The sequence below is a fragment of the Hordeum vulgare genome, chromosome 2H (assembly GCF_904849725.1).
Source record: "Hordeum vulgare subsp. vulgare chromosome 2H, MorexV3_pseudomolecules_assembly, whole genome shotgun sequence".
Lineage (NCBI taxonomy): Eukaryota > Viridiplantae > Streptophyta > Magnoliopsida > Poales > Poaceae > Hordeum > Hordeum vulgare.
The window spans coordinates 44814258-44886346 of record NC_058519.1 but is presented as its reverse complement, the minus strand read 5'-3'; the positions used below and the strand labels follow the sequence as shown (position 1 = coordinate 44886346).

The following is a 72089-nucleotide window of genomic DNA, read 5'->3' as shown; positions in this document are numbered from 1 at the left end:
TTCTCACCTTCACTGACGATTTGAGTAGATATGGTTATGTCTACTTGATGAAGCACAAGTCTGAAACATTTGAAAAGTTCAGGCAATTTCAGAGTGAAGTTGAAAATCATCGTAACAAGAAGATCAAGTTCCTACAGTCTGATCGTGGGGGTGAATATCTGAGTTTCGAGTTTAGTGCTCACTTAGAACAATGTGGACTTGTTTCACAGTTGACACCGCCTGGAACACCACAGCGTAATGGTGTGTCTGAACGTCGTAATCGTACTTTATTAGAAATTATGCGATCTATGATGTCTCTTACCGATTTGCCACTATCGTTTTGGGGTTATGCATTAGAAACAGCTGCATTCACTTTAAATAGGGCACCATCAAAATCCGTTGAGACGACACCATACGAACTGTGGTATGGCAAATGATCAAAGTTGTAGTTTCTTAAAGTTTGGGGATGTGATGCTTATGTCAAAAAGCTTGAGCTTGAAAAGTTGGAACCCAATGCAGAAAAGTGCGTCTTCATAGGTTACCCAAAAGAGACAGTTGGGTATACCTTCTATCTCAAATCCGAGGGCAAAGTGTTTGTTGCTAAGAACAGAGCTTTTCTCGAGAAGGAGTTTCTCTTGAGAGAATTGAGTGGGAGGAAGATAGAACTTGATGAGGTTGTCGAACCTCTCATCCCTCTGGATGGTGGCGCAGGGCAAGGGGAAACCCCTGTCGTTGCAACTCCAGTTGAGGAGGAAGTTAATGATGATGATCATGAAACTCCGGATCAAGTTCCTGTCGAACCTCGCAGGTCAACGAGACCGCGTACTACTCCAGAGTGGTACGGTAATCATGTCTTATCAATTATGTTGTTGGACAACAATGAGCCTGCGAATTATGAAGAAGCAATGGTGGGCCCGGATTCAAACAAATGGCTGAAGGCCATGAAATCCGAGATAGGATCCATGTATGAAAACAAAGTGTGGACTTTCGAAGTATTACCTGAAGGCCGCAAGGCTATTCAGAACAAATGGATCTTTAAGAAGAAGACGGACGCTGACGGTAATGTGACCGTTTATAAAGCTCGACTTGTGGCAAAGGGTTTTTCACAAGTTCAAGGGATTGACTACGATGAGACATTCTCACCCGTAGCGATGCTTAAGTCCGTCCGAATCATGTTAGCAATAGCTGCATTTTTCGATTATGAAATCTAGCAGATGGATGTCAAAACGGCGTTCCTTAACGGTTTCCTTAAGGAAGAGTTGTATATGATGCAACCCGAAGGATTTGTCGATCCTAAAAATGCTAACAAAGTGTGCAAGTTCCAGCGATCCTTTTATGGACTGGTGCAAGCATCTCGGAGTTGGAATAAACGCTTTGATGAGGTGATCAAAGCATTTGGGTTTATACAAGTGGTTGGAGAATCTTGTATTTACAAGAAAGTGAGTGGGAGCTCTGTGGCGTTTCTAATATTATATGTGGATGACATATTGCTGATTGGAAACAACGTAGATTTTTTGGAGAGCATAAAGGATTACTTGAATAAAAGTTTCTCTATGAAGGACCTAGGAGAAGCTGCTTACATTCTAGGCATTAAGATCTATAGGGATAGATCGAAACGCCTGATAGGACTTTCACAAAGTACATACCTTGATAAAGTTTTGAAGAGGTTCAAAATGAAACAGTCCAAGAAGGGGTTCTTGCCAGTTTTACAAGGTACGAGATTGAGTAAGACTCAGTGCCCAGCAACTGATAAAGATAGAGAGCATATGAGCACCGTCCCCTATGCTTCAGCCATAGGTTCTATCATGTATGCAATGTTGTGCACTAGACCAGACGTTAGCCTGGCCATAAGTATGGAAGGCAGGTTCCAGAGTAATCCAGGAGTGGATCACTGGACGGCGGTCAAGAATATCCCGAAGTACCTGAAAAGGACTAAGGAGATGTTTCTCGTGTATGGAGGTGACGAAGAGCTCGCCGTAAAAGGTTACGTCGATGCAAGCTTTGACACAGATCCGGAGGACTCTAAGTCGCAGACCGGATATGTATTTATTCTTAATGGGGGTGCGGTAAGCTGGTGCAGTTCCAAGCAAAGCGTCGTAGCTGATTCTACATGTGAAGCGGAGTACATGGCTGCCTCACAGGCGGCTAAGGAGGGTGTCTGGATGAAGCAGTTCATGACGGATCTTGGAGTGGTGCCGAGCGCACTGAATCCGATAACCCTGTTTTGTGACAACACGGGTGCCATTGCCTTAGCAAAGGAACCACGGTTTCACAAGAAGACCAGACACATCAAACAACGCATCAACCTCATCCGCGACTATGTCGAGGAGGACGACGTGAATATATGCAAAGTGCACACGGATCTGAATGTGGCAGACCCGCTGACTAAACCACTTCCACGGGCGAAGCATGATCAACATGAGAACTCTATGGGTGTTAGATTTATTACAATGTAATTTGCATGGCGATGTGAGGACTAGATTATTGACTCTAGTGCAAGTGGGAGACTGTTGGAATTATGCCATAGAGGCAATGATAAATAAGTTATTATTATAATTCCTGTATCAAGATAATCGTTTATTATCCATGCTATAATTGTATTAAATGAAGACTTAGATACATGTGTGGATACATAGACAAAACACTGTCCCTAGCAAGCCTCTAGTTGGCTAGCCAGTTGATCAAGGATAGTCAGGGTCTTCTGACCATGTACAAGGTGTTGTTGCTTGATAACTGGATCACATCATTAGGTGAATCATGTGATGGACTAGACCCAAACTAATAGACGTAGCATGTTGATCGTGTCATTTTGTTGCTACTGTTTTCTGCGTGTCAAGTATTTATTCCTATGACCATGAGATCATATAACTCACTAACATCGGAGGAATGATTTGTGTGTATCAAACGTCGCAACGTAACTGGGTGACTATAAAGATGCCCTACAGATATCTCCGAAGGTGTCCGTTGAGTTAGTACGGATCAAGACTGGGATTTGTCACTCCGTGTGACGTAGAGGTATCTCGGGGCCCACTCGGTAATACAACATCACACACAAGCCTTGCAAGCAATGTGACTTAGTGTAAGTCACGAGATCTTGTATTACGGAACGAGTAAAGAGACTTGCCGATAAACGAGATTGAAATAGGTATGCGGATACTGACGATCGAATCTCGGGCAAGTAACATACCGAAGGACAAAGGGAATGACATACGGGATTATATGAATCCTTGGCACTAAGGTTCAAACGATAAGATCTTCGTAGAATATGTAGGATCCAATATAGGCATCCAGGTCCCGCTATTGGATATTGACCGAGGAATCCCTCGGGTCATGTCTACATAGTTCTCGAACTCGCAGGGTCTGCTCACTTAAGGTTCAGCGTTATTTTATGCGTATTTGAGTTATATGGTTGGTTACCGAATGTTGTTCGGAGTCCCGGATGAGATCACGGACGTAACGAGGGTTTCCGGAATGGTCCGGAAACGAAGATTGATATATAGGATGACCTCATTTGATTACAGAAAGTTTTCGGCATTACCAGGAATGTACCGGGAGTGACGAATGGGTTCCGGATGTTCACCCGGGGGGGGGGGGCAGCCCACCCCGGGGAAGCCCATAGGCCTTAGGGGTGCCGCACCTGCCCTTAGTGGGCTGGTGGGCAAGCCCAAGAAGGCCCGTGCGCACGATAAGAGAAAAACAAAGAGAGAAAAAAAGGGGGAAGTGGGAAGGAAGGGAAGGACTCCACCTTCCAATCCTAGTTGGACTACGATTGGAGGAGGATTCCTCCTCCCCCCCTTCGGCCGACCCCCTTGGGGCTCCTTGAGCCTCAAGGCAAGGCCCCTCCCCTCCCACCTATATATACGGAGGTATTAGGGCTGATTTGAGACAACTTTGCCACGGCAGCCCGACCACATACCTCCACGGTTTTTCCTCTAGATCGCGTTTCTGCGGAGCTCGGGCGGAGCCCTGCTGAGATTAGGTCACCACCAACCTCCGGAGCGCCGTCACGCTGCCGGAGAACTCATCTACCTCTCCGTCTCTCTTGCTGGATCAAAAAGGCCGAGATCATCGTCGAGCTGTATGTGTGCTGAACGCGGAGGTGCCGTCCGTTCGGCACTAGATCGGAGCGGATCGTGGGATGGATTGCGGGACGGTTCGTGGGACGGTTCGCGGGGCGGATCGAGAGACGTGAGGACGTTCCACTACATCAACCGCATTTATTAACACTTCTGCTGTGCAATCTACAAGGGTACGTAGATCTGAAATCCCCCTCGTATATGGACATCACCATGATAGGTCTTCATGCACGTAGGAAATTTTTTGTTTCCCATGCGACGTTCCCCAACAAATACAAGTAGAGCAGTAGGCAAATCATATACGGTCTATCTCTTAAGCCTTTGGAAAAGTTACCATATGAGAGGACCAAGGAGGAAAATGAGGAAATATCTCGTGCTAAATTGAGGGCCCATTTTGCAAAGAAAACCCCACCTCCGAAGGAGAAGCTAGATCCGGTGAAAGTGGAGCACACTATCAATCAACTGCATCATCCACCAGTGCCTCCGCCGGATTCCAACTATGACCGCATTCTTAAAAAGACATATGCACAAGCGATGCGGTCGAGAACTACTTCTAGTGATGCAAGGTTAGCAGAACAAACAAGTGGGAAAACAATTCCCGAGCTCGATATCGTCGTCGCTAATCATCCGGAGATGGTGCCCGGTACGAATCCTCATGATTACTTGGGGAATGATGTAACAAAAGAACAATATAAATACGTGCACAGGAAGCCTCTTGTCAAACCTGGTCATCCTGCTCTAACAACGATGATGCACAGATTGCATGAGTGGTACATGAAAACCTGCACGGAGTCTAGGAAAAACGCTATGTATGTGGCAGTGAAACCAGAGCATGAATTCATTGGACTTCCCGTGATTACTATTCAATTGGAGGAGTTATTTGAGTTATACAATCAACTGGCCCTTGACAAACAACTCATGACTTCCTACTGTCTGTAAGTATTACCTCTATAGTTAAGTCTAAAGCTCAACTCGTTCATTGCATGTATATATAATTATCCTCACTATATATTATGCAGATTGAAGATCGTGGAATTAGAAAAAGCAGGAATCGTCGATGTTGGGTTCATTAGCCCACATGCCGTAAATGAATCGACGATACGAAACTTAATCAAAGAGACCGAGGAGAACTTGCTAAACTCGTTCCTTATACATAAAAAAGGGAAATAATCTTTCCTTACAATTTCAAGTGAGTGTTGCTGTCTTCTCTGTAAACTCAGTTTCACTTACTCGAGGTTAATTAAGTAATGTAATTGATGAGTTATATATGCGTGCGCAGAGACCACTTTATTCTGCTATCCATTGATGTTGGCAGGGCATTAGTAAATGTATTAGACTCGAGATGTAAAGCCGAAGGGGATTATGAGGACATAACTGCAATGCTCAAGAAGTAAGTTCAGTCAAAATACCGAGACCATATTGGCATGCAACTTCCGTTAATTTCCTGATATCAAGTAATCATTTTCTTTGTCTGGCAGGGTTTGGACGAAGTTCGCCAATAAGGTTCCCGGTCTAAACAAAGAATTACGATTTACACACCCAAAAGTAAGTAGTACTAGATAGTTCTACGCATCTCTAATTGATTCAAATTTTTCATCAACATATAATTACCATGTTTGCATATCAGTTTGATTGAACTCTATTCTCGCAAAGTGTATTACCATGTCTACCACGTATGCAAGTTCATTCGCCACTCGACCTCTGAGCGGGTCTTCTGTGAGAAACAATTTCAAGTACATAAATAATATTAACAATTGTGTTGAGTTTTATTCATATATATGCATGTGTTGACCCCCTTCTTTAAATTAGATCTCGCAGATGTGGGATGAACTCCTACCACATGATCGCATACGATCAATTCAAGAGGAATTGGCGGGATTCTTTGTTGACCACGTCATACCTAAAGACGGAGAATGCCATGTGCATTTGTCATTGGATCTTAATTAGATGATGTTTTGGATTAATTGTAAAAGATGTTATATTGTATATATGTAATAGCGTCAGATAGATATACAAAAACTTGTTGTTCGACCAAGCATGGAGAAAGAGAGGACACTTCTCTCTATTAGCTAGTTAACACAATATGAAACCACTAAATTAATGCTCCACCCCCACCCCCACCCCCAAACCCACCCCCCCAATTTAAAAAACAAAAACCCCAGCTCCGGCCAGATACTGACGCATGGATGCCATGTTGTCCCGGTTGGTGTGACCAACCGGGACTAAAGAACCTCCTGCCCGGGCTACCCGTAGAGGCCACATGGAGACCCTTCGGTCCCGGTTAGTAAGGGAACCGGGACTAAAGGTTATGGGCTTTAGTCCCGACCCTTTAGTCCCGGTTCCAGAATCGGGGCTAATGGGCCTCTGGAACCGGGGCAAATGGGCCATTTTCTACTAGTGTAACCCATCGTTTGTCCTCAAGCAATTAAGTTGACAAACTAAAAGTGATAAAGAAAAAAAATGAACTCTTTTGTTCTTGTTTACATGAACATGCTTAGAGGGCACCTAGGTTTTGAGCATGAATCATGACTAATCATATCAACAATAACCCTTAGAAACTATATTAGCTCATATTTATGTCATAATCAACTAGCGAACAATAATAAGGTAGCTCAAACATCAACACTTTTTCAAAACAATCATGATATAATATTATAACAATGGTATCTCGCTAGCCCTTTTTTAGACCGCAAAACATAAATGCAGAGCAACTCCAAAATTCAAGCAGCGGCTAGACATTGTATTCATGGTAAAAGAGATCCAGTCATGTTGCATACAACGACTGACTAGACAAAAAGCATGAGGATGACAGCAGTGATCTCAGGTCCGGTGCTTATTTGAGAAGGTGATGACTCAAAGTAAAAATCAAACAACATGAAGTAAATAGAAAGTCCCTTCATAGAGGGAACCAAGGATTTGAAGTGGTGCCAAAGCTCATAGCGAAAATAAGAGATAAATTACTTTGAGAGGTGCACCCTTCATGTCAATGTTACGACCAAGAGTTATCGATATCTTCCATGCTAAACCAATTAGCGACGGTTCCCAAACGGTAAAAGTAAAGGTTTACTCCCCTCCACCAACAAACACACTCCACGACCAGCCGAATCCACGGCTGCCGTCCATACCAACAATAGCGGAGGGGAGTTTTGTTTAATTATTTGCGATATATGGTTCGAGATTGGGAGTCCCTTTTTACCAGCCCCTCTCGTGCAAAGACTAGTGAGTAAACACTCATCATGACAATAACTCGCTTAGCATGGAAGATACTAACTGCCCCTGTGTCGCTCCATGAGCCGTCGAGGCACACAAAACATAAGTTCATTTGAAATATTAGAGGTAGCACATGCAAATTTACTTGGAACGACAGGGTAATACCGCATATAGGTAGGTATGGTCAACTCATATGGAATAACTTTGTTTCAAGGATTTTGATGCATGATGACCCACAAGTATAGGGGATCAATCGTAGTCCTTTCGATAAGTAAGAGTGTCGAACCCAACGAGGAGCAGAAGGCTCTGATAAACGGATTTCAGCAAGGTAATAACTGCAAGCACTGAAAGTAGCGGTAACAAGTGATTGTGTAGCGAGGTGAAACGTAGCAAGCAAAGAGTAACAAGTAACAAGTAGTAGCAACGGTGAAGCAAGTGGCCCAATCCCTTTTGTAGCAAGGGACAAGCCTGAACAAAGTCTTATAGGAGGAAAAACGCTCCCGAGGACACGCGGGAATTTCTATCATGCTAGTTTCATCATGTTCATATGATTCGCGTTAGTTACTTTGATAGTTTGATATGTGGGTGGACCGGCGCTTGGGTACTGCCCTTACTTGGACAAGCATCCCACGTATGATTAACCTCTCTCACAAGAATCCGCAACTACAAAAGAAGAATTAAGACAAAGTCTAACCATAGCATTAAACTAGTGGATCCAAATCAGCCCCTCACGAAGCAACGCATAGACTAGGGTTTAAGCTTCTGTCACTCCAGCAACCCATCATCTACTTACTACTTCCCAATGCCTTTCACTAGGGCCAAATATGGTGAAGTGTTATGTAGTCGACGTTCACATAACACCACTAGAGGAAAAACAACATACAACATATCAAAATACCGAACGAATATCAAATTCACATGACTATTATTAACATGACTTATCCCATGTCCTCAGGAACAAAAGCAACTACTCACAAGACATAATCATAATCATGATCCGAGGTGTAATGAATAGCATCAAGGATCTGAACATAAACTCTTCCACCAAGTAATCCAACTAGCATCACCTACAAAGAGTAATCAACACTACTAGCAACCTTACAAGTACCAATTGGAGTTGCGAGACAAAGATTGGTTACAAGAGATGAACTAGGGATTGGAGAGGAGATGGTGCTGATGAAGATGTTGATGAAGATGCCTCCCCTCCGACGAGAGGAGTGTTAGTGACGACGGTGGCGACGATTCCCTCCTCTGGGAGGGAAGTTTCCCCGGCAGGATCGTCCTGCCGGAGCTCTAGATTGGATCTGCTCAAGTTCCGCCTCGTGGCGGCGGCGAAACCACGAAAAAGCTCCTGATTGATTTTTTCCAGACCAAAACCCTTCATATAGCAAAAGGGGGGAGCTAGTGGGCCGCCAGGCAGCCCACAAGCTTGCCCTGCGCCACCAGGGGGGTGGTGGCAGAGTGGGGGCTTGTGGAGCCCTAGTGGGCCCCCTCCGGTAGTTCTTTCGCCCAGTATTTTTTATATAATCCAGAAAAAATCCACGTAACTTTTCAGGGCATTTGGAGATGTGCAGAATAGTGGACTAGGATTTGCTCCTTTTCTAGTCCAGAACTCCAGCTGCCTGAATTCTCCCTCTTCAAATAAACCTTGCAAAATAAGAGAGAAAAGGCATAAATATGGTACCACAAGTAATATAACAGCCCAAAAAGCAATAAATATCAACATGAAAGCAGGATGCAAAATGGACGTATCAACTCCCCCAAGCTTAGACCTCGCTTGTCCTCAAGCGAAAACCAAGTTCCATAAACATGTCCACATGTTGAGGGACGAAGGTGTCGACAAAACATAATACGGACATGAGGGCATCATGATCACACATAGTACAACAATATATCATAAAGATTCTTATGGGAAAGTAACAATTCCTTCACAAAGCAAAGCATGAAGCAAAAACCTTACCGAGAAGTAACCAACAATAGTCCATAGTCATTGAAGCAATTGCAATTTATCACAACATCAGAAAGAGTCAAATAAGAGCTTGTAAGGCAAACCCACATACTCAATCATCTCTTTTGTTTTCCACAATTGTTACAACTCACGTGGTACTCATGGTGTCAAAGTTTCAGCTGGACACGGAGGAAGATAGGGGCTTATAGTTTTGCCTCCCAACCATTTACCTCAAGGGTAAAGTCAACAACAATAAAGCATGAGTACTCAACTCCAAGTTGATATATGAATATAGATCTTTCTCAAACATGTGATGGTAGTCAAGACAAAGGCAAAAAGGGAATTGGTGAAGATCACCATGACTCTTACAAGGGCAAAAAGTAAAGGTACAGGATAGGCCCTTCGCAGAGGGAAGCAGAGGTTGTCATGCGCTTTTGAGGTTTGAATGCGTGTCCTCTTAGTGCGGAGGAACGTCACTTTATATTGCCTCCTGTGATAAATAACTTTATTATGCAGTATGTCGCTTTTATGTCTTCCTCATCACAGGTTCGTACAAAGCTTATTTTCCACACACTAATAGATCATACATATTAGAGAGCAATTTTTATTGCTTGCACCGATGACAACTTACTTGAAGGATCTTATTCAATCCATAGGTAGGTATGGTGGACTCTCATGGCAAAACTGGGTTGGAGGTTTATGGATGCACAAGTAGTATCTCTACTTAGTGCGGGAGTTTTGGCTAATATGAGGTGGAAGCAATCGTCACATGCTAAGGGATCTCTAATCATATAACATTGTTTGGAACCAAGCAAACACAATTCATTATGTTGTCTTCCTTGTCCAACATCTACTCCTAGGCATGTAATAGTTTGGTGAGTGCTCACAATTGTCAAAAGTGTCTAAGATGATATATTTATATGTGAACCTCTCTTTCCTTATTACTTCTTATTAATTGCAACAATGACTAATGTCTATGTTGATTTATTCCCAACAAGTTCCAATCATCATACTTGTCATAATGAAGTTATCACTTTCCATAAGATCGTCTCATGATCTTTCATGCTATCGTTCTTTTCATACTATTGATCAGGGCACAAAGCAAAGCCCTTGACTAAGAAACTCTTTATTATATAGCTCGTAAGCTCGAATACATCGGGGGAGAGATAAAAGCAAAAGACTCAAACTAAAAACCAAAGACTTATTCCTCTAAAAGAAGAAATAAAAACTGAAAAGGAAAGAACTAAAACAAAGGTAAAAGCAAAAGATATAAAGGTGATACGATACCAGGGCAACTCCCCCAAGCTTGGCAGAAGCCAAGGGGATTGCCCATACCAATGCTTAGTTGTCTTCCTTTGGTGGTGATGGTGTTGTTGTCGGAGTAGTCCGATCCTCCGTCTACCAAGGCATAGGTGCTCCATCATGGTAGGATGAACGAGTCGCCAGAATCCTCAAATCTGCAGCCAACCTTATTGATTTAAATCTGTACTCATACTCATAGTTTTGATTTTGCAGGTCATAGATCTGGCCCTCAAGTTGGTCAACTCTATCGTAGAGCCTCGAGAGGTGTTTCCCAATATCAATGGCATCCATCTTAAGGTTCCTAGTGAACTCCGTGATCATCGTGTGGTTGGCGTTGAGTCCACGCTCCACCATCCCTTGGCACTTGAAGACTTGTTGCTCCATTGCTTCGAGCCTCGTCTCCATGCTTCCGGTCTTCTTAGGCCCCTCAACATCACGGATGTGCAACATCACCTCGCTCATCTTGATAGATTGAGGGTGTTTCGTCACTTCCATGAGGTAGGGATTGCTGACCTTCTCGAAGATCTTGTCCTTAGGAGCGTTTGGGGAAGTCATGATGATCTAGATCTGTCACAGAAATAGCCTCGAAACGAAAACAGAGGGAAACTACACAATACGGAGATCAAAACCTTCAGGCAACTATATATTGATTTTTTTTCTTGGCCAGAAGGAGTCCTCCGCAAGAAAACAGAGTCCGGGAGGCACACGAGGTGCCCACAAGCTTGCCCTCCGCCACCAGGGGGGTAGTGGCGGTGGCAGGGCTTGTGGCCGCCTCGTTTGCTCTCTGGACTGCTTTTTATTTTTCTAATTTTCCAAAAATTCCAAAACGGAAGAAAATTCCTATTGTAAAAGTATCGGAGTCCAATTTCTTACCGAAATAGATACATCTTCATTTTCAAGGTCTGAAACAGGTTGATAAACATCCCTTATGTACTCCTGTGGAGTTATGACATTGATGATATTGGTCTCAACATTTATGGGAGTACCAGAGATGTAATGCTCGATTATTTGCCCATTTACCACTCTAGGAAAATTTCCTTCCGTGTTATTGATTTTGATGGCACCGGAATGATATACTTCCTCAACAACATAGGGACCTTCCCATTTAGAGAGAAGCTTGCCTGCAAAGAATCTCAAACGAGAATTGTATAGCAAAACATAATCACCTACATTAAACTCTCGTTTCTGTATTCGTTTGTCGTGCCATCTCTTAACCTTTTCCTTGAACAACCTGGCATTCTCATATGCCTGGGCTCTCCATTCATCTAACGAGCTGATATCAAACAACCGCTTCTCACCGGCAAGTTTGAAATCAAAGTTGAGCTCTTTGATTTCCCAATAAGCTTTGTGTTCTAGCTCAAGAGGTAAATGACAGGCCTTACCGTAAACCATTTTATACGGTGACATGCCTATGGGATTCTTATAAGCAGTCCTATAAGCCCATAGTGCATCGTCAAGTTTGCTAGACCAATTCTTTCGAGATCTATTGACGGTCTTTTGTAGGATCAACTTGATCTCCCTATTACTCAACTCCACTTGACCACTAGACTGAGGATGATAAGGAGATGCAACTCTATGGTTGACATCATACTTAGCGAGCATCTTGCGGAAAACACCATGAAGGAAGTGTGAACCGCCATCAGTCATCAAGTATCTAGGGACTCCAAATCTTGGGAATATGACTTCTTTAAGCATCTTAATAGAGGTGTGGTGATCAACATTTTTAGTGGGATAGCTTCTACCCACTTAGTAACGTAATCCACATCAACTAAGATGTGAGTGTACCCATTGGAACTCGGGAAAGGTCCCATATAATCAAAGCCCCAGACATCAAATGGTTCAATGACAAGTGAATAGTGCATAGGCATTTCCTGATGCTTACTGATATTCCCTATTCTTTGGCATTCGTCACAAGACAAGACAAACTTATGGGCATCCTTGAAGAGAGTGGGCCAATAGAAACCTGATTGCAATACCTTATGAGCAGTTCTATCTCCAGCGTGGTGTCCTCCGTAGGCTTCAGAATGACACTTCTGCAAGATCTGTCCCTGTTCATCTTGAGGCACACAACGTCTAATAACACCATCTACTCCTTCCTTATAAAGGTGAGGATCATCCCAAAAGTAGTGTCTCAAATCAAAGAAGAATTTCTTCTTTTGCTGATAGGTGAAACTGGGTGGTATGTATTTGGCTACGATATAGTTTGCAAAATCGGCATACCACGGTGCACTAAGTGAAGTGCGGATGACATTTAATTGCTCATCAGGAAAGCTGTCATCAATTGGTAGTGGGTCATCAAGGACATTCTCTAGCCTAGACAAGTTATCTGCTACAGGGTTATCAGCACCCTTTCGGTCAACGACGTGCAAATCAAATTCCTGTAGCAGGAGAACCCATCTGATCAGCCTAGGCTTAGCGTCCTTCTTCTCCATGAGGTACTTAATAGCAGAATGGTCAGAGTGAATAGTGACTTTGGAGTCAACTATGTAAGATCTGAAATTTTCACATGCAAACACGACTGCTAAAAATTCCTTCTCCGTAGTGGCATAGTTTCTTTGGGCACTGTCTAGAGTTTTACTAGCGTAGTGAATGACATTCAACTTCTTGTCAACTCTTTGTCCTAGAACAGCACCAACAACGTAATCACTAGCGTCACACATGATTTCAAAGGGCAAGTTCCAGTCAGGTGGTTGAACAATAGGTGCGGTTATCAAAGCCTTCTTAAGTATTTCAAAGGCTTCATCACAATCCTCATCAAAAACAAAAGGAACATCCTTCTGCAAGAGGTTGGTAAGAGGCTTAGAAATCTTAGAGAAGTCTTTAATGAACCTTCTATAGAAACCAGCATGACCTAGGAAACTTCGTATACCTCTGATATCTGTGGGGCAAGGCATTTTCTCAGTTGCATCAACCTTAGCCTTATCAACTTCAATGCCTCTCTCAGAAATTTTGTGTCCTAAGACGATACCTTCATTAACCATAAAGTGGCACTTCTCCCAATTCAAGACGAGGTTGGTTTCTTCGCATCTCTGTAAGACTCGATCAAGGTTGTTGAGGCAATCATCAAAGGAAGACATGTAAACGGAGAAGTCATCCATGAAAACCTCGACAGTCTTTTCACAAAAGTCAGAGAATATAGCCATCATACATCTTTGGAAGGTGGCAAGTGCATTACATAAGCCAAAAGGCATACGTCTATAGGCAAAGGTACCGAAAGGGCAGGTGAAAGTGGTTTTCTCTTGATCAGATTGTGCAACAGGTATCTGCGAGAAACCTGAATAACCATTTAGAAAGCAGAAGTGTGTGTGCTTTGATAGCCTTTCTAGCATTTGGTCGATGAACGACAAAGGATAATGATCTTTCCTGGTTGCCTTGTTCAATTTCCGGAAGTCTATCACCATTCTATAGCCGGTAATAATCCTTTGTGGGATTAGTTTATCCTTATCATTAGGAACGACGGTGATACCTCCCTTCTTAGGTACGCAATGTACTGGACTTACCCAATCACTATGAGCAACATGATGAATGATTCCTGATTCCAGAAGCTTTAATATTTCTTTTCTAACGACCTCTTTCATCTTAGGATTTAATCTCCTTTGATTATCAGCAACTGGTTTAAAGTCAGGATCGGTTTTAATCTTGTGCTGACATAGAGTAGGACTAATACCCTTAAGATCATCAAGAGTATATCCAATAGCAGCGCGGTGCTTCCTCAGAGTTTTTAGTAACTTCTTCTCTTCGCGCTCTGAGATGAGAGCACTAATAATGACAGGATATATCTCCTTCTCATCAAGATAGGAATACTTAAGAGTATCAGGCAATTGTTTAAGCTCGAACACAGGGTCACCCTTTGGTGGGGGAGGATCCCCAAGCAGTTCAACAGGCAGATTATTCTTGAGAATAGGATATTGCTCTAAGACAATTTTATCTATCTCATCTCTCTCCTCCATATGCATATCATTTTCATGCTCAAGCAGATATTGCTCTAAAGGATCCGTAGGAGGTACAGAAATAGAGGCAAGAGCAATGATTTCATCCCTACCAGACGACTCTCTTTCATGGGTTTGTCTTCCAAACTTGGAGAAGTTAAATTCATGAGACACACCCTCGAAACTTACTGTGACAGTCTGCTTAATGCAATTAATGTGAGCATTGACAGTGTTGAGAAAGGGTCTACCAAATATGATGGGACAAAAGCTATCTTGTGCAGTACCAAGGACGAGGAAATCAATAGGATACTTCGTCTTACCACACAGGACTTCTACGTCTCTCACAATTCCCAGAGAGCAGATGGTGTCTCTATTAGCTAGCGTAATAGTGACATCAATGGGTTCTAACTCAGCAGGTGCAATCTCATCTTTGGTTTAATCATATAGAGAACGGGGTATTGCACTAACACTAGCTCCCATATCACATAAACCATGGTAACAATGATCTTCTATCTTAACAGAAACAACGGGCAGGCCAACTACAGGTTCGTGTTTGTCTTTCGCGTGAGGTTTAGCAATTCTAGCGGAGTCCTCACAGAATTTGATAACATGCCCGTCTATGTCTTCGGCTAAGAGATCTTTGATAATAGCAACACTAGGTTCAACTCTAATCTCCTCAGGGGGTGCAAGTGGTCTAATGTAACCCCTACGTATCACAGTTGGAGCTTTAGAATAATCCTTTATCCTAGCAGGGTATGGTAGTTTCTCAGTGTAAGCACAAGAAACAACATATCACTAAAAGCAAGGATTTTCTCCTCAACTAGATTTATTTTGGCTATGTTGCTTTCTAGAGGAGGATGATATTTAAACCACTTCTCTTTGGGAAGATCAACATGAGCAGCAAAAGATTCACATAGAGAAGCTACTATCTCAGAGTCAAGTCCATACGTAGCGCTAAAATCTCTAGAAGTGTTTGTCTCAACAAAAGATTTAACGCAATCAAACTGGAAATTCATACCTAACTCCTTACCTTCCTCCAGCTCCCAATCTTCAGAGTTGCGTTTGATTCTCTCCAAAAAATTCCACTTGTGATCAATATCCTTCTTCATAAAAGAACCGTCACAAGAAGTGTCAAGCATGGTACGATCTTCATGAGAAAGCCGAGCATAAAAGTTTTGAGTGATGATTTCTCTCGAGAGCTCACGATTGGGGCATGAATATAGCATTGATTTAAGCCTCCCCCAAGCTTGAGCTATGCTTTCCCTGTCACGAGGCCAAAAGTTATAAATAAAGTTCCGATCACGATGTACTAGATGCATAGGATAGAACTTTTGATGAGATTCCAATTTCAACCGATTGTAGCCCCATGATCCAGTATCATCACATAGCCTATACCATGCCAACGCCTTATCCTTCAAAGATAAAGGAAATACTTTCTTCTTTACCTCATCCTTGGGCAAACCTGCAAGCTTAAATAAACCACAAACTTCATCTACATAGATTAGATGCAAGTCTGGATGTGAAGATCCATCTCCTTTGAAAGGATTAGCCAACAGTTTCTCAAGCATACCCGAAGGAATTTCATAAAAGATATTTTCAGTAGGTACCTCAGGTTGAGGAGCAACTCCTCGTGCTTCCATTCGTGGTGAAGATACCCCGAACAAACTCCTCAAAGTAACAGTTTCCATAGTGACAAGTGATAATAAATATCAGCAAGTATAAAAATGTTTCCTTACCAAAGGCGCTTCACTCCCCGACAACGACGCCAGAAAAGAGTCTTGATGACCCACAAGTATAGGGGATCAATCGTAGTCCTTTCGATAAGTAAGAGTGTCGAACCCAATGAGGAGCAGAAGGCTCAGATAAACGGATTTCAGCAAGGTAATAACTGCAAGCACTGAAAGTAGCGGTAACAAGTGATTGTGTAGGGAGGTGAAACGTAGCAAGCAAAGAGTAACAAGTAACAAGTAGTAGCAATGGTGCAGCAAGTGTCCCAATCCCTTTTGTAGCAAGGGACAAGCCTGAACAAAGTCTTATAGGAGGAAAAATGCTCCCGAGGACACATGGGAATTTCTGTCATGCTAGTTTCATCATGTTCATATGATTCGCGTTCGTTACTTTGATAGTTTGATATTTGGGTGGACCGGCGCTTGGGTACTGCCCTTACTTGGACAAGCATCCCACTTATGATTAACCTCTCTCGCAAGCATCCGCAACTACAGAAGAAGAATTAAGACAAAGTCTAACCATAACATTAAACTAGTGGATCCAAATCACCCCCCACGAAGCAACGCATAGACTGGGGTTTAAGCTTGTGTCACTCCAGCAACCCATCATCTACTTACTACTTCCCAATGCCTTCCTCTAGGCCCAAATATGGTGAAGTGTTATGTAGTCGACGTTCACATAACACCACTAGAGGAAAAACAACATACATCGTATCAAAATAACGAACGAATATCAAATTCACATGACTATTATTAACATGACTTATCCCATGTCCTCAGGAACAAAAGTAACTACTCACAAGACATAATCATAATCATGATCAGAGGTGTAATGAATAGCATCAAGGATCTGAACATAAACTCTTCCACCAAGTAATCCAACTAGCATCAACTACAAAGAGTAATCAACACTACTAGCAACCTTACAAGTATCAATCGGAGTCGCGAGACGAAGATTGGTTACAAGAGATGAACTAGGGATTGGAGAGGAGATGGTGCTGATGAAGATGTTGATGAAGATGCCTCCCCTCCGACGAGAGGAGTGTTGGTGATGACGATGGCGACGATTCCCCCCTCCGGGAGGGAAGTTTCCCTAGCAGGATCGTCCTGCCGGAGCTCTAGATTGGATTTGCTCAAGTTCCACCTCGTGGCGGTGGCGAAACCACGAAAAAGCTCCTGATTGATTTTTTCCAGACCAAAACCCTTCATATAGAAAAAGGGGGGAGCTAGTGGGCCGCCAGGCAGCCCACAAGCTTGCCCTGCGCCACCAGGGGTGGTGGTGGCGGAGTGGGGGCTTGTGGAGCCCTGGTGGCCCCCCTCCAGTAGTTCTTTCGCCTAATATTTTTTATATAATTCAGAAAAAATCCACGTAACTTTTCAGGGCATTGGGAGATGTGCAGAATAGTGGACTAGGATTTTCTCCTTTTCCAGTCAAGAATTCCAGCTGCCTGAATTCTCCCTTTTCAAATAAACCTTGCAAAATAAGAGAGAAAAGGCATAAATATGGTACCACAAGTAATATAACAGCCCAAAAAACAATAAATATCAACATGAAAGCATGATGCAAAATGGAAGTATCAATGCACAAGCAGTATTCCCGCTTAGTACACGCGAAGGCTAGCAAATAGGTTGGGAAGCGACCAGCTAGAGAGCGAAGACGGTCATGAACATGTTTTATGAATAATTATCGCTGCATACTAGCATGAGTAGGATATAAACACCATGAACATAAATATCGTGGAGGCTATGTTGCTTTTGATTCAACTACATGCGTGAACATGTGGCATGTCAAGCTACTCGAACATTCATAGGAGGATACCATATCATCATACTACATCACAACCATTTTAATGCATGTTGACATCCAAGATAAATCATTATCCACTCCTAGCTATTTAAGCATGGCATGAATAACTATAATCTCTAATTGTCATTGCAAACATGTTTGGTCATAATACGCCGAATCATGGATACTAGACTAAACATATTTACAAAAACAAAAACAAGTTGAGTTCATACCCGCGTTTTTCTTTGTCACGGTCACTTCATCAAATATCGTCATTATTGCCTTTCACTTGCACGACCGAACGGTATGAAAATAATAATAGTGCAAGAGTGTCGTGGCCTAAGCTAGAATCGGCAACATTTCATTCAAAAGGAGAAGACAAAGTAATGTGGGCTCTTCATTAGATTAATAACAATGCATATGAGAGCCACTTAATATTTTCATCGTGGTCTTCCCCTTGGGTATAACTCAAAGAAGGGAAAAGAAATTTAGAAAAACGCACTAAAATATTTTTGTACTTTTTAGTTTTTCAAGAAGAAATCAAATTAAAGAAGGAAAAACTAAAACGAGAAAAACTATTTACACGGGAAAAATCCAAGCAAGTAAAAAGAAGAGAAGATAAATCTTTTCGGGTTTTTTGCAAGTTTTTCAAACACACAAGAAGAAAGCAAGAAAATAATTCTAACAAGGATAGCACCATGCAAGCGTGTGAACATTGACAAAAAGAATATGCAAGCATGGATGTAAAGTCGGTGAAAACACGCACTCCCCAAGCTTAGGCTTTTGGCCTAGCTTGGTAATCACCACCCGTAGTAGCCTCGGTAATTGTTAGTGTGGCAACTCATGGAAGCCCTTGGTGCAGCCTCTGCGGCCTGCATTGCCACGTTGCACTCGTGCGCCTCCCTCCCATAGACATGATATCTTCCTTTTCCCTTATAATCAAAGAGGGGAGTTGTAGGCAAAATAATAGACACAATATAGTTCTCATTAAACATTAGTTTGTAGTTATAATCAGTAGCGGTGGACTTTATGATCTTGTGCGCTTCATGGCCTCAAAATCTAGATACTGAGTAGGAAGAATAGGGTCATTAGGCCATGGTGCCACACCACATTTCTTAGCTAAACGGGAGGCATAAATTCCGCCATAAAAATTGCCACTCTCAGAATTGCGTTACAATCTGTGTGTTATGATTGCTCCAAGATTATAACATTTAATTCCAGTTAACACAATATGCATGAGACTCAAGTGTGGGGCATATAAGGTACTACAATATTGCTTCCTCACTATGCATTTGCCATTAAAGAGTGCTAGGTAATGAATTGAAGGAAAATGTATACTATTTATTCTACCTTGAGTTACTCCCCTATCTTCGACGAAGCAAAGACTAGTTAAAATGTCTCATATTCAGATTTTGGTGGTTCGTCTAACGAACCCCAATGTGGAATTTTACATGCATCAGGGAAATCATCTAGAGACATAGTGAAGGAATTTTCGTAGAGATTAAAGAAGACTCTAAATTCTCGAGGATAAAATTTAAATCCCTTAGTGAAAGTTTCAGTAAGATGATAATGTTGCGTGCACTTATCTGCGGTGAAGGGTGCGAGCTCAGTATTATGAATGTATCACTCAAATTCTTCCTTAATGCCTCCACCCAACATAAAGTCATCACTTGGCCAAAGGCATGATTTGGCATGGACTTCTCGCATCGAACTTTCACTTGGCTCATCATAAGACCGTCGTATCGGAGTCTCACTAGATGATGCCTCCAAGGACTTCCTCCTCGAAGAACTCCTCTTGAACCAGCTCATTATTCCTACATACAAATTTCTGATTTTTTGGGTCACAAAATAAAGTTAACAAAACTTCAAAGAATGGTAGCAACTACTCATAGGGATGCTTAGAACCTAAAACAAGCACTCAAACTACTTGGAAATTCAAGAATTCAACATGCAAGCTCATCTACAGCAGCACCTAGAGTGGCTAATTACTCCTAAGATAAACCACTAAAGAAAAAACTAATTGGAGGAGTGGGGGAGTTACATACCAAGGAGCAATCCCCCAAAACAGTTTCAGAGATGGAGTTTCGAGCAAAGAGATCGAAATCCACGGGTTTGAGAGCAAGAACACGAGAGAGAGAGAGAGATAGAGAGAGAGAGAGAGAGTGCTATAGGGATATATTTTTCTAGAGGTGAGTGATGAAGTGGGATGAAGGAATAAGTGAGGGGACCCCCGAGGGGTCCACTAGACATTTGGTCGCGCGCGGGCGGGGGGGGGGGGGGGGGGGCTGGCGTGCCCTGGTGTCTACTGTCCATGTGGGACACCCTCTGCAGTGCTTTTAGTGCGAGATATTCTCAAATATCCAGAAAACAATCGTGTAAAAATTTCAGGTGATTTGGAGAACTTTTATTTTTGGGCACTTTTTTATTGCAAGAAAAAATAAATTAGAAAACAAGATAATCATGACATTTATTGCTTTATAATAAAAATAACAGGAAAAGTAAAATGTGTATAGCGTGTTGTGCCTACTAAATTCATCAACCTCATGCTTCTTGGAAATGATTCAATAACAAGGTTGATCAAATCTTATTAACAACCACTTCCAATTAGCATGATCCTGAAGAATTTTCGTAAAACACTAAGTTACCTCCACAGGGATGTGCATATCCCCAACAATAAGTATCTCGTATTTATTTTTGGCAGTAGGTAGAGGTAGTTGGAAACTTTCATTGGTGGCAGTCGGAGATTTTTGAATAACATTAACATGATTCACTTGAAATTGTTTCCTCACAAAATGCACCATATGTTCTTTATCATTGACATGAAAAGTGACCTTGCTTTTGTTGCAATCAATAACAGCCCCTGCAGTATTTAAGAAAGGTCTACCAAGGATAATTGACATGTTATCATCCTGTGGCATATCAATTATAACAAAGTCCGTCAAGGTAGTAACATTAGCAACAATAACGTGTACATCCTCACAAATACCGATATGTCTGGCTGTTGATTTGCCAGTCATTTGCAATGAAATTTCAGTAGGAGTGAGTTTACTCAAGTCAAGTCTTTCGTATAAAGAGAAAGGCATAACACTAACACCAGCTCCTAGATCACACAAAGCAGTTTTCACATAGTTATTTTTTATGGAACATGGTATAGTTTGTATTCCCGGATCTCCTGGTTTTTTAGGTACTCCATCCTTAAAAGTATAATTAGCAAGCATGGTAGAGGTTTGAGCTTCATGTATTTTTCTTTTATTAGTGACGATGTCTTTCGTGTACTTAGCATAAGGGGCCATCTTCAAAATATCAGTTAAATGAGTACGTAAAAAAGACTGGCCTAAGCATTTCAGCAAAGCGTTCAAATTCTTCATCATCTTTTTTCTTACTTGGTTTAGGTGGATAAGTCATGGGTTTTTGAACCCACGGCTCTTTCTTTGCCATGATTTCTAACAACAATATCTCTTTTATCATAACGTTTATTCTTAGGTTGCGGGTTATCAAGATCAATAGCAGGTTTTATCTCAACATCATTATCTGGTTCTTTATCATTGTCGGGTTGAGCATCTACACGAGCATCATCATTATCATTTTCATTATCACTAGGTGAATGCTCACTACCAGATTGTGTTTCAGCATCAGAGATAGATATACCTTTAGCATTAGCAGAAGGTTTCTCTAATTCAGGTTCGCTAGAAGCAAGCAAGGTCCTATCATTTTTCTTTTGTTTTTTTCTTTCTACAAGGACTAAGTGCATCAATATTAATTCTTTGTGAATCTTGTTCAGTTCTTTTAGGATGACCTTCTGGATAAAGTGGATCTTGAGTCATTGTTCCTCCTCTGGTCACTACTCTAACAACATGATCATTCATATTATTAGTCATTTCATGAAGTAACTCACTTTGGGATTTAGAAATTTGTTCTAGTTGGGTTTGAACCATAGAAGCATGTTTTCCTACACCTCTTACATCATTGATGATTCTAAATAACAAGTCGCTTAAGCGAGCAATCATATGAGAGTTTTGTTTCAATTGTTTCATGACATAGGAATTGAAATGATCTTGATTTATAATATAATTATCAATAATTATCAAACTCATATAAGCATTGACTAGGATGTTTATTGTAAGTGATGTCATCTTCATCAAACTTTTAAAGATAATTTACCTCCACGACCTGTGGTGGTGTTTGGAGACCATGTATTTCTTCGATAGGTGATAATTCTTAACATCTTCAGCTTTAATGATTTTTTCCTTCATACATTTCTTCGCCTCTTGCATAGTTTCATGACTAAGGAAAAATACACCTCTCTTCTTTGGGGTAGGCTTAGGTGGTGGTTCAGGAAGTGTCCATTCATCACAATTCTTCGATATATTAATCAATAATTTCCCAACTTGTTCGACAGTTCGTTCCCTCAAAACACAACCAACACAACTATTTCATTTTTTCTTAAGAGGATGATCAGGCAAAGCATTAAGTAATTGGAGAAGCCTCCTCCAAGCTTGTGGGAGACCCTCTTCTTCAATTTGCACAAAGTTAAATATTTTCTGTAAGACACCTTGTTGCTTATCAGAAGGAAAATATTTTTCAGCGGAATAGTAGATCATATCCCGGGGACTACGCATACAACCAGGAGAAAGAGTATTGTACCAAATCTTAGCATTACCATTTAATGAGAACGAAAATAATTTAAGCATATAGTAGTAGCGATTTTTCTCATCCTTGATAAATAGGATGGCTATATCATTTAGCTTAGTGATATGTGCCACAACAGTTTCATTTTCATAGCCATAAAAAGAATGAGATTCAACCAAAGGAATTATCTCGGGATCGACAGAAAATTCATAATCATTATCGATAACAAAAATAGGTGAAATAACAACCTGATCCAAAATAGTTGGGCCTGCTAATGAACAAATCCAACAGACCTAAAGGCCCACTCGCACTGACTTTCTAGTCTGAAAGCCTACAGGCCAGATCCGGTACATTTTCATAACACGTGGCATGGAGCATTCACATTTTGTTTGAGAGAAAACCCACGTTTCCCGGTGTACTGATTTTTTAAAACTTTTTTTAGGTTCTTTTAAATCATTCCGGTGTACAATAAACAACGATGCGACAAAAAACTGTGGGCCTGCCAACGAACAAATCCAATAGGCTTGAAAGCCCACTCGCACTGATATTAGTAGTACTCAGATCCGAGCGTCCAATGTCAAACTCATCATTGCTCTCAACTCACTCACTGAACAGTGGCCCCCGGAAAACACTGCGCCGGCATTTCCCCATCGCCCACCAGTCGGCAGTAAAGCCTCACGTCACAGCCGTACACGTCGGCTTTAACCGAGACCGCCGCTACACACACAAGCGAGAACTTCTCCATCTCACTAACAAGCGGGCCCAAACCTCGCAGTGCACAGCTGGTCCACTCGTCAGCGACAAGCTCCGCGAACGAGTTCGAACTCGCCGCGTCGCCGTGGCACCGGCGGGGCGTCGTCTCCGCCGGAAATTAAAATCCGCAGAGCAACGAGAGGAGGGAGGAAAGAAAGGAGCACGCGGCGTAAAAAAGCCCAGGCGCTCCCCTCGCCCCCACCCCACGCGTACAAACAGCAGCCAGCTCCACGCGAGCCACCACCCTCCCGCCCCGCCCCGCCCCCAAAACCCTAGCTATCCCCCCGCCGCGGCGCCCGGAACCTCGGGCGGCGCCGGGATCCAGGAATGGCGTCGGCGGACATGTTCCCCAACGTCTCCTTCTCCGACGTCAACGCCGCCGCCTCGCAGGAGGCCGCCGGGAAGGCCGTGTTCGGCCTGGGCCCCGCCTCCGGGGCGGCGCGCCTCAGCCTCGTCAGGCCCGGCGCGGAGCAGGCGTTCCAGATCGACCTCTCCGACGCGCAGGTATGCGCCGCGGTCTCTGTGATTCGGGGAGGAACTGGAGCGGCGGGAGTGGTCCGGGTGCGGCCGGGCTCGAATTCGTGTGGTTTCGAGGGGCGCGTGCCATTGCTGTGGGTCCGGAGGAGTAATGTTTCTGGTTCCGCAGATATTCAAGCTGGGGCAGATGGAGTGGCTCTGCGTGAGCGGCGAGACGGAGGCTAAGGCTGGCGTGGAGGAGGTACTCCTCAGTTGCTTCGTTGGGTTTTAGTTAGCTTTGTGCCTCTGTTGGATGTACGGTGTACCCCGGTTGAAAATGTGTCGAGCTAGGTTCGCCCAGTTTTCTGCTTAAGGATTAGTTATTGCAGGGTGGATCATATCAAGGTAGAGAATCAATTAATTTCCTCTAGAAATGCTCAGTGGTGGTTTGGTGAATTTTGAAAGTACTAGTCCTGTATCATGGCACGGATAATGCAGATTGTATGGCATTTTGTATTTTGTGACACAGTATTTCTGGCACGTTTTATATGAATAGTGACTTAATCAATAGTAGATGAAATTGTAGTATGACCTAAGCATGATTCTTCTAAATGCACTTTAATGTAGCTTCAGTTTTTTATACAAAAAGTAATAAATCTCAACACCTTTTTCTGTTTGCAAAGGACCGTGGTGCTAGCTATTCTGGAATAGAGCCTAATAAAACTCTGAATACTTTGTCTTAGTTTGGTGTAAAGATGGATCCCCTGCCGTGTAACACTTCTCTGTTACCACCCTCTTAACACCTCACTAAATTTCCTTGACGTGGGTTAGTGGTGAAGTTACTATGAATATTTGTTAATCACATTTTCTGGCCCTGTATATTGGAACTTTCTTTTAGTACATATGAAATGCCTTCATGTTAACTCTCAGTTCTTTGAGGCAGAAATTATTTTCAAGAGCAATTAAGGTTGTTCTTAGGACAGAAGCTGAGAGCAAAGCCTTCTCTCTAGCTTTTCAACGATGGAAACAACAAACTATTAGTGGAACAGCTGGTTTGTCCTTTAATTTCTTATTTCAGATAATTTAAGTAGTATATTGTTACATTATCTCAGAGTATTTCTCTTAATGTTGGGTTTTATTAGATCCTCATGCATGCCATCAGCTCCACCTCCAGTATATAAAGAGTCAGTAGTGGCCCTCAAATACAAGACATGTTCCTTTTCTTTTACATGCTAACTACCACTGCGGTTTGACACATTATTCTAACACTAGCTGAACGATGCCATCTCCCTCCCCTTCCTCTGGTAGGCACATTTAGAACTGGCACATTTAGAACTAGCACATTTTAATGCTTTATGAATACATGTAAAATGTGCATGATGAATTCACTAAAAGTATGTACATCTTTGGTGTATCTTGTTTCTGTGTGGCACTGGCACCTGAGAAATAGCAGTGACTTGTTCATCAAATAACTTATGCCAGAAATGATGCCACAAATTCAAAATTTCCTTTCTCTTTGGTGGAAGAATAACCATAGCTTCTTATTATGTCTAACATATTGCTGGTTATCTGACAGGCGAGTCATTGGAGAATGGATCAATAGTGGCTTGTAAAAGTAAATTTGATACAAAAATTGAGGCATCATCAGCACAGATGTATTTCCACTACTATGGCCAGCTATTACATCAGCAAAATATGTTGCAAGATTTTGTGAGGACAGGTCAATATCTCTACCTGACGTTAAAAACTTCACTAAATTTACACTGTGTGTGAAGTTTGAGAAATGTTTACCTTAATTTTGAACTAAAATTCTCAGTTATTTGATTGAATTATCAACATGGCATTAAACTCGTCTTCGGCGTAAATATAATAAGTGCATTTCTTTTGCTCCAGGAACATACTATGCTGCCGTAATGGAAAACCGATCCGACTTCGAGGGTAAAGTCGTGGTTGACGTTGGAGCTGGTAGCGGTATTCTTTCGTTATTTGCTGCACAGGTGTGCTCCAAACTTCTTCATTGGTTTTTTGATTTTTGTGTCTGATAATATAACAGGTGCTGTTTGTCATGTAAATGTCAGGCTGGTGCCAAACATGTCTATGCAGTTGAGGCATCTGAAATGGTTGAACATGCCCAAAGGCTTATTTCTGGGAACCCATCGCTTGGACAACGAATCACGGTTTGTTTTATATCAGTTGGAATCAATATTTTCCTTTTCAGTCTTTCCTTTGACTCGACTGGAACTTTACATCCCCCTCTTCTAAATAGATCATCAAAGGCAAAGTCGAGGAAGTTGAACTTCCAGAAAAAGCTGATATACTGATTTCTGAGCCTATGGGTATGGTTCTCAGCTAAATTTTCTGGACGGTTCTATCCTTATGTGCTTTGTCTATCTGTATGCATACAACGTAGTATATATTCTTAGCAATGATCAATGCACATCTATTGATACATTGAGAAGTGAGAACTCCTGTGTTTGTCTCGGCCCTTGGTAGCTGTGAACGACACATACTAGAGTACATTATAACTGTTCCAAAGTGTACTGGTTATGACCTGTGGACTATTTTTGAAGACAAGGTCCTGCTGTATGTTTATTCAACAGTTTATTATAATATGGCTGAAAATTAAACTACATGTTGGTGGCTGTTGCATATTCTGTTAAAAGTCCAGGTCCAAATTGCTGTAATTCGACACATAGCACCAGCAGCTTGTCATAGCAGGATCACACCTTAACAATTTGCATACAGCTAGCATTCTGAAGTTAGAAAATTGGGATACTAATTGAAAAGTTGACAGGCCCTTAGAATGATTAAATGTCTCGAGAGAATCAGGTATCACGTTTTGATCTAACCCATTGTTTCTAGTGCAGGTTTTTGGTTTGTCTGCATGTTTTTGTTCAAAATGTGTTTGTGTTCCAACATTCACTTGTGTGCTTGTTATTTTGAGGAGTAATAAAATCATTATTTAGTTTATTTTCTGAAATTTGTATTTATGATTTATTATTATAATGTTATGTAGGAACTCTTTTGGTGAATGAAAGAATGCTAGAGTCCTATGTCATAGCTAGGGACAGATTCCTTGCTCCAGATGGTAAAATGTTTCCAACAACTGGAAGGTGCGTTTCTTATGGTTAACTCTGGATAGTAATTACTTTTGGCATCTGTCTCCACTTTTCAGTTATTCTGTGTATGGTTATATATTTTCCAATTGAATCACTATTTTCCTGCACTCTTAATCAATTGTTCTTTAGCATTTCTTCTTTTCATCATTCATGTGCCTGGCTTTTTTCTCCTTGCAAAAGGGACACTTGCATTAGTTAATCATCCTCAGTAGCCTCCCTCATGGACAGCCCAGTCTTTCGGGCTCGGCCCACAGGCCTGAACTAAAACCTGACATGAACAATGAAATAAACTAATAGTGCTCAGAAACATAATACTGAAAATGTCTGGGCCAGGTTCGAGGCCCACAAAATATTGCTCTGACACCTGCCTTGCTAAAAGATTGAAACTATAAAATGTGCTCGTGAATTTTTGAGAAAATTTATCTGTTATACGATCAAAGAACAATACCAAATGATGACAGTGCTTTTACATGTTCTTAGAGCAGGGTATCCGCCACCTATCTGCTATATGGTCATATCATGTAACTCTGGCTAGTGCTTTGGTTTATAGGGCTTGTGCTTTGTGTGACTGCATGGTTGTAACTTGGAAAATTGTTTTGGACCTTGTACACAGAATGATGTGTTGGCAAATGTTGTAAATCCATGGTGACAGTACCAACAATTTATCAGCGAATAAAGAACAGGTCACGCTGTATAGGCAGTCAGTTTGATAACATCTGTATTCTGGAATTGTCATACACCATTATATCAAATTGATGTCATTTGAAAGTTCTGAGTCATTTTTTGTGATGCATTGGAATATGTTTAAATTTTGTGCAGTACTGATATTAAATGGGTTTACAAGCAGTTTGGCTCTGCCTGAAATGTTGTAAACAACTAGCTTGCATGTATGGTTCTTTAAATCACTTAAAAGTTACTCATTGCTGCTTGACTTCTTGAACATTTTCTAGGATTCATATGGCTCCATTTTCTGATGAATACCTTTATGTTGAAATGGCAAACAAGGTACTGTCATTTGCTAAACCCTACATTCTTCTTATCTAGTGTTTTCTGTGGCTTTGTTAATCCCATTGTGTCACTGCCGCGAATTATAATAAAGCGTAGTTACTGGGTTTTGTGGTGTATTCGCTTCTGTGTTCTTCTTATGCATGGTATAAGATAGAGCGGTACATGATATGAGGCTTCTATGCTCAGTCATTTGTATCTATGAGAGTGGTGGTGCGTTTTTTTTTTTAGCCGAGCAAACACCCCTTTCCATTACAATTAACGGAAATACAGCAATTCCACAGAGTATCAGGAAAGAGAAAATACTGGGACGATAATTGCTCCGGCAATTTGCTAGTTTACCCATGGGACATATGTTCACCGTCGAAACGAATGCCATGGCATAAAATCTAGCACTGCACAGATTTTAGTATACCCATGGTGCGTTGATTTAGCTTCAAGCCCAGTCCTTCATCGGTGGACATCTTTAGTATATATAAACTGTAAAGTAGAGAGGAATGTGTGAGTCTGTCTGTGTTTAAAGCAACCAGCTCATCACAGGAATCCCAAGCATGTCCAACATTAACTTGTTTACAATTGAAAATGCGAAGTGTGTCTATAATTTCTGTAAATGGCATATGTATGCTAGTCTTTTTTTTTGCAAAGTTGAGCATTCATCCTTTTCGTCCTCCTGTCCTAAATGCAAAAATGGTGCTCTTCCATAACAACTCCCTTGTCGTCCTACCTGTCACCCAGTCAATTTTTCACTTTCTTCTCTTCATATACGCCTTTCTTAATAATGTCATTCTACTAGCTGATTTACCTCCCCTATGCATATTTCAGCACGACTACTCCCAAACTTAACTAGTCCTTAGTTTGTCCCAAGCATGAGGTGCATGGTGCACTAATGTGAGGCTAAAAATTAGAAAGAGTTATTAGCCTAGTAAATGAACGCAGAAGGGGCAAGTCTTTTTCATTTGGTGCCTTGGTGGAAGTGCGAAAATTCAGGATATCAAGAAATGTGAAATGGAGGGAGTATTTAAGACCTCATAAATGACAAGATTCTAACCAGGATGTTGCGAGTTTAAAATGCAAGCTAATATAATAAATCAACACAGTTGTTGTGTAATGGTACTCCCTCTGTTTGGAAATGTTAGATGTCGTGCTTTTGGGGGTTTAACATTGATAAACAATTAGTTCAACAATATGTAGATCACATGATACAGAAGTTATACTGTTGGATTCATTTTCATCGTTTCCAACAGTAACAGTTTTCTAGACACTGTTGGTTCGTTTTCACTGCTCTTTCCAACGGTATTATGTTACATCACATACATATATTGGTTGAATTAATTGTTAGTGAAAGATAAATCTTGACAAGTGCAGGCATTCCAAACTGGGGGAGTGCTAACTACCATCTCTGCAGGATTTGCTTTGCGTTTATCTTTTTACTGAAAAGAGTAATCCAGGTCTCTCTGATTTCTGCAATCTTATCTTGAGTTTTGGTGTACTTGCAGTCTCTCTTCTGGCAGCAGCATAACTTCTTTGGTGTTGATCTTACACCCTTGCATGGCTCAGCGTTTGACGGATACTTTTCACAGGTGAACACTACTTGATCTTACCAGTTAGGATTTTTTGCATCTCACTGCAGCTAGCCATGGTAAATTGATTGTTAAATGAGTGTTTTTATGTTGTCTGTAATTTCTTTTGAGCTACCTCTGTAAGCATGTTTCTTCCAGCACCATACTTTAGACTGGAATTGCATTGATACTCAGTGTCACTAGTAAATACTTTGGCCGCGATTGGTTCGTTGTTTTTCCACCGTATTAAATACAGGTGTATTAAATCTACCGGTGTAACTTACAGGTCCATAGCTATTTCCAGACGGAAAGCGAAACGACGGGCGGATGTCTGTATTTTTCTTACCAGTGTATTTAGCAGTAAAACGACAATCCAAACAGGGCCTTCTGCCCTTCTATTTGTGCCGTTTGTAGTTGATCATAGGTTTTGCTTTCATCATGGATAATCCGGTGCTTCAGCTTTTTTTGCCTCATGTTTTGTTGAAAAAACCCTACTATTCTCCAATATTTGTATTTAGACACTTAGTATAGTAACAATTGAATACCCGTAACAAGTTGACCTGTGAAATGTTTTGCTTTCTGTTTCCGACTAGCTAATTGATAAAATTAATCGTGATCTGTTTCTCATGGATCTCGTAGGTTATCTGGCTGTGATCCGATCTTACCAGTTAATTACTAAAATTACTCGTGCTCTATTTCGTACGGATTTCAAAGTTACCCTACTGAGATTAACATATCTCTGGCTATTTCTTTCATGATTCCTGCTCAGTTCTGATGCAGTTGAAGCATGCCATTACTATACTTTTTTGCTACTTTAATACTTTGTATATGACCCAAGACTGAGTGCTGTTGATCTGAGCGACTGTTTCTTATTGTCGAATCTAATTGGGTTTGTAACTCTCATGCAGCCCGTTGTGGACGCATTTGATCCAAGATTGTTGATTTCTCCATCTACGCATCATACACTTGATTTCACTAGCATGAAGGTGAGATAGATTGAGATGATATTGAAGTTAAATGCTGTTTTTTTGGAAGTAGTTTTTGTTTGTACAAAATGTGGCATCATCGTGTTTCATTTTCAGGAAGAGGACCTTTACGAGATTGATATTCCCCTGAGTTTTGTATCCTCTGTTGGGACTAGGGTGCATGGGCTAGCCTGTTGGTTTGATGTGCTGTTCAACGGGAGGTCAGTATATTTTGGTCTGTTAGTATTATTTTCTGGGTGTTGTATTGCATTAATAGTTCTGTCTTCAATCCCTTTATTCATTTCCCTGGTATTAAAAATCTGGTATGTCTATTGTAGCACTGTGCAAAGATGGCTTACCACTGCCCCCGGCTCCCCTACGACTCACTGGTACCAGTTGCGATGTGTACTTGCACAGCCATTATATGTCATGGCTGGCCAAGAAATAACCGGCCGCCTGCATTTGGTGGCCCACAGTGCGCAAAGCTACACAATATACTTAACAATGTCAGGTTGGACACCCTTCTATTCTTTTGGTTTACCACTAGTAGTCAATCTATTGCTCTTAAATTTCTGAAGCTCATCGTTCCTGTGGTCTTCTGATTCTTACTGGAAGCCAAAATGTGGGGTGTGGGTGCGGAGCCAGGCGGCATTCTGCAGACATCCACTGCCAAGCTTGAACTGAAGGAGCCTTACTACAGATTGTCTCAACCACAAGCTTATATGCCACAAGACCAACAGCAGCTACCGTTGTCATCTTTGCAGGCGCAAGTAAGTTGTTCGCAAATACTCTGTTCAACAGTTATCTTCACATGGTATACTGTGATCGTACATCTCTGTTTATGACGGAACATGGACAACACTAGAGATACCAAAAAGGCTATTCCATGCCAAGGCACATAACATAAACCTGCACCTTGCATTAATCTAGTTTTGCCTCTATGGATAATACCTTTGTATGAGCCCCCGTGCTTTCACAATTGTTTTGTTTCCATGTACTCCCTCCGTTCCTAAATATAAGCCTTTTTAGAGATTTGAATACAAACTACATACGGAGCAAAATGAGTGAATCTACACTCTAAAATGTGTCTATATACATCCTTATGTAATCCGTATTGGAATCTCTTATATTTAGAAACGGAGGGAGTAACGACCTTCAGAATTGTATTTATTTATTTACTCCATCCAGGGACTCCATCTAACATATGTACTTTACACAGGGATCTGGGCAGCAGATGCAAGATGGGCTCAGCCCGGGCATCACTGTAGAACAGGAGAGGGACTCTGCAGCCTTCACTCGATAGGTCTGGAACCTGCATGCTTTGCTTCGTGCAAGGAGCTCAGGTCTGTACAACAATATGCTTCTGCTGGATGCAGCCACGCGTAGCTGCCAATTGGCTAACATCGCGTCTAGTTGCGGTCAGAGATCATCATGTCCGAATTGTGCAGCGCTGCAGCTAAACGTGCTCGCCCCTACCCCGCTATTTGATGTCATACAACAATAATAGTGCATCTGGTCGGACTACAAAGTCGAAATTAGAAGGCATCTAACAGGGAAGAAGGTTGTATGTTCTTATGTATAATTCAGATCGATTGTTGCGCCCTGGAGTTCTATTCTACAAATTGATTGTTGTGTGTGGGAGTTGAATATTGATAGAATGATAGTCATCATTGTCACCCGCTCTTTCTAGTTTTCTCCGTTAATAACTGTGAACTGGTCTGGGTTCATTTTCTGGTGTTATGCTGCATGGTGCTTGGTTCAATTTTTTGGGTCCAGTTTGGAGAAAAGTTCAATGCAGATGGTGCATATGGTTCGCTTGTGGTGGACTAAGAGTCAGGATGAAGGGTTTTTTCCTTTCGCTCTTGGATCTTGCCAACTTGCCCCACGAAAAAAGTTTCTTGCCAACATCACTCAAATGTCCGGCACTCTGGCACAATCTGGCAATGCTAGCTGCAGAGAGGGGTTTGCTTTGGTGGTTAGTGTGGCATCACCCGCGGGAACCAGTTAATTAAGTTGTAACCGTCACGACATGTCGATTGGTCCCTTTCTGCTCCGGGATCACAGTGGCGAAGATCTTGTTCCAGCCCGAAGGGCGGGAGATCCAATCTGAGGCCGCGCGCAGGGACTGCGTGAAGGTGGTGAAGGCCCGACACATCACACACGTGAGCTACAGCGCGGTGGTGCAGTGTGATGATGAGCACACAAGCGCATCAACGTGCCGGTGACGGAACGAGCATCCTCTGCGTACGGCTCGGTCTCTGGAGGTGTTTGAATTAGCGGGCACGCGGATTGAACCGCCCATTGTTTTGCTTAAGAAAAAGATGACGCCGCTCAACCACCATGACAAGAAGTGTTCGTACGTTTTATCCGCTCAAAAGAAGTGCTCGTACATATGATATAATTCATGTGAAAAAGAGTGTCTCTGCAGAATTCGCAGCTTGTCTTATTTTTCAGGCAAAGCCGCACTCTCCAATAAACGGAAGCTGACCGAGGACGGCACATATCATCGCAACCAAACGGCCAAACCCCAACAAACACGCATAAGAACAACTCCAACCTCACGATCCATTTCGTCCGCCGTATTTGTTTGGATCGTCGCGGATAAAAAATACTGTCCAACGTGTCGATTCAAACGGACGTGTGTTTGCTTTTTGTCCGTTCGTGGTCCATTTCAGGCTTAAATTTGAATTGGATTTGCGTCGGCGCTGTCGCGGGACGAACACCAGCACCATCTGCCCTTCTCTTTTCTCTGGTTCGCTAGTCGGTGGCACAACATCACTATTTTCTTCTAATTTTCAAAAAACCTCCTGCCCACTCGTGCGCTTGCCATGAACGATCCACGAAGGACCGCGGCCCATATCATGCCATGGTCCGCGGTTGGTGTGAGGTTTTCCGTGGTGGCGGTGGTGTGAACTCTTTACGCTGGCAATGATATGTGCCTCCGGTCCTTTTTTACCTTCGAAAAATGTTAAGCACGGACGAAAAATGAATCGCCGCGTTGGGCGCACGGTCGACCCATTTGCAATAGGGGACGGACACGCCGACCCAAACAAACAAAAGGCGAACAAAGCGCACGTCCGTTTGAGTCGCGCTGTTGGAGTTGCTCTAAGGGCATGACCCTGGATCGCACGTCCGCGTCCCTTTGGGGGTAAACGGGCACAAATCATGGCCCAACGCGTGGGAGCAAACGGACAAATGTCCATTTTCGGACTGCTTTCGACCCATTCACGCCCTAAGTTTGGGCAACGTTTGCGGCTAAACAGACATCATGTAGACGTACGGGACGCACGCCCTTCTCCTCCCATGGCCCACCTATCGGGGACACACCCATCTCGCTTTCCCTTCATTTCCAAACCTTCCTGCGCGCCCCTCCCCTCCCTCCTTCATGGACGACGACCCGACAAACCCCGGTCCCAAGGGTCCCAAGAAGCCTCGATCTGAGTGCATGATGGAGGAGATCACCATCCTCGACGCCGAAGCAGCGAAGAGAAGGGGGCGGTGGGCAAAAGCGAACGAGATGAAGGTGGTCACGGCCTACGCCATCCAGGCCCACGCCTGGCATCAAGCGCGACATCTTACCGACATCGACGACAAGGAATCCATCGTCTCCAAGGCGCACGTCCTCCTCATGCTAGGGTTGGCACAACCCACACCAGTCATGCTCTCGATCGCTGCCATGGTCGCGGCGAGCACGAGATCGTCGGCTGGTCGAGAGGAGGAGCAAAGTAAAGGAGGAGCAAATGAAAATATATCTAGAGCTGCAAACAAAGAAGCTTGTCATGAAGGAGGCCATAGAGAGGAGGAAACTTCACATGGAGGAGGCAACGAAGAGGAGGAAGCTTGACATCAAGGAGTCCGCTCAACTCAAGAAGACAGAGATGGAGGCCACCATGGTGGACACCAAAACTAAAGAGGTGCCATCGCATTCATGAGCATGGACAAGACAAACATGTCGCCGGAGAGGAAGACTTGATTTATGAATCAGCAGAAGGAGATGTTCGCTCGCGACGACCTGAACTGGGTGAGGCCTCGGGCCGTGGCCGACGTCCATTCATTTTGAAGGCTGGCTCGTGTGCCGGCCGCTGACTTTGTTGTCGACGTAAATAACTTTTTCATTTTGAGGGTTGGTTCCTGAGCCGCCCACTGGCTTTGTTCCCGCATCGAACATGTCATTTTTGAAGGTTGGCTCTTGTGCCGGTCGCTGGCTTTGTTGTCAGTGTGAGAGTGTAGGCCGCTGACTGTGTTGCCGACCGGCGTAAACTAGTGCTGATCGCGGCCGCGACCAACATCCTTGATTCTCAATATTTGCATGCACAAAGACAAGATGCGGCCGCGAACCATATACTGACGGACACGGCCCCATTCCCATCCTTAAACGGATGAAATCCGGACAAAATGGATGTTCGTTTGAGGCCGTGCGTTGAAGTTGGCCTAAGGCCAACTCCATCGCGTGACCCCATCCCGTTCGCGTACGTCCTTTTGACGCAAAACAGACAAATGACACAACGCAACGCGCACGAGCATACCCATTTTCTGTCCGTTTTATGTCCCTTCTACCCTATTTGCGGAGAAAATTTAATCTAGATTTGAGGCCAAAGCGGACGCACACGTACGCTTTCTGGGCACTCCTCGTCGGGGGCGTATCCATTGCATGTGAGGGCTGGCCCGCCTGTCATTGGAACCCGAGGGTTGGCCCGTCCTCGTCCCGCAGCCGGCCTTCGAGGCACCACCCAAGGTCGCGCGCCTCCGATGCGTGCTATGCGCCGCAACCTTCTCCGCCTCTAACACCTCCCGCTCCGGCACCGACCAACTCAAGCGCGAGGCCTGCCTTAAATTCGCGGCGGCGCAGGGCGCGCCGCTGCCCCCACCATCGCAGAATCAGCATCAACAATTGCAACTCATCACCGTCTCACCCCACCTCCTCGATCGTGCCCATCTCGTCCATCCCCCTCTCATCATCGTCATCTTCGCAGCGCGCCACTCCACCGACGACGGCGGACGGAAGCACCTGTTGGGGAACGTCGCATGGGAAATAAAAAATTTCCTACGCGCACGAAGACCTATCATGGTGATGTCCATCTACGAGAGGGGATGAGTGATCTACGTACCCTTGTAGATCGTACAACAGAAGCGTTAGAGAACGCGGTTGATGTAGTGGAACGTCCTCACGTCCCTCGATCCGCCCCGCGAACAATCCCGCGATCAGTCCCACGATCTAGTACCGAACGGACGGCACCTCCGCGTTCAGCACACGTACAGCTCGACGATGATCTCGGCCTTCTTGATCCAGCAAGAGAGACGGAGAGGTAGAAGAGTTCTCCGGCAGCGTGACGGCGCTCCGGAGGTTGGTGATGACCTTGTCTCAGCAGGGCTCCGCCCGAGCTCCGCAGAAACGCGATCTAGAGGAAAAACCGTGGAGGTATGTGGTCGGGCAGCCGTGAGAAAGTCGTCTCAAATTAGCCCTAAAACCTCCGTATATATAGGTGGGAGGGAGGGGGCCTTGCCTTGGGGTCCAAGGACCCCCAAGGAGTCGGCCGAGCCAAGGGGGGGAGGACTCCCCCCAAACCGAGTTGGACTTGGTTTGGTGGGAGGAGTCCCCCTCCCTTCCCACCTCCTTCCTTTTTTTTTCTTTCCTCTTGATTTTTCTTCTCTTGGCGCATTGGGCACTTGTGGGCTGTCCCTCCAGCCCACTAAGGGCTGGTGTGGCTCCCCAAATGCCTATGGGCTTCCCCGGGGTGGGTTGCCCCCCCGGTGAACTCCCGGAACCCATTCGTCATTCCCGGTACATTCCCGGTAACTCCGAAAACCTTCCGTTAATCAAATGAGGTCATCCTATATATCAATCTTCGTTTCCGGACCATTCCGGAAACCCTCGTGACGTCCGTGATCTCATCTGGGACTCCGAACAACATTCGGTAACCAACCATATAACTCAAATACGCATAAAACAACGTCGAACCTTAAGTGTGCAGACCCTGCGGGTTCGAGAACTATGTAGACATGACCCGAGAGACTCCTCGGTCAATATCCAATAGCGGGACCTGGATGCCCATATTGGATCCTACATATTCTACGAAGGTCTTATTGGTTGAACCTCAGTGCCAAGGATTCGTATAATCCCGTATGTCATTCCCTTTGTCCTTCGGTATGTTACTTGCCCGAGATTCGATCGTCAGTATCCGCATACCTATTTCAATCTCGTTTACTGGCAAGTCTCTTTACTCGTTCCGTAATACAAGATCCCGCAACTTACACTAAGTTACATTGCTTGCAAGGCTTGTGTGTGATGTTGTATTACCGAGTGGGCCCCGAGATACCTCTCCGTCACACGGAGTGACAAATCCCAGTCTTGATCCATACTAACTCAATAACACCTTCGGAGATACCTGCAGAGCATCTTTATAGTCACCCAGTTACGTTGCGATGTTTGATACACATAAAGCATTCCTCCGGTGTCAGTGAGTTATATGATCTCATGGTCATAGGAATAAATACTTGACACGCAGAAAACAATGGCAACAAAATGACACGATCAACATGCTACGTCTATTAGTTTGGGTCTAGTCCATCACGTGATTCTCCCAATGACGTGATCCAGTTATCAAGCAACAACACCTTGTTCATAATCAGAAGACACTGACTATCATCGATCAACTGGCTAGGCAACTAGAGGCATGCTAGGGACGGTGTTTTGTCTATGTATCCACACATGTAAATGAGTCTTCATTCAATACAATTATAGCATGGATAATAAACTATTATCTTGATACAGGAATTATAATAATAACTATATATTTATTATTGCCTCTAGGGCATAATTCCAACAGTCTCCCACTTGCACTAGAGTCAATAATCTAGTCCTCACATCACCATGTGATTTACATTGTAATAAATCTAACACCCATACAGTTCTGGTGTCGATCATGTTTTGGCCGTGGAAGAGGTTTAGTCAGCGGGTCTGCTATATTCAGATCCGTGTGCACTTTGCATATATTTACGTCCTCTTCCTCGACGTAGTCGCGGATGAGGTTGAAGCGTCGTTTGATGTGTCTGGTCTTCTTGTGAAACCGTGGTTCCTTTGCTAAGGCAATGGCACCCGTGTTGTCACAGAACAAGGTTATTGGATCCAGTGCACTTGGCACCACTCCAAGATCCGTCATGAACTGCTTCATCCAGACACCCTCCTTAGCCGCCTCCGAGGCAGCCATGTACTCCGCTTCACATGTAGAATCTGCTACGACGCTTTGCTTGGAACTGCACCAGCTTACTGCACCCCCATTAAGAATAAATACATATCCGGTTTGCGACTTAGAGTCGTCCGGATCTGTGTCAAAGCTTGCATCGACGTAACCTTTTACGGCGAGCTCTTCGTCACCTCCATACACGAGAAACATCTCCTTAGTCCTTTTCAGGTACTTCAGGATATTCTTGACCGCTGTCCAGTGATCCACTCCTGGACTACTCTGGAACCTTCCTGCCATACTTATGGCCAGGCTAACATCCGGTCTAGTGCACAGCATCGCATACATGATAGAACCTATGGCTGAAGCATAGGGGACGGAGCGCATATGCTCTCTATCTTCATCAGTCGCTGGGCACTGAGTCTTACTCAATCTCGTACCTTGTAAAACTGGCAAGAACCCTTTCTTGGACTGTTCCATTTTGAACCTCTCCAAAACTTTATCAAGGTATGTGCTTTGTGAAAGTCCTATCAGGCGTTTTGATCTATCCCTATAGATCTTAATGCCTAGAATGTAAGCAGCTTCTCCTAGGTCCTTCATAGAGAAACTTTTATTCAAGTAACCTTTTATGCTCTCCAAAAGCTCTACGTTGTTTCCAATCAGTAATATGTCATCCACATATAATATTAGAAACGCCACAGAGCTCCCACTCACTTTCTTGTAAATACAAGATTCTCCAACCACTTGTATAAACCCAAATGCTTTGATCACCTCATCAAAGCGTTTGTTCCAACTCCGAGATGCTTGCACCAGTCCATAAATGGATCGCTGGAGCTTGCACACCTTGTCAGCATTTTTAGGATCGACAAAACCTTCGGGTTGCATCATATACAACTCTTCCTTAAGGAAACCGTTAAGGAACGCCGTTTTGACATCCATCTGCCAGATTTCATAATCGAAAAATGCAGCTATTGCTAACATGATTCTGACGGACTTAAGCATCGCTACGGGTGAGAAAATCTCATCGTAGTCAACTCCTGGAACTTGTGAAAAACCCTTTGCCACAAGTCGAGCTTTATAAACGGTCACATTACCGTCAGCGTCTGTCTTCTTCTTAAAGATCCATTTGTTCTGAATAGCCTTGCGGCCCTCAGGTAGTATCTCCAAAGTCCACACTTTGTTCTCATACATGGATCCTATCTCGGATTTCATGGCTTCTAGCCATTTGTTGGAATCTGATCCCACCATTGCTTCTTCATAATTTGCAGGTTCATTGTTGTCTAACAACATGATTGACAAGACGGGATTACCGTACCACTCTGGAGCAGCGCGTGATCTCGTCGACCTGCGTGGTTCAACAGAAACTTGAACTGGAGTTTCATGATCATCATCATTAACTTCCTCCTCAACCGGCGTCGCAACGACAGAGGTTTCCCCTTGCCCTGCGCCACCATCCAGAGGGATGAGAGGTTCGACAACCTCGTCAAGTTCTATCTTCCTCCCACTCAATTCTCTCGAGAGAAACTCCTTCTCGAGAAAAGCTCCGTTTTTAGCAACAAACACTTTGCCCTCGGATTTGAGATAGAAGGTGTACCCAACTGTCTCTTTTGGGTAACCTATGAAGACGCACCTTTCCGCTTTGGGTTCCAGCTTTTCAGGCTGAAGCTTTTTGACATAAGCATCACATCCCCAAACTTTAAGAAACGACAACTTTGGCCTCTTGCCATACCACAGTTCGTATGGTGTCGTCTCAACGGATTTTGATGGTGCCCTATTTAAAGTGAACGCAGCTGTTTCTAATGCATAACCCCAAAATGATAACGACAAATCAGTAAGAGACATCATAGATCGCACCATCTCTAACAAAGTACGATTACAACGTTCGGACACACCATTACGCTGTGGTGTTCCAGGCGGTGTTAACTGCGAAACAATTCCACATTGTCTTAAGTGAGCACCAAACTCGAAACTCAGATATTCACCCCCACGATCAGACCGTAGGAACTTGATCTTCTTGTTACGATGATTTTCCACTTCACTCTGAAATTGCTTGAACTTTTCAAATGTTTCAGACTTGTGCTTCATCAAGTAGACATAACCATATCTACTTAAATCGTCAGTGAAGGTGAGAAAATAACGATATCCGCCGCGTGCCTCCACGCTCATTGGACCACACACATCGGTATGTATGATTTCCAACAAGTCACTTGCACGCTCCATTGTTCCGGAGAACGGAGTCTTAGTCATCTTGCCCATGAGGCATGGTTCGCACGTGTCAAGTGAATCAAAGTCAAGTGACTCCAAAAGTCCATCAGCATGGAGTTTCTTCATGCGCTTTACACCAATATGACCCAAGCGGCAGTGCCACAAAAATATGGCGCTATCATTGTTTACTCTAACTCTTTTGGTCTCAATGTTATGTATATGCGTATCGCTATCAAGATTCAATATGAACAATCCTCTCATATTCGGTGCATGACCATAAAAGATGTTACTCATAGAAATAGAACAACCATTATTCTCAGACTTAAAAGAGTAACCGTCTCGCAATAAACAAGATCCAGATACAATGTTCATGCTCAACGCAGGCGCTAAATAACAATGATTTAAGTTCATCACTAATCCCGATGGTAGCTGAAGTGACACTGTGCCGACGGCGATTGCATCAACCTTGGAACCATTTCCTACGCGCATCGTCACTTCGTCTTTCGCCAGCCTTCGTCTATTCCGCAGTTCCTGCTTCGAGTTGCAAATGTGAGCAACAGAACCGGTATCGAATACCCAGGCACTACTACGAGAGCCGGTTAAGTACACATCAATAACATGTATATCAAATATACCTGATTTTTCTTTGCCCGCCTTCTTATCTGCCAGATACTTGGGGCAATTGCGCTTCAAGTGACCCATACCCTTGCAATAGAAGCACTCAGTTTCAGGCTTAGGTCCAGCCTTGGGTTTCTTCGGCGGATTGGCAACAGTCTTGCCGCTCTTCTTCGAATTGCCCTTCTTGCCTTTGCCGTTTCTCTTGAAACTAGTGGTCTTGCTCACCATCAACACTTGATGCTCTTTACGGAGTTCAGACTCTGCGACTTTCAGCATCGCAAACAACTCGCCGGGAGACTTGTTCATCCCTTGCATGTTGTAGTTCAACACAAAGCCTTTATAGCTTGGCGGCAGTGATTGAAGGATTCTGTCAGTGATAGCCTCTTGCGGGAGTTCAATCCCCAGCTCAGCTAGACGGTTTGAGTACCCAGACATTTTGAGCACATGTTCACTGACAGACGAGTTTTCCTCCATCTTGCAAGCATAGAATTTATCGGAGGTCTCATACCTCTCGATCCGGGCGTTCTTCTGAAAGATAAACTTCAACTCCTGGAACATCTCAAATGCTCCATGACGCTCAAAGCGACGTTGAAGTCCCGGTTCTAAGCCATACAAGACTGCACATTGAACTATTGAGTAGTCCTCCTTACGCGCTAACCAAGCGTTCTTAACATCCTGATCAGTCGTAGCGGGTGGTTCATCTCCTAGCGCAGCATTAAGGACATAATCCTTCTTCCCAGCTTGTAAGATTAGCTTAAGATTACGAGCCCAGTCTACAAAGTTGCTTCCATCATCTTTCAACTTAGCTTTCTCTAGGAACGTATTAAAATTCAGGATGACACTCGCGTGAGCCATGATCTACAACACAAATATATTCAAAGTGGACTTAGACTATGTTCAAGATAATTAGAGTTCAACTTAATCAAATTATATGCTAAACTCCTACTCAAAAAATACATCTCTCTAGTCATTTGAGTGGTTCATGATCCACTTACACTATCCCAAGTCCGATCATCACGTGAGTTGAGTATAGTTTCAGTGGTAAGCATCCCTATGCTAATCATATCAACTATATGATTCATGATCGACCTTTCGGTCTCATGTGTTCCGAGGCCATGTCTGCACATGCTAGGCTCGTCAAGCTTAACCCGAGTGTTCCGCGTGCGCAACTGTTTTGCACCCGTTGTATGTGAACGTTGAGTCTATCACACCCGATCATCACGTGGTGTCTCGAAACGACGAACTGTAGCGACGGTGCACAATCGGGGAGAACACAATTTCGTCTTGAAATTTTAGTGAGAGATCACCTCATAATGCTACCGTCGTTCTAAGCAAAATAAGGTGCATAAAAGGATTAACATCACATGCAATTCATAAGTGACATGATATGGCCATCATCACGTGCTTCTTGATCTCCATCACCAAAGCACCGGCACGATCTTCTTGTCACCGGCGCCACACCATGATCATCCATCAACGTGTTGCCATCGGGGTTGTCATGCTACTTATGCTATTACTACTAAAGCTACATCCTAGCAAAATAGTAAACGCATCTGCAAGCACAAACGTTAGTATAAAGACAACCCTATGGCTCCTGCCGGTTGCCGTACCATCGACGTGCAAGTCGATATTTCTATTACAACATGATCATCTCATACATCCGATATATCACATCACATCATTGGTCATATCACATCACAATCATACCCTGCAAAAACAAGTTAGACGTCCTCTAATTTTGTTGTTGCATGTTTTACGTGGTGACCAAGGGTATCTAGTAGGATCGCATCTTACTTACGCAAACACCACAACGGAGATATATGAGTTGCTATTTAACCTCATCCAAGGACCTCCTCGGTCAAATCCGATTCAACTAAAGTTGGAGAAACCGTCACTTGCCAGTCATCTTTGAGTAAAGGGGGTTACTCGTAACGATGAAACCAGTCTCTCGTAAGCGTACGAGTAATGTTGGTCCAAGCCGCTTCAATCCAACAATACCGCGGAATCAAGAAAAGACTAAGGAGGGCAGCAAAACGCACATCACCGCCCACAAAAACTTTTGTGTTCTACTCGAGAAGACATCTACGCATGAACCTAGCTCATGATGCCACTGTTGGGGAACGTCGCATGGGAAACAAAAATTTTCCTACGCGCACGAAGACCTATCATGGTGATGTCCATCTACGAGAGGGGATGAGTGATCTACGTACCCTTGTAGATCGTACAGCAGAAGCGTTAGAGAACGCGGTTGATGTAGTGGAACGTCCTCACGTCCCTCGATCCGCCCCGCGAACAATCCCGCGATCAGTCCCACGATCTAGTACCGAACGGACGGCACCTCCGCGTTCAGCACACGTACAGCTCGACGATGATCTCGGCCTTCTTGATCCAGCAAGAGAGACGGAGAGGTAGAAGAGTTCTCCGGCAGCGTGACGGAGCTCCGGAGGTTGGTGATGACCTTGTCTCAGCAGGGCTCCGCCCGAGCTCCGCAGAAACTCGATCCAGAGGAAAAACCGTGGAGGTATGTGGTCGGGCAGCCGTGAGAAAGTCGTCTCAAATCAGCCCTAAAACCTCCGTATATATAGGTGGGAGGGAGGGGGGCCTTGCCTTGGGGTCCAAGGACCCCCAAGGAGTCGGCCGAGCCAAGGGGGGGAGGACTCCCCCCCAAACCGAGTTGGACTTGGTTTGGTGGGAGGAGTCCCCCTCCCTTCCCACCTCCTTCATTTTTTTTCTTTCCTCTTGATTTTTCTTCTCTTGGCGCATTGGGCACTTGTGGGCTGTCCCACCAGCCCACTAAGGGCTGGTGTGGCTCCCCAAATGCCTATGGGCTTCCCCGGGGTGGGTTGCCCCCCCCCCCCGGTGAACTCCCGGAACCCATTCGTCATTCCCGGTACATTCCCGGTAACTCCGAAAACCTTCCGGTAATCAAATGAGGTCATCCTATATATCAATCTTCGTTTCCGGACCATTCCGGAAACCCTCGTGACGTCCGTGATCTCATCTGGGACTCCGAACAACATTCGGTAACCAACCATATAACTCAAATACGCATAAAACAACGTCGAACCTTAAGTGTGCAGACCCTGCGGGTTCGAGAACTATGTAGACATGACCCGAGAGACTCCTCGGTCAATATCCAATAGCGGGACCTGGATGCCCATATTGGATCCTACATATTCTACGAAGATCTTATCGTTTGAACCTCAGTGCCAAGGATTCGTATAATCTCGTATGTCATTCCCTTTGTCCTTCGGTATGTTACTTGCCCGAGATTCGATCGTCAGTATCCGCATACCTATTTCAATCTCGTTTACTGGCAAGTCTCTTTACTCGTTCCGTAATACAAGATCCCGCAACTTACACTAAGTTACATTGCTTGCAAGGCTTGTGTGTGATGTTGTATTACCGAGTGGGCCCCGAGATACCTCTCCGTCACACGGAGTGACAAATCCCAGTCTTGATCCATACTAACTCAACTAACATCTTCGGAGATACCTGTAGAGCATCTTTATAGTCACCCAGTTACGTTGTGACGTTTGATACACACAAAGCATTCCTCCGGTGTCAGTGAGTTATATGATCTCATGGTCATAGGAATAAATACTCGACACGCAGAAAACAGTAGCAACAAAATGACACGATCAACATGCTACGTCTATTAGTTTGGGTCTAGTCCATCACGTGATTCTCCCAACGACGTGATCCAGTTATCAAGCAACACCTTGTTCATAATCAGAAGACACTGACTATCATCGATCAACTGGCTAGCCAACTAGAGGCATGCTAGGGACGGTGTTTTGTCTATGCATCCACACATGTAAATGAGCCTTCATTCAATACAATTATAGCATGGATAATAAACTATTATCTTGATACAGGAATTATAATAATAACTATATATTTATTATTGCCTCTAGGGCATAATTCCAGCAGTCTCCCACTTGCACTAGAGTCAATAATCTAGTCCTCACATCACCATGTGATTTACATTGTAATAAATCTAACACCCATACAGTTCTGGTGTCGATCATGTTTTGGCCGTGGAAGAGGTTTAGTCAGCGGGTCTGCTATATTCAGATCCGTGTGCACTTTGCATATATTTACGTCCTCTTCCTCGACGTAGTCGCGGATGAGGTTGAAGCGTCGTTTGATGTGTCTGGTCTTCTTGTGAAACCGTGGTTCCTTTGCTAAGGCAATGGCACCCGTGTTGTCACAGAACAAGGTTATTGGATCCAGTGCACTTGGCACCACTCCAAGATCCGTCATGAACTGCTTCATCCAGACACCCTCCTTAGCCGCCTCTGAGGCAGCCATGTACTCCGCTTCACATGTAGAATCTGCTACGACGCTTTGCTTGGAACTGCACCAGCTTACTGCACCCCCATTAAGAATAAATACATATCCGGTTTGCGACTTAGAGTCGTCCGGATCTGTGTCAAAGCTTGCATCGACGTAACCTTTTACGGCGAGCTCTTCGTCACCTCCATACACGAGAAACATCTCCACGGTTGGACATGTTGGGGAACATTGCATGGGAAAAAATTCAAATACGCATAAAACAACGTCGAACCTTAAGTGTGCAGACCCTGCGGGTTTGAAAACTATGCAGACATGACCTGAGACACCCCTTGGTCAATATCCAATAGCGGGACCTGGATGTCCATATTGGACCCTACATATTCTACGAAGATCTTATCGGTTGAACCTCTGTCCCAAGGATTCCTATAATACCGTATACCATTCCCTTTGTCCTTCGGTATGTTACTTGCCCGAGATTTGATCGTCGATATCCCTATACCTATTTCAATCTCGTTACCGGTAAGTCTCTTTACTCGTTCCGTAATACAAGATCCCGTAACTAACTCCTTAGTCACATTGCTTGCAAGGCTTGTTGTGATGTTGTATTACCGAGTGGGCCCCGAGATACCTCTCCGTCACACGGAGTGACAAATCCCAGTCTTGATCCATGCTAACTCAACGGACACCTTCGGAGATATCTGTAGAGCACCTTTATAGTCACCCAGTAACGTTGCGACGTTTGATACACACAAGGTATTCCTCCGGTGTCGGTGAGTTACATGATCTCATGGTCATAGAAATGAATACTTGACACGCAAAAAACAATAGCAACAAAATGACATGATCACATGCTACGTTTATAGTTTGGGTCTTGTCCATCACATCATTCTTCGAAATGATGTGATCCAGTCATCAAGTGACAACACTTGCATATGGTCAGAAAACCTTAACCATCCTTGAGATCAAGTGACTAGTTAACTAGAGGCTTACTAGGGACATAGTTTTGTCTATATATCCACACATGCATTTATGTTTTCATTCAATACAATTATAGCATGGATAATAAACGATTATCTTGAAACTGGAAATATAATAATAACTATTTTATTATTGCCTCTAGGGCATATTTCCAACAGAACAATATTTGGGGCGAGTTGCTGCGTCGGGCACATCCATGACAAAGCGGACACGGACATTCGTTTTCCACCGCAAAGCTGCCCTAAACGAACAGAATCCGAATAAAACGAAGGCCCATTCCGAATCATGCGTTGGAGTTGGCCTAACACTTCCATCCAGAAGGCAAAGGTCTTCATCACCACCCTCCGTCCATTGAACAAGATGACGCTGCTCAACCAAACATGACAAGAAGTGTTGGTACATTTTATCTACTCAAAAGAAGTGTCCATACATACTCTCTGGAAATAAGTAAATATTTGCATATTTTCTTTGTTTCTAAATATTTGTATTTTAAAAGATTCAACTACGAACTACATACAAAAACAAAATAAAATCTGTATTTCAAATTATGTATATGAAAACTCTGAAAAGACAAATACTTCCTTCATCTCAAAATAAGTGACTCTCAAAATAAGTGACTTAAAAATGACTCAACTTTGTACTAAAATTAATATAAAGTTGAGTCATTTATTTTGATACGGACAGAGTATATAGGAAAAGATGAAGTATAATTCATGTGGAAAAGAGTGTCCCTGAAGAATTCGCAGCTTGTCCTATTTTCCAGGCAAAGCCGCATTCTCCAATAAACGACAGCTGACCGAGGACGGCCCATATCATCATCGCACCCAAATGGCCAAACCCCATTAAACACACATCCATCCAGAAGGCAAACGTCTTCATCACCACCGTACCGTGACATCACGGCGCCAGACTCCGGTCTCACCACAGCCGTCCGTCTGCCCAAAGTCCAATCATCTCTCCTCCTCTCTCTTCTCGGCGCACGGACCGACGAGGAAAAGATACCGCCGGTAGCCACGTGCCGCTCACGCCAGCCACGTCGTACCCTCCCTCTGTCGCCGTGTCGACGACGGCCCCGATCGAACGCCCTCCCCCCCATCGGACGGCCCCGCTACACCCCTCGCGCGCCTATATATCGCCCCCTCCGTCCCGGCCCTGCCATTCCGTTCCCCGTTTTAGCTGTAGCAGGCAGAAAGGAAGGAGGAAAATCCCATCTCCGCCGAGTCGATTTCGCATTTGCCCCCACAAGCTTCCAGAAACCCCCCCGTTCGTTCGATTCGCGAGCGATGGCGGACTCCAGCCCGCAGGCGGTACGAAATCCCTCCCCTCCCCTTTCCCGCACCTTGCTTCTCGGCTCGATTCGGTGCGGAGTTTGCGCCGATTCGGTTCTGAATTTTGGGCGTTTCGTGTTTGGTTGTTTGTTGCTGACTCGCAGGAGAGGCCGAGGCTGAGGCGCCTGGGGTTCGTGCACGTCGCGGCGGCGCAGGCGGCGGTGTGCATCGCGGGGCTCTACGCGCTCGCCAGGGACCACTCCGGCCCGCTGCGCCCCGGCGTCGACGCCGTCGAGTCCGCCGTCAGGGGCGTCGCCGGCCGCTTCCACGGCGTCCCCTTCGACGTCCTCGCCTTCGTCGACCGGAAGGTACGGCCCCCCGCGCGGCTCGCGACCCACCGCCCCTTCTCCACCCTAGCTTTGGGTTGTGCGGCTGCCCTCGTTTCGCGGCTGTTGTCTCCCCCCCACTGGAGTGGGTGGGGCGCTGCGGCTGCCGAACTGCCATGCTTGGCGCACGCCGCTGAATTTTCTAGCGGTGCGCATGACCTCTGCAGTTTCCCGTTCTGTGGGGGATTTTCCCGTTCTGGTGCTTGGAATTTTCTCGTGCAGTAGTAGGGCCTAGTTTGGTGGGTAGGGCTGTGTGGCGGAGATTTCTCCCGTGCTGGTGGCGCGTGGAATCTGCTCGTGTCTCCAACTCTCGATCCCGACTAGATTCCTTTGATTCCGGCGCACTGGCGGAGACCCCGAGGTGGTGCCGTGAGGAATCATATACTAGCACCTCGATTGCATTTCATTTTGTTTCTCACAGTAATCCGCGGACACTTGTCGTCAACTTGAAGCATATAGTAGTATTTCTCACAGTAATCTGAGGAGTATTATTCGAACGATGATGCTTGTGGTTGCTAATAAGTGGGGTGCATTGGCAAATGGCAGGTGGACGGCACGGTGCAGGAGCTGAACCGGCACCTCCCGCCAGCGGTGAAGTCGGCGTCGGCCCAGGCGTGCCATGCGGTCCACGCCGTGCCGGAGCTGGCCAGGGAGATCGCCAGCGAGGCGAGGCGGTCCGGCGTGAAGGGCGCGGCCAAGGACGTGTACGGGATGGTCGAGCCGGTGGCCAAGGACCTGTACGTGCGCTACGAGCCGGCGGCCGAGCACCTCGCCGTCTCCGCCTGGCGCTCGCTCAACGGGCTGCCGCTGTTCCAGCAGGTGGCGCAGATCGTCGTGCCCACCGCCGCCTACTGGTGCGAGAAGTACAATAGGGTGATCGCGTTCGCCGCCGGGCGGGGGTTCCCCGGCGCGCGGTTCCTCCCCGGCATCCCCATCGAGCGCATCGCCAAGGCGTTCGGGGCGAGCTCTGCCGGGGATCGCTCGCCGGATGCCAAGCCGATGGGACTTGATGCCCAGACCTCCGAGGAGCGCTCGCCGGATGCCGCCAAGCCTATGGGACTTGACGCGCAGACCGGGGAGGAGAGGTCGCCGGATGCCAAGCCTGTGGAATCTGATGCCCAGACCGCCGGGGAGAGCCAGCCGGATGTGGCCAAGCCTATGGATCTTGGGGCCAAGGCCTAGGTGTGACGCGCGCCGTGCCCCTACCGATGTCCCTGATGAACGGGGTCGTGTGCGTGCCCCTACCTTTGGCCGGAACTGAATAAGATAGTGAGGATCCAGGGCTAAGAAGATACTGGTCTACTGGGTTTAGTGTCGTAGGTACGTGTTCGCGGGTGATGATAATGATGTTGTACTAGCTACTATGCTTTTGTGTGGTGCGCGTCTCTAATATTCTCCGTGCTTTTGTACAAAAAAGTTGATTGATGTCGCCTTCGTCGACTTGATCCAATGCAATTGGTTGTGATTTCGCTCCTCTCTCTGCCCACTAGCTAAGAGCATCTCCCAACACCCGTGCTTGGCTGGGCGTTTAAAAAACCGATCTACACCGCGTCCATCGTCAGGTTTTGCAGCTCCAGCAACACAATTTCGCACATTCTTACAAAACAAAGACATGGCATACAACAAATAGTTGAACAAATAGTTCAACAATACAACAAATAATTTAACAATACAACAATTCAGCAGATAGTTCTACAATACAACAAATAGTTCAATAGTTTAACAATACAACAAATAGTTCAACAAATAGTACAACGCACAAATCATGATGCTCTTTGGCGGCCATTTCAAGCCCACCACTCTTTAATGAGATCATTCCTGAGTTCATTATGCGTTGCTGGACGTCGAATGGCATGATAAGAGGCAACAAAACGGCCACTCTTTCAGCCCTCAGCCGCACTCGCACGGGATGTCTCAAAAGCTCATAGTTAGAGTACTCTACATCTTGCCTACGCTCATTCTCGATGATCATGTTGTGCATGATCACATAAACGTGCATAATGTATCAAAGCATTTTTTATCCCAAAATCTAGCCGGTCCTCTCACAATAGCAAATTGGGCTTGCAAAATCCCAAAACTCTCTTCACATCTTTTCTAACCACGGCCTGAGCATTATGAAAATCAAGATTTTTCTTACCTTCCGTTTTTTTCAACGGCTTCACAAATGTTTGCCACTTTGGGTAGATGCCATCCGCAAGATAATAGCCATAGTTGTATGTACGGTCATTAGCTACAAACTGCACCGGTGGCAGTTTTATTTGCAATCTTATTCATCAGTGGTGACCGGTTGACAATGTTGATGTCACTCAAAGATTCAGGCATTTCAAAAAAAGCATGCCAAATTCAAGTCTCTTGATCGGCGATCGCTTCAAGGGTTATAGTGCAACCTTTTTTTTGTCCGTAAAATTGGCCATGCCATGCCTTTGGGCAATTCTTCCAACTCCAATGCATGCAATCTATTGAGCCAAGCATACCTGGGAACCCGCGAGCTTTGTTCATCGTCAATAGCCTTACGACGTCTTCAGCATTGTGAGATCTCAGGTACTCCGGGCCAAACACTTGCACAATTTCGTCTGCAAAACGCTTGACACACATGATGGATTGGCTCTCACCCATGACCAATTGATCATCAACTAGATCAGCGGGAATACCGCATGTCAACATACGCAGAGCGGATGTCACCTTCTGAAAGGTGCTATGCCCGAGCTCTCCGGCACATTCCTCCTATGCTGAAAAAACTGGTCATGGCTCGCTAGTTTCTCTGCAATGTGTGTGAACAACTCGGTGCTCATCCTAAACCGGCGACGAAAGTACGACTCGGGGTATGTGGGATTTTCCACCAAATAGTGCCTCATCAATCCGTTGTGGGCATCAATCTTATCCCTCCAAATTTTCTGCTGACCCATACCGAACCACCGTGCTTTGGTTTTTTTATTGATGTGCATAGCTAGGATCATTGCAAGATCCTTCTCGTCTTCCATATCAAATTCTTCTTCGCAATAATCATATGCCGAACTCATCTAAAATGTTCAAAACTAGGCTATAAACAACATGCACCAAAATTCATGGAAAAATGTGAAGTTGGAAGCAATACATACCTTGCAGGCCTTTTGTCGAACACTATGCGGGCGCCAAGCGGCAGTGGGCGCCCGACGCTGCTTGTCGAAGGACTGCCGCGCGCGACGGGCGACGCTGATGAGAGACCGGGGAAGCGTCGGAACGGTCGTCGGAAGAACGAGGGGGGGGGGGGGGGGTGGTGACGGCGGCGCGGCTGGATGGGTAGGTGGAGTTTCGCGCGAGCGCTTCAGAGTTCAGCGCGTGGGAGCAGGCGCAACAAATAAGCGACGCGCGATGACGTTTCCTCCCGCGCGCTGAATTACATATGCCCCGCGCGTCGTTTTTGAGCGTCCGCTGAAGCGCCCAGAACGGTAGCGCGAGCTAAAATGACTATTTTTTCAACGCGACGTCTATATAACGCGGTTGTTGGAGATGCTCTAAGCCGTGAGCACAGCTCTGTTTTAATTTTTGGTGCATGGTTTTGCTTTGCTTTGCTTTATTTATTTGATGATTGATGATGGTGCCTCCGGGATCTGTGGGCAGGTTGTCTCGGAAGCGCTTGTCGTCGTCGACAGGTTCCGGCGAAACCACCATCTGCGATTTGCGATCAAGTCCTTGTGCTAGCTGCCGTCCACTTCAATCCGCTTGGCTCGTCTGGCCGCTGAACCGTGAGCAGAGCTCTCTCAGCTTCTTCTGCTGCGTCGTTTTCCTCGGGGTCAAATGGTTGGTTTCGACGCAGACGTCGTTAACACTTGTTCTGACGAAACCATGCGCAATTTGGCCGTGGGAAGTGAAGGCACGCTCGAGGTCACTGAGTACGTGAGCTTCGGTGTCTCTTCGTTCTTGTCGGTTTGTTGCGTTTCCCGTGCGCACATACATCACAGAGGGAGCACGAGAAGAGAATTCCCGTCCGGCCTCTTCGTCCGAAAGTTGTCTCACATAACGTCGTACACTACGTACGATGCACTGGCACTGGCTCGTCGCCGGCCGGTGGACGTACACTCATCGCAGGCTCACAGCTGCCCTCGAGCGCACGAGACCGGGGACACGGAGGGACGGGACGAGGCGGGCTTCAAAGATCGCAGCCTCCACGCGACCACGTTTTCGATGCTTGACGCGTGCGCCGGCGGACGGAACGGCTCTGCTGCCCTCGGCCGGTCTCCCTGGCTTCCACGGCAGAGCAGCAGGGCATGCACCATGTACGCAGCGCGCTCGTCACGGATTGGACTTCATCGTATTCGTACGTGGATGGACAGCGGCGGCACGGCAGAGCAACAAGGACATGCTCGCGTGCGTCGCACCATGTGGTATACTGGTATGTACAAAAGGCCGGCTTTAACGTTTCCTTCCGCCGCATGATGATGATTACCCCCCTAAGCAAGGTAAAACAGCCCACATGTCTCCGTTCGGACAAAATAACAAACTCCGCATGTCCGGACGTTCATCTTGCGACGAGTAAAGTTTATGTTAAACCTTGAGGATGTAGATGACGACGTAAATGAACCCCGACTTTCAAATCCCTGAAGTACATACCCTAAGTTGTCTGATCCTGGTTGTAATAGCCCCTACGCTCGGAGTAGGCCTGGATTTGCTGACGTGGCATTGTGAAAGGATAGGCGTAACACCACCACCGGCAACACCAGTCGTATTGGCGATTATATCTTGCATCAGGAGATCTCGCCTCTAGCGAGTCAGGCTGGGCGGCGATGCGCTGGGCGCCGTGGAAATACATTGCCTGTGGCGCTTTGAGGTGGTGGCTTGCAACTGAAACCAAAACGCTGGTCCATTAGATCAAATTCAGATACTCTGACTTCTAAAGGCACATCATCTGAATCTCAGTTCCAGTGGCTGCGTTGGGACGTATGCGACACCATCCATGATTCATCTTAGGAGTTTTTGACTACTCAATCATTACATTTTTCATGCAAATAATTGTAACTTGTATGCCTGATTGTGTTTGCTAACACTCTTTCTGGTTTCACTAGTCAAAATTACAAGCAGTAGTCAATATTTTTTTCATTAAATAGAATATAGATTGTAGACAAGTTCACTATGATACAAACATAACAGAGGTAATCAGTAATCAATAACGAATTATGGGCGATGGCGATGAGGAAATGCAGTGCATGCAAGAACACGATAGTCCATGGAGGCACGCAAGAACGGTGCTGAGCTCCGACCATGATCATACGGCGGGCGGCATGGATGAATCCAATGGCGATGTGGGCCATGCGGTGCCACCATGAGCTGCCCCAAAGTTCCGGTCGTACACGTAGACCTGCAGGTTGTCGATCGCGGGGCAGGTCGGCGGGGCCGCCGTAATGCGCCAGGCAGTGGTCGAACCGCGCGCTGCGCGACCAGTCGGCGGCCTGGATCTCCAACGTGCACGAGATCTCCGATTTTGCTCTCCGTGCTGGCGGCATGGTCGACAACGATCCTTGTGGCGAGCAAAGCAGGCCTAGGATCACCCGAGGCGGCGGAGGCCTCGGCGCTGCACGGGTCCATGTCGAGGGAGCGCACCCAGTAGTCGTAGTTTGCACAGCAAGCCATTCAACCATGGGACCCATATGCAGGTAGTTGAGTGACCCCAATCCCGTCATTTCCCAAGCCACATAGGAATCCCGTGTCTGGATAGGATCTGAAGGTTAAAAACGACCGGGATAAATAAGGTGAGGGTATGAACTTCAGGGATTTAAACGTTAGGGTTCATTTGTGTCTCCCTCTACATCTTCAGGGTTTAAAACAGACTTCACTCTCTTGCGACCCGCATGTCCGGACGTCCCATCTATCAACCCGCACAACCAATGGTTCTCCCCCTCCTCACCCCCTACAAATTAGGGTGGGTCCCCCACAACAGTCACCATTCCTATAGCCCACGTAGCCCCACTTCCATCTCCCACCTAGGGCTGGGCATTCGGTTTATATGGTTAATATGGTTCGGTTTATTCGGTTTTATATAATTTCGGTTTCGGAGGAATACAAACCAAAATAATAATTCAAAATTTAGAAACCGAACCATATTAACCATAATATATCGGTTTGGTTTGTTCGGTTAACCGAAAAACCAAAATTCATGCATTTGTCAGTATAAGTGGAATGACTCGAGAGCACTGATTTGCATTGTATAATATGCAAAAAGATGATCACAAGTTCTAGCAGCCTTAATATCATTCTATGGTTTGTACGGTCAAGCAAATTAGTAACCATAATTAAGTAGAAAAATCACATGAAACGTGAAATGTATTATGTGCGGAGAAATGTGTGATGCCTTCATACTGTTGCACTTTCGGAAATAAGGTATTACGGGGTATCCCACATATCGGTTTGTTCGGTCTATTCGGTTTCTGGGCATCAAAAACCGTTCAAAAACAAAACACCGAACAAACTTAAAATTTTCCACCGAACCAAGAATCAATCCATCAAATAAACCGATAAATCGGTTAATACAGTTCGGTTCGGTTTGGTTTTCGGTCTTCTGTTTTATAGTGCCCACCCCTACTCCCACCTCCCGTGCGACTCCTTCCTCCACCTCCCTCCTCGTGTTCCGACAGCAAAACTCCAGGGCCGCCTAGCCGAAAAACACGCCAACAAACACTTCCTCAAGGTGAGAAACCTCATGGTCTGTGGGTGTGTGGTCTCGAAAGCGCTTGTCGTCATCGTTGTGTCGACAGGTTCCGGAGAAACCATCCGTGCTTTTCGATGAAATCCCTTGTGCTAGCTGCCGTCCACTTCAATCCGCTTGCCTCGTCTTGCCGCTGAGCCGTGAGCCTAGCTCTCTTCTGCCGCGTCGTTTTCTGCGACGTGATTTCAAACAAGTCGTCCGTAACATGTTCTCACGGAAAGGAAGTCAAGGGACGCTCAAGGTCACTACGTCTGTGAGTTTTGGTGGTTTCTTCTCCTTGTCGGTTTGCATTCCTCGTGTGTGACATAACATAGCACGTACGGTGCGCATGTACTGGCCCGTCGCCGGCCGGTCTCTTCCCACCGGCGGCCACTGAATTTGCGCACACCCCAGTCGTCCTGCTCCCGATTTCTGGCACACTCGCACGGTACCAGGGCCCGAATCCGATCAAAGTTACTTGTTTGACAATACTTGTAGCGTGTATCGTATGGGGACTGGCGTTTTGGCTCCTATGTGTACATACACCTGTTATGAAATATGTATGAAAAAACATATTTCAGAATGTTAAATAATTTTAAGAAAAAAATCTTGCGTGTACACCGGGACATCTTATGTTCTCACATAAAATTTCGATGAAAAAGAACATTTTTTATGGCATGTATAAAAAAGATAAGAGATGCCTTGTGAATAGCTATAGTCAAACATCAAAATTATCTTTTTTTACACAAGCCATAAAATGTACAAACAAAAAATAGAGATATAGACTAGAAAATCTCACGTTAATCGAAAAATACCAACTATTTATTTGGGGGACCTCTATAAATTAAGCAATAATAGCCCTTCGATCTTCGTAACATAAAAACCTTAGTGGGCCTCTCAACTTAACATGCCACGTACATGTAAACTTGAACTTCTTAATCCTAACATAGAAAATTTATTTTATTACTTTCCTTAAGCAAGCTACGTGGGAGATAAGGACTCCGATGGAGCCGTTAGTTTGGTAAAGCGTAGATCTAACTTGGACTCCACAAATACAAGGAGACTTTTAATTAGGTTAAAAGAAGAAGACTTTAAATTGTGATGAACTCTTTTTTTATATGGAACAACACACACAGCATGTACACTTACGTGCTATGAAGAAACAATAACACGCATATAGATATACCAACGTAGAATAATCATTAGAATTTGGGTATTTTATAACAGTACTAGTAAATATGTCCGTGCATTATAACGGAAGAGAAGAAAACACACGGCTCTAGCCCAATAAGCAATGATCAAGCCCCCTCTCAACCATGTTATCTATTTTAACACAACACCTTATTTTTAAAATAGTAGCTAGTTCATAGTTATTTTGTTAGATACTAACTGGTTTTTTTCCTTAACATATTATATACTAACTGGTTTATTCCTCTAAATGAAAAGTAACATGTTAATTCTTAAACCCTTAGAGTCACTAGTAAAAGAAGGTCCATTTTGTCCCGATTTCAGAGGCCCATTAGCCCCGGTTTTGAAACCGGGATTAAAATGTCAGGACTAAAGGCCTAAACCTTTAGTTCCGGTTGGCTTATGAACCGGCCCCAAAGGAGCTCCACGTGGCCGCTGCGGGAGCCCAGGCAGGATGAACTTTAGTTCCGGTTGATCACACCAACCAGGACCAAATGGCATCCACGCGTCGGCATCTGGTCGGAGTTGAGTTTCTTTTTGAATGGGGGGGGGGGTGTTGGGATGTTTTGGAGGGTTAATTTAGTGATTTTCATATTATATTACCTAGCTAATAGAGAGAAGTGTCATCTCTTTCTCCGTGCTTGGTCGACGCTAGCTACTATACATATAGAAAGAACTTGACGCTAGCTAATAAGAACATGTTAAAATTAAGATAGACCTTGCTAAAATTAAGATAAACATTGCTGAAATTAAGATACAACTTGCAGAAATTAAAAACTGGCAGAAATTAAGAAACAATAAAATAAATCTACCGAGTCTAACGTGGATGGTTTCCTTTTCCACCACCTGTTTCTATTGCTAGCTTGGCCGCACGAGCCATTTCTTCCTTTCTCTCCCTCTCAGCCTCACGGGCCTCCTGTCGCTGTCTATAAACCTTCGTCAATCGAAGTTCCCCTTCTCGATTTTTCTTCTCTATCTCATCAATCATAGCCCTCTACTTCACACAGTACTCTTGGCACTCTCTCTGCTCCTCTGCTTTCTTCTCTGCTTCCACCTTCTCGCGGCGCTCTTTCGCGTCCAAACTAGCCCATGCACGACGACCTCTTTCACGAATCTTGGTCAACGTCCAGTCTGACATTTTCGTGTCGATCCAACGATAGTACATGCAGAGAGGAGGATGAGACTACAACAGAAATAGAAATAGAAATATCAAGTAAACATTAATATCAACAACGTGTTTATTCTTGATGACTGAAGCATACCGGAGGCCTGCTGTACGGTGAAGGAGCAACGGGTGGAACTTCCTCATAATTAGCGCACATGAACAACTTCATGCCCAACCAATCTGAAAAATCCGTCACCTCCTTCACCTTGTAGAGATCTCCGCACCAACAGCGTAGTACTTCCACCCCGGAGGCAAACTCGCGCTCTTCATTTTCCTATGCCTAATGCTTTGATCCGAGCAAGGCAAACTCATACTGAGTACGAAGGAAGTGTGACACACTAAGGCGAAAGTGTTTTCAAGTGTGGCTAGACGATGACGAAGAGTGTTTCAGTGCCTCCTTTTATAGGCTCACGCGGATGTGAAGACGGGAAAAAGGCGCGAACAGGCGAAATTTAGCAGCGAAAAATGGGCGCGAACACATATGAAAATTAGACGGGAAAATAGAGCATCTCAGAGATTTTCTGCGCGGAAATCCGCCCCTGGAAGCTGTTGGGGAACGTTGCATGAGAAACAAAAATTTTCCTACGCACACGAAGACCTATCATGGTGATGTCCATCTACGAGAGGAGATTTGGATCTACGTACCCTTGTAGATCGCACAGCAGGAAGCGTTGAGAAATGCGGTTAATGTAGTGGAACGTCCACACGTCCCTCGATCCGCCCCACGAACCGTCCCGCGATCCGTCCGACGACCCGTTCCGATCTAGCGCCGAACGGATGGCACCTCCACGTACAGCTCGACGATGATCTCGACCTTCTTGATCCAGCAAGCAAGACGGAGAAGTAAATGAGTTCTCCGACAGCATGAAGACACTCCGGTGATGGTGGCGATCTACTACTGCACGGCTCCGCCCGAGCTCCGCAGAAATACGATCTAGAGGAAGAACTATGGTGTCTAGATCTGAGTTGCACGTGGCAAAAGTTGTCTCAAATGAGCCCTAAAGCACCACTATATATAGGAGGGAGGGGGAGGAGGCTTGCCTTGAGGGCCAAACCCTCAAGGGCGCGCCTGTTGGGGAACGTCGCATGGGAAACAAAAAATTTCCTATGCGCACGAAGACCTATCATGGTGAGGTCCATCTACGAGGGGGATTTCAGATCTACGTACCCTTGTAGATCGCACAGCAGAAGCGTTAATAAACGCAGTTGATGTAGTGGAACGTCCTCACGTCCCTCTATCCGTCCCGCGAACCATCCCGCGATCCGTCCCACGATCCGCTCCGATCTCGTGTCGAACGGACGACACCTCCGCGTTTAGCACACGTACAACTCGACGATGATCTCGGCCTTCTTGATCCAGCAAGAGAGACGGAGAGGTAGATGAGTTCTCCGGCAGCGTGTCGGCGCTCCGGAGGTTGGTGGTGATCTAATCTCAGCAGGGCTCCGCCCGAGCTCTGCAGAAACGCGATCTAGAGGAAAAACCGTGGAGGTATGTGGTCGGGCTGTCGTGAAAAAGTTGTCTCAAATCAGCCCTAAAACCTCCGTGTATATATAGGTGGGAGGGGAGGGGCCTTGCCATGGGGCTCAAGGAGCCCCAAGGGGTTCGGCCGAAGGGGGGGAGGAGGATTCCCCCTCCAATCCTAGTCCAACTAGGATTGGAAGGTGGAGTCCTTCCCTTCCTTCCCACTTCCCCCTCTTTTTCTCTTTGATTTTCTTATCTCCTGCGCAGGGGCCTCTTTGGGCTTGCCCACCAGCCCACTAAGGGCTGGTGCGGCACCCCTAAGGCCTATGGGCTTCCCCGGGGTTAGCTGCCCCCCGGTGAACATCCGGAACCCATTCGTCATTCCCGGTACATTCCCGGTAATTCCGAAAACCTTCCGGTAATCAAATGAGGTCATCCTATATATCAATATTCGTATCCGGACCATTCTGGAAACCCTCGTGACGTCCGTGATCTCATCCGGGACTCCGAACAACATTCGGTAACCAACCATATAACTCAAATACGCATAAAACAACGTCGAACCTTAAGTGTGCAGACCCTGCGGGTTCGAGAACTATGTAGACATGACTAGAGGGACTCCTCGGTCAATATCCAATAGCGGGACCTGGATGCCCATATTGGATCCTACATATTCTACGAAGATCTTATCGTTTGAACCTCAGTGCCAAGGATTCATATAATCCCGTATGTCATTCTCTTTGTCCTTCGGTATCTTACGTTGCGACGTTTGATACACATAAAGCATTCCTTCGATGTCAGTGAGTTATATGATCTCATGGTCATAGGAACAAATACTTGACACACAGAAAACAGTAGCAACAAAATGACACGATCAACATGCTACGTCTATTAGTATAGGTCTAGTCCATCACATGATCCTCCCAATGATGTGATCCAGTTATCAAGCAACAACACCTTGTACATAGTCAGAAGACCCTCACTATCCTTGATCAACTGGCTAGCCAACTAGAGGCTTGCTAGGGACAGTGTTTTGTCTATGTATCCATACATGTATCTAAGTCTTCATTCAATACAATTATAGCACGGATAATAAACGATTATCTTGATACAGGAATTATAATAATAACTTATTTATCATTGCCTCTAGGGCATAATTCCAACATCGCCATCCAGGAGGAGAGGAGGAAACCTACTCCAATTAGGATTAGAAAGTGGAGTCCTTCTCTTCCTTCCCACCTCCTTTTTTTTCTTTCTTTGGTTTTCTTCTCTTGGCGCCAAGGCCCTCTTGGGCAGTCCCACCAGCCCACTAAGGGTTGGTGCGCCACCCCTAAGGCCATTGGGCTTCTCCCGGGTGGGTTGCCCCCCCGGTGAACTTCCGGAACCCATTCGTCACTCCCGGTACAATGCGAGTAATGTCCGAAAACCTTTAGGTAACCAAATGAAACCATCCTATATATCAATCTTCGGTTCCGGACCATTCCGGAAAACCTCGTGACGTCCATGATCTCATCCGGGACTCCGAACAACATTCCGTAACCACACATATAACTCAACTATACTAAAACATCATCGAACCTTAAGTGTGCAGACCCTGCGGGTTCGAGAACTATGTAGACATGACCCGAGGGACTCCTCGGTCAATATCCAATAGCGGGACCTGGATGCCCATATTGGATCCTACATATTCTACGAACATCTTATCGTTTGAACCTCAGTGCCAAGGATTCATATAATCCCGTATGTCATTCCCTTTGTCCTTCGATATGTTACTTGCCCGAGTTTCAATCGTCAGTATCCGCATACCTATTTCAATCTCGTTTACCGGCAAGTCTCTTTACTCGTTCCGTAATACAAGATCTCGTGACTTACACTAAATCACATTGCTTGCAAGGCTTGTGTGTGATGTTGTATTACCGAATGGGCCCCGAGATACCTCTCCGTCACACGGAGTGACAAATCCCAGTCTCGATCCATACTAACGCAACGAACACCTTCGGAGATACCTGTAGAGCATCTTTATAGTCACCCTGTTACGTTGCGACGTTTGATACACACAAAGCATTCCTCCGATGTCAGTGAGTTATATGATCTCATGGTCATAGGAACAAATACTTGACACATAGAAAATAGTAGCAACAAAATGACACGATCAACATGCTACGTCTATTAGTATGGGTCTAGTCCATCACATGATTCTCCCAATGATGTGATCCAATTATCAAGCAACAACACCTTGTACATAGTCAGAAGACCCTCACTATCCTTGATCTACTGGCTAGCCAACTAGAGGCTTGCTAGGGACAGTGTTTTGTCTATGTATCCACACATGTATCTAAGTCTTCAGTCAATACAATTATAGCACGGATAATAAACGATTATCTTGATACAGGAATTATAATAATAACTTATTTATCATTGCCTCTAGGGCATAATTCCAACAGCGCCGTCCAGGAGGAGAGGAGGAAACCTACTCCGATTAGGATTAGAAAGTGGAGTCCTTCTCTTCCTTCCCACCTCCCTTTTCTTTCTTTCTTTGGTTTTCTTCTCTTGGCGCCAAGGCCCTCTTGGGCAGTCCCACCAGCCCACTAAGGGTTGGTGCGCCACCCCTAAGGTCATTAGGCTTCTCCCGGGTGGGTTGCCCCCCCGGTGAACTTCCGGAACCCATTCGTCACTCCCGGTACAATGCCAGTAATGCCCGAAAACCTTTTTGGTAACCAAATGAAACCATCCTATATATCAATCTTCGGTTCCGGACCATTTCGGAAAACCTCGTGACGTCCATGATCTCATCCGGGACTCCGAACAACATTCGGTAACCACACATATAACTTAACTATATTAAAACATCATCGAACCTTAAGTGTGCAGACCCTGCGGGTTCGAGAACTATGTAGACATGACCCGAGGGACTCCTCGGTCAATATCCAATAGCGGGACCTGGATGCCCATATTGGATCCTACATATACGAACATCTTATCGGTTGAACCTCAGTGCCAAGGATTCATATAATCCCGTATGTCATTCCCTTTGTCCTTCGGTATGTTACTTGCCCGAGATTCGATCGTCAGTATCCGCATAACTATTTCAATCTCGTTTACCGACAAGTCTCTTTACTCGTTCCGTAATACAAGATCCCGTGACTTACACTAAATCACATTGCTTGCAAGGCTTGTGTGTGATGTTGTATTACCGAGTGGGCCCCAAGATACCTCTCCGTCACACAGAGTGACAAATCCCAGTCTCGATCCATACTAACGCAACGAACACCTTCGGAGATACCTGTAGAGCATCTTTATAGTCAACCAGTTACGTTGCGACATTTGATACACACAAAGCATTCCTCCGGTGTCAGTGAGTTATATGATCTCATGGTCATAGGAACAAATACTTAACACATAGAAAATAGTAGCAACAAAATGACACGATCAAGATGCTACGTCTATTAGTATGGGTCTAGTCCATCACATGATTCTCCCAATGATGTGATCCAGTTATCAAGCAAGAACACCTTGTACATAGTCAGAAGACCCTCACTATCCTTGATCAACTGGTTAGCCAACTAGAGGCTTGCTAGGGACAGTGTTTTGTCTATGTATCCACACATGTATCTAAGTCTTCATTCAATACAATTATAGCACGGATAATAAACGATTATCTTGATACAGGAATTATAATAATAGCTTATTTATCATTGCCTCCAGGGCATAATTCCAACAGCGCCGTCCAGGAGGAGAGGAGGAAACCTACTCCAATTAGGATTAGAAAGTGGAGTCCTTCTCTTCCTTCCCACATCCCTTTTTTTTCTTTCTTTGGTTTTCTTCTCTTGGCGCCAAGGCCCTCTTGGACAGTCCCACCAGCCCACTAAGGGTTGGTGCGCCACCCCTAAGGCCATTGGGCTTCTCCCGGGTGGGTTGCCCCCCCGGTGAACTTGCGAAACCCATTCGTCACTCCCGGTACAATGCCAGTAATGCCCGAAAACCTTTAGGTAACCAAATGAAACCATCCTATATATCAATCTTCGGTTCCGGACCATTCCGGAAAACCTCGTGATGTCCATGATCTCATCCGGGACTCCGAACAACATTCGGTAACCACACATATAACTTAACTATACTAAAACATCATCGAACCTTAAGTGTGCAGACCCTGAGGGTTCGAGAACTATGTAGACATGCCCCGATGCACTCCTCGGTCAATATCCAATAGCAGTACCTGGATGCCCATATTGGATCCTACATATTCTCCGAAGATCTTATCGGTTGAACCTCAGTGCCAAGGATTCATATAATACCGTATGTCATTCCCTTTGTCCTTCGGTATGTTACTTGCCCGAGATTTGATCGTCGGTATCCGCATAGCTATTTCAATCTCATTACCGACAAGCCTCTTTACTCGTTCCGTAATACAAGATCCCGTGACTTACACTTAGTCACATTGCTTGCAAGGCTTGTGTGTGATGTTGTATTACCGAGTGGGCCCCGAGATACCTCTCCATCACACAGAGTGACCAATCCCAGTCTTGATCCATACTAACTCAACGGACACCTTCGGAGATACCTGTAGAACACCTTTATAGTCACCCAGTTACGTTGCGACGTTTGATGCACACAAGGTATTCCTACGGTGCCAATGAGTTATATGATCTCATGGTCATTGGAACAAATACTTGATACGCAGAAAACAATAGCAATAAAACGACACGATCAATATGCTACGTTCATAGTTTGGGTCTTGTCCATCACATGATTCTCCTAATGATGTGATCCCGTTATCAAGTGACAACACTTGTCTATGGTTAGGAAACCTTGACTATCTTTGATCAACGAGCTACTTAACTAGAGGCTTACTAGGGACAGTGTTTTGTCTATGTATCCACACATGTATTTGAGTTTCCAATCAATACAATTATAGCATGGATAATAAACGATTATGACGAACAAAAAAAAAAATAATAACTAATTTATTATTGCCTCTAGGGCATATTTCCAACAACAGCCTGAAAATCAGCGCCGTCCAGTGCACTTTCGGCGCCAGACTACAGTGCCGGCCGCGTGGCGCGGTGGCGGTAGGTCCCACCTGCTACGGCCCGTTCCGTCGCGTGCGATGGCTGAAACGGGATTCCCGCTGGCCGCCTCGCCTGGTGGCGGCAGGCCCCAACCGCCTCGGCCCGTGGTGGCTGGTGACACGCGTCACCTAGCGCCTGCCACCACGAGAGGTGGGGGTATCTTCTGACAATCGATACCGCATGTGGTTTTTTTGACAACAACACTCGGCTAGTGATTCTTTTGGAGACGGAGAGGGAGCTTAGTGATATACTGTAGTAGAGTAGATAGAGAATTTGGTTGTTAAATTGTTGCTATCGCTACCAGAGGGAGCGGTACAAAATCTGAGCATTCATCACCAGAGATTCACAAATATAAATAAGACATTGCAGTAAAATAAATCACACATCAGTACTATCTCCATCCTAGTTTATTGGTCCTCATTGTATTTTATGCCAATTTTTTACCATAAATTGAACTAACAAAATGTTTATGTATGTCACAAAAAATATATCATTGAAAACTATTTTTAAATACAAATCCAATAATAGGAGTATAATTTTTGTTGACATGCATTGACATTTATTAGTTAAATCATTGATCAAATTTTGACACAGATTACAAAGGGACCAATAAACCAGGACAGAAGTAGTAATTCCATAACAGTTTCGACAGACGAAGACATCTCACAGTACAAGTAGAGTAGACATAATTAACCCGGTAATGCTTGCCACAAAGGATAAATCAGTCGTGACCACAAGCTGTGCGGTCCCAAAGAGCACCAGGAGACAGAACAAAATACTCCATCTCAAGATTAAGCCACTTTTTTATGCTGGTTTTCGTCTGGTTTTCTTTTAATAAATCAAGCAGTTCGTGTCCTCATACCATGTTCTTTTTTACAATGAATATAACAGCTTTCTTGTCGTTCAAAAAAAAAGATTAAGCCATTTTGTTTTATTCACAGCACACACTCGATGTTACGGCTACCAACGCTGAAACGTTTGGACATGCGCTTGATAAACTGGAGAGGACCCTCATCATCATTTCTGCGCTTCACCTCCAGGCCGGTGAGGACAGCACACTCCCTGCCAAACGTGTCTTCATAATCTGAATCTGAACAGTAGGGTGACATACCACAGGTGCGCAGCACGGTCCTAAACAAGGTGGCAACACAAAACTTGCCTGAGCCAAGGCTGAAGAGGTGCAGCTGGGATGGCGTCCAGCCGTCCACGGTTCTTCCTCGGGCAGATCAAGATAATCCCAAGTATGATGCACCTTGGGTGGCTGCCCAGAGACTATTGCTGAGAGATCAAAAGCACATAGGCTTGAGAAGGGGTTGCAGGCTGAGAGGCCAAACCAGAAGTCGAGCTCGGGGACATACTCAGCTCTGCCAAAGAATGGAAGTGCCCAGTGAGCAGCTTGGCTCCATGTCTCGTTCACTGTGTCAAAGGTGTAGGTGCCTATGGCCTTTTCCGGAGATGAAATGCATATGGTGGAACCATCAACCACAGCATAAGAATGCAAGTCGGGGGCTTTTTTCTGGATTGCTGAAAAATGGCGGCGGGGGCAGAGTTTCCCAGCTCCATCCCTCGAGAACAGACGGGTTTCTGCGGTTAGAGAGGACTTCAAACTTCAAAGCAGGAACCGGTATCGGCAGCGGGGGAGAGGTCCAAGACGTACAACGACGTAGGTTTGAGACCGGCTTGGGTTATGGGGAGAGTGATGACATTCTGCATCTTGCGTGAATTGGGAGGAGCGGATGGATCGAAGATTTTCAAGTCAACGTTACACAGTGCGGTCCGACAATTACTGTCAGAGGCTCAGAGTAAAGGATGTTGCTCTCGCCTCCCAGTAGAGAGAACAAGCGCACGTCGGTCTTGTTTTTGATACTGGGCGATGCTTGGAAATTCATCGCTGGCGGAGGCGATCTTTTCCAGCCGCCCATCGCTGCCAACTCCCCAAGGCTGCTGCTATTCATCTTCTCCCCTGCAGCTGCAGGGTGTGCTGCTAGTTGTGCTACTATTTCGGTGTCTTGGTAGAAGAGGTGCTTGCGGACATCGATACGGCACAGCGAATAGATGCGACTTACTGAAGTCATGCACTATCACATTCAAATACCGACGACTCATACTGTCACCTGAATCTCAAAAGAAAGATGGAGAACGAATATCAGGCTGAGATATCGGATTACTGCAAAACATCAGCCAAAAGTGCAGATTGAAATGAAAAATGCACTCACCACATGCGGAAAAAAAAAACACTAGGAGTATTAGCTTCCTGTTCTCTAGAATATTCAGATGGCCTGGGGAGGCTCTCGCCCAAGGATACCAGAAGCTGTTGAGGGGGTGTTTCTTTTTGCTGTAGGGACTATTTTTAGTGCCATGTGAAGAATCATGAGGTACTTTTAGGGATTAAAAGGGGTATTTGAGACAAAAGAAAGAAGTCTCTATGGGAGGGTCTTTTTAAGACTTTTTGACACTTTTTTCAACAATATTCCTACTTTTAGCATGTCATTTAATAACTTCTAACACATTACTAGGGATAAAATGGTCTTTTTGTATGTCATTTAATGACCTCTAGTTCCTGAAAAAAAAGATAAGGACTAAGAACTTTTTAGTGAAGACTAAAAAAGTGATAGGACTTTTTAAAAAAACAGGGCCGGCGGCGATGCAAGGCAGGATGGAGTCGTCAAATCTGGAAGGAAGGCACAGAGGTGCTCCACATTGTCCCTGGGGTCGGGCCGGCAAGGTGCTCCACATTTTTTAATGGTCCCGCCCATAAAGCGGAATGCAGCAGTGTGGTTTCTTCAGTTTAGGTAACATGCTATAAGTTCTCAGGAATATCCTATTTGCCGCTCTATGCGTCAACCAGTCGGCGTTTCGCACACACAGTGATCGAGCAGCGATGCAATGGGCCGGCCCATATAACTGCTCCAGCGTTCCGGTTTTGGGAAACTAGGTTCCAACCGATTTTTTCTGGTTTTGAGAAACTTTTAGAAGATTTCCTGAATCGTTTTTTTTCCTTTCTGTTTTTTTTTCTATTTCTGATTTAGATAATGTTCTTCAAATTCGAAAAATATTCTTGCTTTTCAAAAAAATTGTTTTGGATTTTCAATTTTTTTTTGGATTTTGAATTTTTTTTTTGGATTTTCAAAAAGGGTTCTTGATTTAAAAAAAATGAATTTTCGAAAAATGTTCCGGAATTTGAGAAAAATGTTCAGACATTTGAATAAAAACAATAATGAATTTGAAAAATTGTTTTGCAATTTGAACAAAATGTTTTGAAATTTCAAAAATGTTTTGGAATTTTAAAAATGTTCAGGAATTTAAAAAATGTTTCGTAATTTTGAAAAATTGTTCCAGAATTTAAAACAATATTCCTGAATTTTTATCTAAATGTTTAGAATTTTTCAAAAAAATGTACCAAAATTTGAAAAAAATGTTTTGGAATTTTTATCTAAATGCTTCGGATTTTATCCTTTGTTTTCTGTTAGTGGGCCGGCCCAGTCGCGATTCCTTTGTGCATCCAATAGGACCTCCCAGAAGTTCATACTTATAGACATTGGTCCCAGTTAAAATAAAACTTCGCGAGATTGTCTAAAAAAACATGCTAGAAGCTTCCATCGCTTCGTTTTTGGTTTTTCTATCTTTTTTTTGTTTGGGCCGATTTTGTTTCACCTTTTATTTTAATTTCATTCTTTTTGTCTTTTAATTGTGCAAACTTTTCAGATTTGTTATTTTTTTCAAATTTGTAAAAAATAATATTTAAAAAGAATAAACTATTCAAATTCGTAAAAAAACAATATGCTTTTTAAAACTTCATTTTTTTTTCAATTTCATGAAGTTTTTCAGTACTCATGAACTTATTTGGAATCAAGTTTGTGGATTTTTTGTTGAAGTCCGCTTTTTAAAGTCAATGGTCAATGTTAAGCGGTTAAAGGTCAACAACCAAAAGGTCGGCTGGCTACATGGTTGACTTTTCGGGAGCTTCTGTGGTGGTGGTGGTGACCACAACTCTTGGTTGTGTAAGATGAAAGAGGTCTAATGGCGGGAGGCTCTGGCCAGCTTCGACAGAGCCAGATCTGGTGTGGTGATGCTCACCCTCATTGTGCTAGTTACGGACGCCTCTGGTGGTATAGGCCTATCTTCGAGCGAAAGCTTGACGATTGACGCCGGCAACGACGACGTCCGTGGGTGTCGTTCTCTTTCTTAAGGACATCGTCGTGTTGATGTCTAAGAACCGGACATTGGATTGTCAGCTACAACCCTTTGTGAGTTCGGACATGGACTAAATGCTCTAGCTTCCTAAGTCACGAACAATTGATAGAAGAAGAAAGAGGAATCGAACATGTCGGAGTACCCAGGTTCAGGCCGTCGTGTCGGTGTAATACTCTACTCCTGCTCTGTGGGATATTTTAATGGTAGTTGGCTACGATGTGTATGTTTTCTGAATGAATCTTCCCTCCTCTGAGGCCGCAATCCTCTCCTATTTATTCAGCAAAAATGCTACACCTACGAATTTGTAGGTGAATTACTTACGAAAGGAAGGTTTCCTTCCCAAACCTCCACTACCCCCCTGATTTTCAGGGTGGGGCCCTGCCGTATCCAATCAACCAAGCCCACATCATCACCTACGTAAGATTTCGTAGAAAGTCTACGTAAGTCTAGCAAAGCTCTTCAGCAAAAATGCTACACCTACGAATTTGTAGGTGAATTACTTACGAAAGGAAGGTCTCCTTCCCAAACCTCCACTAATCCCCCCCCCCTGATTTTCAGGGTGGGGCCTGTCGTATCCAATCAACCAAGCCCACATCATCACCTACATAAGATTTCGTAGAAAGTCTACGTAAGTCTAGCAAAGCTCCTTATTCAGCTTCCCGCAAGGCCCTTGCGTGGTTCCTCACGAGTAATGCTACACCTACAAAGGCTTACGTAAAGATTTTACGTATAAACTGATGTGTAAGATTGTGATTGGTAACTGAGGGATGAGGGGCCCCACCCTCACTGAAAATCAGGGGGAAGAGAAGAGTTAGTTTGGAAGGTTAAGTAAACCTTTGTAAGTTTTTATATGTCTAGCATTATTGGGTTCCTCACCGTCCAAATTTAACATAGGGTAGGCTAGATTAGCTTGTACGAGCGCAGTATGGTCTTTTGTCGGACGTACGTGCGTGCAACGATGATGGCTTCCGAAGCATCGTAGTGTCCCACACACATACCAATGCATCCCTCCTCGTACAAAGTGGGTAGCATCAGGGTACTGCTCCTGTAGCAACGTATGGAGTAGGTAATTAAACTGCCATGTAGTCATTGTGGGTGATCTCGCTCCAACGGGGGTACGTCTTGCCGGAGCCCATGCATGCTGATCGGTCAGTCACCTCCCGTCCTTCTGTTGACGCCCATAGCAATGAACGAGGAGCGGGGCACCGTCCCTCGTTGGCCGATTTTTTCTTCTAACCTTTAGTGTAAAGAAAACGCAAATCTGACCCTAGTTTAAAAATACGTTCAAAATTGACCTCTTTACGTGACGCCAACGTCCCTGACGTCTGGGTTGCACTGGAGACGCTAGGGACTGGCTGGGCCCAGTCGATCAGCCTGCCGTTGACCAGATGATGTGGCGAAGGGGCCAGACCAGACGTCAGGGTCCGTGTTGTCTCATAAGTCTAATTTAGTGCAAACCTACTGGTGTCTGTTGTGCGCACCTAGACGCCAGAGTCCCTAGCGTCTCATATGTCCAATTTAGTGCAAACCTACTGGTTTCTGTTGTGCGCACCCAGACGTCAGGGACCCTGGCGTCTGGTCCTGGCCACATGACCAGACGCCACGGTTCCTGTCGTCTGGGTCCTGAACCCAACTAGACTATGTGGTGGACTGTTGGTGTGGGTCCCACCACACTCACTTTCCCCTATCATTGCTGCTTCATTTCTGCTCTCCTCCTATCCCCTTCCCCTCAAGACCCCCATCGAATCCGAGCAAGAAGGTGATTCCCTAACATAAACATGTCCATAAACTTTGTTCCTTATAGTATTCTCCTTCGATTCATCCAATTTTTTTTGTTGAACCTCCTTATTATGATACATTTTGTACATCTTACATTTTTACATCTTAGAGAAACCCTAGCTAAATTTAGTGTGTATTGAGTAGTTAGTGTGTATTGAGTAGTCATTTTATGAAATACAGGATGAGACCGTTCATTTACGTTGATGCTTCTGCTGAGGCGGCGACGAAGCGTGAACGCGAATTTATTAAGGAAAAAATGACCTACTGGGTGGCAGCCGTTGATGCGTTGAATGCGGCGTGTAGAGCCTTTTCAAACTACTGTTTCTATAAGGACGTTGCCAAAAGAATAATTGACAAAAAAGAGAGCGAGATCAAGAAGCTGGAGAAGAGGGAAAAATATTGTCGGCGTGATCTTGCAATCCAAGTTGCATTGTGTGCAACAAGGGAAGAACATCAACAGTTTAACATTCACAACCATGGGCAGGTCATTGATTGGTTAGTGAGGCAACCTTTTTCGCCACTCCGAAGCAGGCTTCTTGTTGGGCATGGGTCAAAGAAAGAAATGATGTCATTTGCTGCAATCCTGGACCTAACGATAATTAGCCTATGTAATCTTTGTCATTTGGAACTATAATGACATGTATCCATCAGCCTGTTATGTAATCTTTATCATTTGAACTATGCAATCTTTATCATTTCAACTATGCAATTTTTATCATTTGAACTATGCAATCTTTATCGTTTCAACTATGCAATCTTTATCATTTGAACTATGCAATCTTTATCATTTCAACTATGCAATCTTTATCATTCCAACTATGTAATCTTTATCATTTGAACTATGCAATCTTTATCATTCCAACTATGTAATCTTTATCATTCATAACAAGTACACAAATTAAACATAACATAATAGGTGCACTTCATTTCATTTCATGACATGTTCAAGAATTCAAGATAACATAAGGTGTTCACTACATGACAACTTCAAGAATTCAAGATAACATAGGTGTTCACTACACGACAAGTTCACTTCACGACAGGTTCACAAATTAAAGATAACATATCAAGTGCACTTCACTTCACTTCCTTCTTCCTATCTTCGTGGCTTTCCCCTTTCTGGTAGGCACTTCCTCCTCCTCTTCTTCGCTAGACTCCTCTTCTCCCTCCGCCTCTTCCTCTTCTATATCTTCCTCCTCTTCCTCTTCCTCGTCTTCCTCTTCTTCAATATATCGCATCCGCTTAGGCAAATTCTTACGATTATACTCCGGACTACGAAACCAAGAATTTAATCTCTTCTTTCTCGCCACACGTGGTGTCTTCTTCTTCGTGGACTGTGACGGCTGTGACGGTTGTGGAGCATCAATATCTACCTCATGCTCCTGTGTCGTCTCTTCTTCTTCCTCTTCTTCTATGTCATCGATGGTCAGCTAACGACGTCGAGCTCTAGATGAGCGGCTTGTACCACCTGTAAACACGTCCACAGACTGAGCACCGTGGCAATAAAGCATAGCTGCCCACTTGTGGAACCTTGACTTAAAGTTTTGAGGAAACACGAAACACTATGTTAGACACAAATAAGTAATTCATTAAGACAAACATTTGTAAACATGATCATACCTCCAACGTGGTCCTAAGAGTTCTCTCAGATGATACACCTCCTCGGGGATGACTAAGTGCTACATTGGCATCGTTCACGCACATAAGGAACTCTCTACCCTTCAATTCATTAACACAACAAACATTCAGAATGGAAGAAGACAATGTAATGCTGGTTGGTTCTGATTCATTCACTTACCAGTTCGTCATGCATGGGTGCATAGTCCACTTGACTCCCTCCGGTCTCTCGCACAGCCATGTTGAAGGCATGATACCCTTCTATAGCAGATGGATCTTCTGACACCACCTCAGACCACTCTTCCCTAGTCCAACCGGGCTTAAGCTTCAACCGGTAACGCTCCGCATACCACAGAAGATATTTCTGGTAGGCAGAATCATTGTGGGGTCTATTCTCTTTGTCAATTAACGTCGCTCTCTGATTCCACATTGCTATCCACGTTTGGTGTTTGGCAGCCCAATCCGATATATCCCGATTGTTCCTTCGACTGAACCTAAAACGATGCACGGTGGTTTAAATGATTATCGAACATAAACTTTCACAATGCTATAGTGCAAAATCTCATGAATCATTTTGGCTTACCCATGCAGACTTGTGATTACACTCCTGGTCTCCTTAGTTGGAATGCCTTGGCGTTTCCCAAATTGCCTGGCAACACGGTCTACAAAGTGGAACTCGACAGCATAAAGCATATCATTGGACACCTAGACCTCCATATATTACTATCACGCGTGCACATCTGGTTGAGGTCGTACTCACGACCTTCCTCATAAGGCCGCCAGAAAACCTACAACAATAGGATGAGCTGAGATGTTAGGTACACATTCTAATATGGCCGTCAGAAAAACCTACAATACAAGGAACTGAAATGTTGGTACCTGCTCAGTAGTTAAGGTGTCCAGCTCGTTCACATAACACTTGTATCGCACATGAGAGCATCCTGTGTAAACAAACACCTGATCCCAATGATAGGCAACTGTCGGGCGATGATATGTATCTTCACCATGAAGCCCTTCATGTGGATTGGGGTTTGGGTTATCAGGGTTATTTAACATGGGCCGTCCAACCGGCAACCACTCCCACATCGACACATAGAGGCTCTGCTGCCTCTTGAGCTTGCGTTGGTTTTCCCTTGAAGAGGAAAAAGTGATGCAGCAGAGGAGCAGTAAGTATTTCCCTCAGTTTGAGAACCAAGGTATCAATCCAGTAGGAGAATCAAGCCAAGTGTCCAGAGTACTTGCGCAAACACAAACGAGCTTGCACCCAACGCTATAAAGGGGTTGTCAATCCCTTCAAGATTGATTGCAAAGTGAGACCTGAAGGCGGAAAGTGCAACGAAGTAAAAGTGAACGACTGAAAATATGGTGTGAAGTAGACCCCGGGGCCATAGTGTTCACTAGAGGCTTCTCTCAAAATAGCAAAGATTACGGTGGGTGAACAAATTACTGTCGAGCAATTGATAGAACCGCGCAAAGTCATGACGATATCTAAGGCAATGATCATACATATAGGCATCACGTCCGAGACAAGTAGACCGATACTGTCTGCATCTACTACTATTACTCCACACATCGACCG

At 44.7% G+C, this 72089-nt stretch overlaps 2 protein-coding genes across 2 annotated transcripts; both read left to right on the top strand.

Moving 5' to 3' along the window:
• The first annotated feature begins 23566 nt into the window (after positions 1–23566).
• Positions 23567–32170, top strand: LOC123424773 (probable histone-arginine methyltransferase CARM1). The gene is made up of 15 exons (XM_045108462.1): positions 23567–23843; positions 23986–24057; positions 24739–24847; positions 25372–25515; positions 25689–25792; positions 25874–25972; positions 26062–26131; positions 26812–26908; positions 27865–27919; positions 29416–29499; positions 30387–30464; positions 30561–30664; positions 30782–30954; positions 31059–31213; positions 31663–32170. Exons 1-15 carry the CDS (start codon positions 23667–23669, stop codon positions 31744–31746), a joined length of 1605 nt encoding a protein of 534 aa, XP_044964397.1. The 5' UTR covers positions 23567–23666; the 3' UTR covers positions 31747–32170.
• Positions 32171–46873: 14703 nt separating this feature from the next.
• Positions 46874–48852, top strand: LOC123424772 (stress-related protein-like). The gene is made up of 3 exons (XM_045108461.1): positions 46874–47031; positions 47157–47360; positions 47925–48852. Exons 1-3 carry the CDS (start codon positions 47008–47010, stop codon positions 48558–48560), a joined length of 864 nt encoding a protein of 287 aa, XP_044964396.1. The 5' UTR covers positions 46874–47007; the 3' UTR covers positions 48561–48852.
• The last annotated feature ends 23237 nt before the right edge of the window (positions 48853–72089 follow it).

Bases quoted from the DNA above. Each gene is read 5' to 3' on its own strand.
- LOC123424773 (XM_045108462.1), top strand. From the start codon at position 23,667: ATGGCGTCGGCGGACATGTTCCCCAACGTCTCCTTCTCCGACGTCAAC. The intron at 25,516-25,688 runs GTCAATATCTCT...CTTTTGCTCCAG, and splicing joins GCAAGATTTTGTGAGGACAG to GAACATACTATGCTGCCGTA. The intron at 30,665-30,781 runs GTCAGTATATTT...TGTCTATTGTAG, and splicing joins GATGTGCTGTTCAACGGGAG to CACTGTGCAAAGATGGCTTA.
- LOC123424772 (XM_045108461.1), top strand. From the start codon at position 47,008: ATGGCGGACTCCAGCCCGCAGGCG. The intron at 47,032-47,156 runs GTACGAAATCCC...GCTGACTCGCAG, and splicing joins CGGACTCCAGCCCGCAGGCG to GAGAGGCCGAGGCTGAGGCG. The intron at 47,361-47,924 runs GTACGGCCCCCC...GGCAAATGGCAG, and splicing joins TCGCCTTCGTCGACCGGAAG to GTGGACGGCACGGTGCAGGA.